The sequence below is a fragment of the Zea mays genome, chromosome 6, assembly GCF_902167145.1.
Source record: "Zea mays cultivar B73 chromosome 6, Zm-B73-REFERENCE-NAM-5.0, whole genome shotgun sequence".
NCBI classification, from domain to species: Eukaryota; Viridiplantae; Streptophyta; class Magnoliopsida; order Poales; family Poaceae; genus Zea; species Zea mays.
In genome coordinates this window covers 14768981-14838809 of record NC_050101.1, presented here as the reverse complement: position 1 = coordinate 14838809, position 69829 = coordinate 14768981, and the positions used below count along the sequence as shown (strand labels likewise).

Sequence of the window (69829 nt, the reverse complement as noted above, 5' to 3'; positions counted from 1 at the left end):
TGGGCCTCCATGCTGGCATGTTGGGAGTCGGAGAAGCGCGTCCACCTAGCGCGATTGCATGCCGCCTGCATGGCTGCCCGCCTCTTTCGCCCGTTGGTCTGGGCAAAAGTGGGGGGTCGCTTGTAACTGCTGGGCGGTTGTGTGCACCACGCGCGGCGGTTTGGCTTCTTCTGCTCTGAGCCGGTTTGCATGACACGCGGGACCCAGCCCCCGCGCCGCAGGGAAGGGCCTTGGAGCGTGTTGGAGAAGACTTAGCCTGTGACGTTTGGGGGCGCACGTAGGGAGAGTTGCCTTTAAAAGGAGGGCGACCCCTTTCGGAAGGCGACCATGTCTTCTCGCTCCCTTATGCGTCGCGTCTTTCCACCTTCCAAGCCCCCGGATGGGGGGTACCCGCCGTCTTTTTGCCTCATCGTTGGAGGAACGCAACTCCGTGGGAGTTGGTACCTTTCAGCCATCGTTCGGCTTCAAGGATTTTCGTCATGCAGCCCGGCTGCACCCCTCCACCGGCGGTCACCCAAGATGGTGACCTCCAGCTTGATGGTGGGGGAAAGCGAGCCGGGCTGCGGCCTCTGCCCCTCCTTCAGCCTCAAGGATTTTCATCACCAGGGCTGGGGAGGGGAGTGTGCCGAGTTGAGGTCGGCCCCCGCGTGGGCGGCGGCCCGCTCCTTCACTCAGTGATCGGAGGGAAGGGCGGTCGTCATCCGTGGCGCTGGCAGCTGCACCGTGCCTGGCTCTCGGACGCGAGTGGCTTCGGAGCCTTCGGAGCCGCTCGCGGCGCCGGCGTCCGCCACGGCAGCTTGAAGAGGTTCTTCTGCCGGCGAGATAGCCAAGGCCGGCCACGGACCGACCTTCAACTCTACGGCCTTCTGCCCGTCCTTGCCTCACAAGTTTGGGCATGGGCGGGGGCCTCCTAGCAGCAGCGCCCGCCCTGAGGTCAGTGCTGCCGCTGTTCGGCCCCCCGGAGCAGAAGTCGTCGCCGTCGCTGCTGCTGGAGCAGGTGACGGCGCGCCGTTCGTCAGTCTTCTGTGGCTCCGCAGGCCTTCCCCCATGGAGTGGGGTTTGTTCGTACCTGCGGAGGGGGAACCGGAGTTCCGTTTGTAATGGCACTTCGAATGCCGGTGTCTTTGTTCATTGTGGCTGTCGAGGCCTGAACATGTATGTAATTTTGGCACGGAGCCGTGTTTTTTCCTCATTTTTGAGCACTAAGTCTCGCATGTTGATTATCTGAACCGCTTCACCAAGCATGAGTCGCCCCGTGTCAAGGTGACGAGTGAGGTATCCGTATCCCGGAGGCATAGGAGTCCCTCGGCTCGATTGGCCTTGTTGTCTGAGGCTCCTCTAGCTTAGTTAAAGAGACCCCTTGGCCGCTCTTCGACGAGCCGAGGCCAGGGGTAGCGATATCAGCATGAACAGAGGCGGAGTTGGCTCGAAAATGAAAACCTGGTTGGCCGGAGCCTAGCCGGGTTGTCCGTCAGCGGGACCGATGCCGGAGTTGATCAGCCGAGGCCTCGGACCGGGCTGGCGCCCTTGGAAGATGGTTAGCCGAGGCCCCTGGGGTAACCGGCCGAGCCGCCTGCTTGGGCCGGATTCCCGGAGAAGTCCCTGGACCGCGTCGCCGTCCGAGGCTGGGTCGGACCTCGCTGAAGGTGTCGTCGATGCCGAGGGTGCTACAGCCCCCTTCCAGCGTGAAGACCCGAGCCTGCAGGATCAGATTGTCTTGTAGCGTGTGCCTTCTGCGGCCGCTGAGGCCAGAACACACATCCTCGCTGCGTTGTAAAGCTGCGTCTCTTTTCCTCTTATTTCGAGTATCTGGACTTTTTTGTCGGTAACAGGGATGTTTGTGCGAGCGAGAGTTGCTTCTCGCGGAAGGTGATGAGTGAGGTATCCGTATCCCGGAGGCGTGGGAGTCCCTCGGCTCGGTCGGCCTTGCCGCTTACGCGTACTTTCACCCGTCCATGAGGCCCTGTCACCGATTCAGTCGAGAAGGCTCGAAGGACCGCTTCGGCAGAAGAGCTTCCGAACGTAAAGACTTGTTCGGTCCGCGGAATCACTTTATCCGAACGCGAGTTACTTATCGCAGAAGGTGATGAGTGAGGTATCCGTATCCCGGAGGCGTAGGAGTCCCTCGGCTCGGTCAGCCTTGGCTGCTTACGTGTACTCCGTCGTTTTCAGGATCCGCTTTTCGAAGTAGTCGAAAAGCACGAAAGATACTCTGCTAAAAGAGATCTTTTTTCGAGGAAAATTTCGACGCAGAGGGGGTCCCCCCCCTTTTAGCCCCCGAGGGAGGGTCAGGCTTTGCCGAGGCGAGGCCGACCCTTCCTTGATGACTAAACTTTGCGTGGGTGCGAGGTATATGAACAACTTGAAAACATCTTAAGGGTAGAAGCGACGTAGCTGTTGGATGTTCCAAGCGCTGCCGTAGATCTCGCCTTGATTGTTGGCCAGCTTGTATGTTCCGGGCTTCAGAACTTTGGCGATGACGAATGGCCCCTCCCAGGGGGGCGTGAGCTTGTGCCTCCCTCGGGCGTCTTGCCGCAGCCGAAGCACCAGGTCGCCCACCTGGAGGTCTCGGGGCCGGACCCCTCGGGCGTGGTAGCGTCGCAGGGACTGCTGGTACCGCGCCGAGTGTAGTAAGGCCTTGTCCCGAGCCTCTTCCAGCTGGTCTAGCGATTCTTCTCGGCTAGCTTGGTTGCTTTGATCGTTGTAGGCCCTCGTCCTCGGGGAGCCGTATTCCAGGTCAGTGGGCAAGATGGCCTCGGCCCCGTAGACCAGGAAGAACGGCGTGAAACCCGTGGCTCGGCTCGGCGTTGTCCTCAGGCTCCAGATCACCGAGGGGAGTTCCTTCATCTATCGCTTGCCGAACTTGTTGAGGTCGTTGTAAATCCGGGGCTTGAGCCCTTGTAGAATCATGCCGTTGGCACGCTCTACTTGCCCATTCGACATGGGATGAGCCACGGCGGCCCAGTCCACCCGGATGTGGTGATCCTCGCAAAAATCCAAGAATTTTCTGCCGGTGAACTGGGTACCGTTGTCAGTGATGATGGAGTTTGGGACCCCGAAGCGATGGATGATGTTGGTGAAGAACGCCACTGCCTGCTCGGACCTGATGCTGTTCAGGGGTCGGACCTCGATCCACTTGGAGAATTTGTCGATGGCGTGTAGCCCCCGGGCGCCTTCTGCAAGGGACCGACGAGGTCCAGACCCCACACAGCAAAGGGCCAGGTGATGGGTATCGTCTGCAGAGCCTGAGCGGGCAGGTGGGTCTGTTTCGCATAGAATTGGCACCCTTCGTAGGTGCAGACAATTCTAGTGGCGTCAGCCACCGCCGTTGGCCAGTAGAAGCCTTGCCGGAAAGCATTCCCGACAAGGGCTCGAGGCGCTGCATGATGGCCGCAAGCCCCCGAGTGTATTTCTTGCAGGAGTTCCTGACCTTCGGCGATGGAGATGCATCGCTGGAGGATGCCCGAGGGGCTGCGGTGGTAGAGCTCCTCCTCATCGCCCAGCAAGACGAACGACTTGGCGCGTCGCGCTACCCGCCGAGCCTCGGCTTGGTCGAGGGGTAGCTCTCCTTGGCAGAGATATTGCAAGTACGGGGTCTGCCAATTTTGATCAGGCGTGGCCCCGTTCTGCTCCTCCTCGACGTGCAGTGCCTCGCCCTTGGGGGCCGAGGGTACCTCGGGCTGAACCGAGGACGCCTCGGGCTGAGCCGAGGGTACCTCGGGCTGGACCGAGGGTGCCTCGGGCTCGGGAGTGTCGTTGATCTTGACAGAGGGTTGATGCAGATCCTGAGAGAAGACGTCCGGGGGAACCGTCGTTCGCCCCGAGGCTATTTTTGCCAGCTCGTCCGCAGTCTCGTTGTAGCGCCGAGCGATGTGGTTAAGCTCGAGCCCGTAGAACTTGTCTTCCAGGCGCCGAACCTCATCGCAGTAGGCCTCCATCTTCGGGTCGCGACAGTGGGAGTTCTTCATGACTTGGTCGATGACGAGCTGCGAGTCACCGCGGGCGTCGAGGCGTCTGACCCCTAGCTCGATGGCGATCCGCAACCCGTTGACCAGAGCCTCGTACTCAGCCACATTGTTGGACGCCGGGAAATGGAGGCGTAGCACGTAGCGTAGGTGTTTCCCGAGGGGCGAGATGAAGAGCAGGCCCGCGCCGGCTCCCGTCTTCATCAGCGACCCGTCGAAAAACATGGTCCAGAGCTCCGGTTGGATCGGAGCCGTCGGCAGCTGGGTGTCGACCCATTCGGCTACGAAGTCCGCCAATACCTGGGACTTGATGGCCTTCCGAGGGGCAAACGAGATTGTCTCGCCCATGATTTCCACCGCCCACTTTGCGATCCTGCCCGAGGCCTCTCGGCACTGGATGATCTCCCCCAGGGGGAAGGATGACACCACAGTTACCGGATGAGACTCGAAGTAATGTCGCAACTTTCGCCTCGTCAGGATCACTGCATACAGCAGCTTCTGAACTTGTGGGTAGCGGATCTTGGTTCCGGACAGTACCTCGCTGACGAAGTAAACTGGCCTCTGAACGGGCAATGCATGCCCCTCTTCTTGCCTCTCGACCACAATCGCGGCGCTAACCACCTGAGTGGTCGCGGCGACATAGACCAAGAGGGCTTCTCCATCAGCTGGGGGCACCAAGATAAGCGCCTTTGTAAGGAGCGCCTTCAGGTTCCTGAGAGCTTCCTCGGCCTCAGGGGTCCAAGCGAAACACTCGACCTTCCTTAAGAGGCGGTACAGAGGCAGACCTCTTTCGCCGAGGCGTGAGATGAAGCGGATCAGGGCCGCGAGACATCCCATGACCCTCTATACGCCTTTTAAGTCCTTGATGGGCCCCATGCTGGTGATAGTTGCGATCTTCTCCGGGTTGGCTTCGATGCCTCGCTCGGAGACGATGAACCCCAAGAGCATGCCCTGGGGCACCCCGAAGACACACTTCTCGGGATTGAGCTTGACGCCTTTCGCTTTGAGACATCGGAATGTCACTTCAAGGTCGGAGAGGAGGTCGGAAGCCTTCCTTGTCTTGACTACGATGTCATCGACGTAGGCCTCGACTGCGCGACCGATGTGTTCGCCAAACACATGGTTCATGCACCGCTGGTACGTCGCGCCCGCATTCCTCAAACCGAACGGCATGGAGACATAGCAGTACATGCTGAAGGGCGTGATGAAAGAAGTCGCGAGCTGGTCGGACTCTTTCATCCGGATTTGGTGATACCCTGAGTAGGCATCGAGGAAGGACAGGGTTTCGCACCCAGCAGTGGAATCCACGATTTGATCGATGCGAGGTAGAGGGTAGGGAACCTTCGGACATGCTTTGTTGAGACCAGTGTAGTCTACACACATCCGCCATTTCCCCCCTTTCTTTCTCACAAGCACAGGGTTGGCAAGTCATTCAGGATGGAATACCTCTTTGATGAACCCTGCTGCCATTAGCTTGTGGATCTCCTCGCCTATCACTCTGCGCTTCTCCTCGTCGAATCGGCGCAGAGGCTGCCTGACGGGTCGGGCTCCGGCCCGAATATCCAGCGAGTGCTCGGCAACATCTCTCGGTATGCCGGGCATGTCCGAGGGACTCCACGCAAAGACGTCGGCGTTTGCGCGGAGAAAGTCGACGAGCACTGCTTCGTATTTGGGGTCGAGCCCGGAACCGATCCGGATCTGCTTGGAGGTGTCGCCACTGGGGTCGAGAGGGACGGCCTTAACCGTCTCCGCTGGCTCGAAGTTGCCGGCATGACGCTTCACGTCTGGCACCTCTTTGGAGAGGTTCTCCAGGTCGGCGATGAGGGCCTCGGACTCGGCGAGGGCCTCGGCGTACTCCACGCACTCCACGTCGCATTCGAACGCGTGTTTGTACGTGGGGCCGACGGTGATGACCCCGTTGGGGCCCGGCATCTTGAGCTTCAGGTAGGTGTAGTTGGGGACGGCCATGAACTTCGCGTAGCATGGCCTCCCCAGTACCGCGTGGTAGGTTCCTCGGAACCCGACCACCTCGAACGTCAAAGTCTCCCTTCGGAAGTTGGAGGGCGTTCCGAAGCAGACGGGAAGGTCGAGTCATCCGAGGGGCTGGACGCGCTTCCCAGGAATGATCCCGTGGAAGGGCGCAGCGCCTGCTCGGACGGAGGACAGATCGACGCGCAGGAGCCTGAGGGTCTCGGCGTAGATGATGTTGAGGCAGCTGCCCCCATCCATCAGGACCTTGGTGAGCCTGACGTCACCGACGATGGGGTCGACGACGAGCGGGTATTTCCCCGGGCTCGGCACGTGATCGGGGTGATCAGCTTGGTCGAAGGTGATGGGCTTGTCGGACCAGTCTAGGTAGACTGGCGCCGCCACCTTCACCGAGCAGACCTCCCGGCGCTCTTGCTTGCGATGCCGAGCCGAGGCATTCGTCGCATGCCCACCGTAGATCATGAAGCAGTCGCAGACCTCGGGGAACTCTCCTGCTTGGTGATCTTCCTTTTTGTCGTCGTCGTGGGCCCTGCCACCCTCCGCGGGTGGCCCGGTCCTGTGGAAGTGGCGCCGAAGCATGACGCACTCCTCAAGGGTGTGCTTGACGGGCCCCTGATGGTAGGGGCACGGCTCCTTGAGCATCTTGTCAAAGAGGTTAGCACCTCCGAGGGGCTTCCGAGGGTTCTTGTACTCGGCGGCGGCGACAAGGTCCGCGTTGGCGGCATCACGTTTCGCTTGCGACTTCTTCTTGCCTTTCTTCTTGGCGCCGCGTGGAGTAGACGCCTCGGGAGCCTCTTCCGATGGGCGGCCCTGGGGCTGCTTGTCCTTTCGGAAGATAGCCTCGACCGCCTCCTGGCCAGAGGCGAACTTGGTGGCGATGTCCATCAGCTCGCTCGCCCTGGTGGGGGTCTTGCGACCTAACTTACTCACCAGGTCGCGGCAGGTGGTGCCGGCAAGGAACGCGCCGATGACATCCGAGTCGGTGATGTTGGGCAGCTCGGTGCGCTGCTTCGAGAATCGCCGGATGTAGTCCCGAAGAGACTCTCTCGGCTGTTGCCGGCAGCTTCGGAGGTCCCAGGAATTCTCGGGGCGCACGTACGTGCCCTGGAAATTGCCGGTGAAGGCTTGGACCAAATCATCCCAGTTGGAGATCTGCCCCGGAGGCAGGTGCTCCAACCAGGCGCGAGCAGTGTCGGAGAGGAACAGGGGGAGGTTGCGGATGATGAGGTTGTCGTCGTCCGTTCCACCCAGTTGGCAGGCCAGGCGGTAGTCTGCGAGCCACAGTTCCGGTCTCGTTTCCCCCGAGTACTTTGTGATAGTAGTCGGGGGTCGGAACCGGGTCGGGAACGGCGCCCGTCGGATGGCCCGACTGAAGGCCTGCGGACCGGGTGGTTCGGGCGAGGGACTCCGATCCTCCCCGCTGTCGTAGCGTCCCCCATGCCTAGGGTGGTAGCCTCGGCGCACCCTTTCGTCGAGGTGGGCCCGACGGTCGCGACGATGGTGCTCGTTGCCGAGGTGGCCCGGGGCCGCAGGCGCGGTGTTGCGCGTGCGCTCGGTGTAGACCGAGGCTTCCCGCATGAATCGGGAAGTCGCGGCATGAGGTTCTGAGGGGTATCCCTGCCTTCGAGAGGCAGAGCCCTCGGCCCGTCGGACCGCAGCGCCTTCCAGGAGATTCTTGAGCTCTCCCTGGATTCGCCGACCCTAGGTGGTTGATGGCTCCGGCATCGCGCGGAGGAGCATCGCTGCGGCTGCCAGGTTCTGATCGACCCCGCTGGATGCGGGTGGCGGCCTGACCCTGACGTCGTTGGCGACGCGGTGCTGGAAACCCTGGGGCAGGTGACGTATTTCTCCGGCCGGGGGTTGGCCCGCCCATACCTGCCCGACGTCCCGGCGGATCAACTCAAGCGCTCCTGCTCCCTTGTCGAGCCTGGCCTGCGCCCCGCGGACTTGCTCGAGCTGTGGGTCATGACCCCTCGCCAGAACGGGGACCACAGCTAGCTCCCGCGGGATGTCAGCGCGAGGCACCGGCCTAGGGAGATCACCGTCCTCCGGCATGCCGAGATGGTTACCTTCGGAGGGATCCCCTAGCTCGACGTGGAAACATTCGCGGCTTGGGCCGCAGTCCTCGTCGTCAAGGCTGCGGCTACCGTCGGAACAGTCGAAGAGGCAGTAGTCACATGCGGTCATAAAGTCCCGCATGGCACTGGGGTTGCTAAATCCAGAGAAATCCCAACATATGCTGGGATCGTCATCTTCCTCGGACCTAGAGGGCCCGTAGGTCGAGACGTCCGTCAATCGGTCCCAAGGCGACCGCATACAAAACCCAGAGGGGTTGCACTCGCCTCAACGAGAGCGCCCGCCAAAGCGAGGTCGCTAGGCGGGTTGATGCCGAGTCGAAATGACGTAGGATGGGAATCAGTCAGTACCTTTTGGTCGACGAGGAGCGACATAGTCACGTCGGGGACTGATTGCACCGTCGTCTTAGGTACGAGGGCGACGTCCTGCAAGCCCTCCGCGAGCGCGCTGGCGTCGTCCACTTGCTCGGGATTGGTGTGTCGCGGGGGGACGGCGCTCGCCTTCGTCTCAAACGCGAGGTCGACGCCCGACGCGCTCCCCGTTGGGGCGCTGGGGACATCGATTTGCTCGACAGCCGATGAAGCGCGGCCTCCCGCTTGGCCTTGGTTGCCCCGCCTCCTCCTCCGTTGGCGGGGGAGAGGACGGGGCGAGCTCGAATGTTGTTCCTCCACCACGCGGGGAAGATGTTGTCGATTCCGCCGCCGGTGGGCGGGTTGTCGGCCGCCATTGTCGTTGTCGCGCGGCGGTGGAAGGAGTATCATGTCGTAGCTGCCGTCGAAGGACATGAACTCAAGACTCCCGAAACGGAGCACCGTCTCGGGCCGGAGAGGTTGCTGGAGACTGCCCATCTGGAGCTTGACGGGAAGTTGTTCGTCAGCACGCAGCAGGCCCCTACCTAGCGCGCCAACTGTCGGCGTCTCGAGACCGGGGGGTCCCTAAGCCGACGAGTGAGTGTGCCGCGTGCCCCAGCCTAGATGGGTCGAGCGCGTGGGCGAGCGCGAAGGGGGGAAGCGAGGTGGCCGGAGACGGGCGTGAGAGAGGTGGAAATCCCGCGGCCTTCGTGTTCGTCCCGCGCCCAGGTCGGGTGCGCTTGCAGTAGGGGGTTACAAGCGTCCACGCGGGTGAGGGAAGCGAGCGGCCCCAAGAGAGCGCCTGTCCCGTCCTCGTCCCCGTGCGGCCAACCTTCTCTAAGAAGGCCCTGGTCCTTCCTTTTATAGGCGTAAGGAGAGGATCCAGGTGTACAATGGGGGTGTAGCAGAGTGCTACGTGTCTAGCGGGGGAGAGCTAGCGCCCTAAGTACATGCCAATGTGGCAGCCGGAGAGATCTTGGCGCCCTGCTGGTGCGATGTCGTGGCTGTCGGAGGAGCAACGGAGCCTGGCGGAGGGACAGCTGTCGGAGCGGTTGAGTCCTTGCTGACGTCCCCCTGCTTCCGTAAGGGAGCTGAGAGCCGCCGTCGTCACAGGGCTTGTGGGGTGCCATCTTTGCCTATCTGGCGGAGCTAGCCAGATGGGACACCGGTCTTGTTCTCTGCGGCCCGAGTCGGCTCGAGGTAGGGTGATGATGGCGCTTCCTGTTGACGTGGTGGGCCTGTGCCCTAGGTCGGGCGACGTGGAGGTTCCTCCGAAGCCGAGGTCGAGTCTGTCTTCCATGGCCGAGGCCGAGCCCGAGCCCCTGGGTCGGGCGAGGCGGAGGTCGTTCGGCAGAGGCCAGGGCAGAGTCCGAGCCCTGGGGTCGGGCGAAGCAGAGTTCGTCGTCTTCTGGGGCTGAGCCCGAGTCCGAGCCCTGGGTCGGGCGAAGCGGAGTTCGTCATCTTTTGGGGCTGAGCCCGAGTCCGAGCCCTGGGTCGGGCGGAGCGGAGTTCGCCGTCTTCCGGGGCCTAGACCGAGTCCGAGCCCTGGGTCGGGCGGAGCGGAGTTCGCCGTCTTCCGGGGCTTAGCCCGAGTCCGAGCCCTGGGTCGGGCGGAGCGGAGTTCGCCGTCTTCCGGGGCTTAGCCCGAGTCCAAGCCCTGGGTCGGGCGAAGCGGAGTTCGCCGTCTTCCGGGGCTTAGCCCGAGTCCGAGCCCTGGGTCGGGCGGAGCGGAGTTCGCCGTCTTCCGGGGCTTAGCCCGAGTCCGAGCCCTGGGTCGGGCGGAGCGGAGTTCGCCGTCTTCGGGGCTTAGCCTGAGTCCGAGCCCTGGGTCGGGCGGAGCAGAGTTTCCTATGGCGCCTTTGGCAGGGCTTGACTGCCTGTCAGTCTCACTCTGTCAAGTGGCACTGCAGTCGGAGTGGCGCAGGCGGCGCTGTCCTTCTGTCAGACCGGTCAGTGGAGCGGCGAAGTGACGGTGGTCACTTCGGCTCTACCGGGGGGCGCGCGTCAGGATAAAGGTGTCAGGCTACCTTTGCGTTAAATGCTCCTGCGACTCGGTCGGTCGGCGCGGCGATTTAGTCAGGGTTGCTTCTTAGCGAAGGCAAGGCCTCGGGCGAGCCGGAGATGTGTCCGCCGTTAAAGGGGGGCCTCGGGCGAGACGGAAATCCCTCGGGGTCGGCTGCCCTTGCCCGAGGCTAGGCTCGGGCGAGACGTGATCGAGTCGCTCGTATGGACTGATCCCTGACTTAATCGCACCCATCAGGCCTCTGCAGCTTTATGCTGATGGGGGTTACCAGCTGAGAATTAGGCGTCTTGAGGGTACCCCTAATTATGGTCCCCGACAGGAAGCTAGTGGAACTTTGTAAAGGTCTCATAGTGGATCCCTAGCCATTCACCTCGGTAGTGTCTAAGGGTCTAGCTAGCCCTGGCGTCATGGGAAACACGACTTGTGGGTAAAGGGTACAACCTCTGCAGAGTGTAAAACTAGTATACTAGCCGAGCTCACGGTCACGAGCAGCTCAGGACTCTCTGATGATTAATTTATGTAACTTAAAATCAATTTGTCATTTGCATATGCATGGGATTATTATTAATTTTGTTCTATTATTTTATTTAAGGTTTGGCATTTACTTACATTTAGTAACTTCTAATAAAATTTTGACCAACTACTTAAAAGCAATGCTCAGCTTTAACCCGTGTTGTTGATTAGCCTTACACATCACATGAACTCCCACATTTGGAGAGTTCATGCCACTGGTTCCCCACAACTTGTTGAGCTATGATCATGTGTGAGCTCACTCTTGTTGTCTCACACCCCCCCACAGGAGAAGAACAGGTGGTTCAGGAGGAGCCACAAAGCGAGGAGTTTGATCTGATCTAGGTGGCGTTTCCCGAGTTGACTTTTGCGCCAAGGATGATCCTTAGTTCGTTTTATATTTATCTTTTATTTTGTAAGATTTCCTCTATGTATTAAAGACTCTGATTATTGTGACATTTATCTCTATACACTCTGTGATTATATATGTTGTCTTCTTTGGCGCATGTATGAGATGCACCCGACTTTATCCCTTAAAGCCCGGGTGTGACATGTTCCTTGTCTCTATTTAAATGTATTGAATGCATGATCACTTTATTTAGACAATGAGCAGCCCGTGGTTCCTGAGCGTGTTGCCGAAGATCTTCCTAAGCAACAACCTGGTGAAGGCAAGTGTCATTTAACGCATTATGTCCTATATACTTTATAATTCATCGTCCCGCATTACTTAATTGCAACCTAAGGATTGACTAGTCTGTACTTACCTTATCCTTGTTTACCTTTTGGATTACTATGGTTAGCGTTATGCTATCGCTTTAACTTAATCAATAAACATGATGTGAATATTTATGATACGATGATGTTATCCCGATGATGATCTTATGATACTTTAGGGGACTCGGGCCATTTTCCTGAGTACCTCTCCGTAAGAACCTGTTCGTGGAGTGACCACCCGGGATAACTGTGCAACCATGAGGGTGAAATGGGATGCCCTTAGCTGATTAATTAGAGGAACCTAAGGTGTAGTTGGCTTTGTCGTAGGGTCATCAATGGGGTTCGGGCATAGTTTTTGCTCTACCGAGGCTAGTTGCAAAGGTTCTTTGATTTGGTTTTGTTAGTCACCCTTCCTTTGGGGAGAGGTATTGTGTTTATCAAACTGGAGAAACCTCACTGTTGGAGACTCGTTCTCAAGTGCTATGAATTAAGAACAAGGCAACATAAAATGTTAAATGTCAACGTCCTTCGTCCATGAAACATTATTCCCTTGAGGATAATGGGTCTTGGACGAAGGTTGATGAGAGTAAAATTACGAAGCTTAGATCTTCGTATTAAGATTTCAATAGATATTGCAAGATGACATAAAATAAAAGGTACAAAAGAGGTAAACAAGTCATAGACGAATTATATTATATTTTCTTAATATATCCAATCATTGAATACAATAATACCTCTGCCTTGACAAAAGGTTGAATTCCAGAATATGCGATTGCAATTACTAGAATCCGTGAACAGTAAAGGAATACTGTTCACTATTTATAGGCACAGGGCGCAGCCTGTGAGGGATTACAAGTATGCCCCTTATAAAAGTTTACAACATTGACTCAGACCTTTATGGACTAAAAGGTCATTCTATCTTTAAGTCGGTTTGTAATATCGGAGCTTCATGAAGAGGGACCTTCGGCCATCTTATACAAACAGCTTCAGCCGAAGGCCGCTTCTTCCTAGAAGACCTTCGGCGACGAAGCACAGGCCCAACAGTAGCCCCTTTCGCGGTGCTAGATCGTTTTTCGTAACGAGCTTGATCCGTGAAAAAAGTCTCTTAAGCTTCGGAGCGCCGAAGGTCTAAAAACACCTTCCCTGAGCTCGTTGTCGAGAAACGATTCAATTTCTCAGCGTGTAGCGGCCCCACCTTTCAGAGTTACTGTTCGGTCTCTGCGGTCCACCACGCAGCGAGTGCGAGCGGGTGTCCGCCTGGTGTAAAAATCCTGGCGCTTCGCCTTCTTACCTGCAGCACTATATAAACAGACGAGTAGGTGTGAAGTTACCACAGCATTCATTGCTATTTGCACTGTTTTGCTGCCAAAATTTTTAACCGTCGCCGAAGCGTGTCTGTCGGAATCGAACGAAGCTCCTGTTTGAAACCTGCTTCGGAGGAAGAAAGTATTAAAGTTCCACAAGTTCATAATTAAATGGCCAGAGTGCGCTCTACCGCCAGGGTTGAACGTGAGGGGGATGAAACTGAAGCTTCGGAGACTGTCCCCATTTCCGAAGCCATGCAACGATCCGGGCTAGTGACTTCAGAAAAGATTCCTAGTGAAGATGCAGAACAAGCAATCGCTGAAGCAGAGGAAGAAGATATTGAGGAAACTGATCCCGAAGATGATTATCGCATTGCTATGCCAAGCAAACCCAGCCATTTGGACTTCGGGAAATCTACTGTTTCGAAGGCTGATCTGTCCAAGATGGTAAAATCGGGCTTTTTTACTGAAAATCAGAAGAAGCTATTGCGCTTCGGGGGAGAGGAGACTACCCCAAAGCCGGAGAAGGATGAAATTGTTATTTTCAAAAGCTTTCTAAAAGCTGGATTAAGATTCCCCCTACATGGGATTATTGCAGAGATACTGAAGAGGTTCGGTATCTATTTTCACCAGCTGACCCCTAACGCTATCGTCAGACTTATTGTTTATATCTGGGCACTCCGAAGCCAAGCAGTGGAACCATTTGCGGACAGCTTTTGCCGGGTTCACGAGTTGCATTATCAAACAAAGGCTAGAAAGGATGGATTGCACGACAATTTTGGTTGCTATAACTTCGCCTATCGGAAATCTACAAAGTTTCCTGTAATTAGCTACCGAAGCAAATGGGCAGCAGGCTGGAAATCAGAGTGGTTCTATGTTAAGGTTGATGACGACAAGGAAAAGCTTGTGCAAAGTCCACTCGAATTAATCTTCGGAGAAACCCGACCTCGCTGCAATATGACACCCGAAGGTCCAACGCAACAAGCAATGAATGAATTCAGAATTATTGCAGAGCATATCAGCACAAGGGACCTAGTTCAGGAGTTTTTGGCTTTCAAAGTTTTTCCCAGTTTAAAAGAATGGGAAATGCCGAAGCTACAGGGGGAAAAGAAAGAAGGTGAACTTGTACGTTTACCTTACTACTTCAAGTTTAAGAAATACTTTAAAACACCTTGCCAAGAGTGGCTGGATACGATTGAAGCGATGTGCAATGAAATACTTGGCAATTATTCTAAAAAAGAAGATCAGTTGATGACCGCAGCCTTCGGCACCCGTCCGAAGCGAAGACTAAACCGAGTGCTGGACGCCCTGGGTTTCGAATACCCTGATTACGAAAATCTGAACAAAGGTGCCGGAGGCCAAAAAAAGGAAAAGGACAACTGAAGCCTTAAATGAAGATGAAAAAGAACTATTAAAGAAGAAAATTCCGAAGAGGAAGAAAGCATCTTCTCCGAAGCATAAAATATCCGACGAAGAAACCCCCGCATCACCCTCTGTTGCTGACGTTGAGGAAATTCTGAAGGTAATGACTGAATCCTTACCTGCGAAGCTAAGTCCACTGAGGCCCCGACTGACAAAGTTTTTTCAGAAGGACAAGGAGCCCGAAAAATCGAAGAAAATAATCAAAGCGAAAAGACAAATAATTATCACTGTGACAGAAGTAATTGACAAGACACCGCCAAGAGCTTCAGCTCAGAAAACACCAGCGGCTGCGGAAGGGACAGATATTGAAATTGCACCTTCGGAGGTCGCAGCTGCCGAAGCTGCCTCAGCTGAAGATTTGAACCTGGAGAGCACAATCGCACACATTGACAAAATACTGCTAGACATGGCTGCAGAAGAAGCTACCATTGCCGCCGAAGAGGCCGCGACCGCAGCGTCGGAGAAAGGGAAAGAAATTGATGATGAAGCTTCAGAGAACGAAGCCTTCATGTTCCAGAATTTAGTTGGAGAAAAACTGTCAAAAGCTGAAAGAGAAGAGCTTAGAGAATATGCAAAATCCTGCGGATACAAACCTGGAGCACTCCTCTTCGGAGGTATTGATGACGAAAAATTAGATTGTATTCGAGATCAAACTGGGGCCAAAGTTATCGGTACTCTGTCAAAGAGTATCGGTTTTCCGAAGCTAGAAACAGACATCAGCCGCTACCGACGACAGCATATCGTTGGTAGCTTATTTTATTCCAATTTCAAGGTGAACTATTTTTCCCTTAACTTTTATTGTTTCTAATATTGAGAACATGTCTGACGAAGGTTGTTTCCGTGCAGAGTATGCTATTGAGCAAAGCCTTGAAAATGCAGCAAGATTTTGAAGACAAGAAACACGAAGTTATAATTGAAAATTTGGAAAGCAGAATAAAGGAGCAATCAGATGTTATCGAGAAAAAGAACTTTGAGCTCCAGGCAACCGAAGGTTCATTGGCGGAAGCTGAAGCAAAAATAACAGAACTGAACACGAAGCTTCTCCGCAGTCTGAACAGTTCGAACGAGAAAAGCAAGATTTTAATGCAAAACTTGAAGCCGAAGCTCAACAAAATTCGGATTTGAGAAAACTATTGACAAGCCTTCAAGAAAAATGTCTGGAATTTAGCAACAAATGCATTCATCGATTAAGAAAAAATTTTCACTCAGTTGGAGCCAGCAGTGAAAAATTCGTCCCCTCAGCTGAAGATTTACCGAAGACCTTCGAACATATTGAGGGTGAGATTGACGAGCTCGACGAAGTCATAGCTGGGCACGGTGACTTCTGTGCCTGGGTGGCTTCTCGAGGCACTGCTGCAGCTTTCCTGAAAGCTGGCTGCGATCATGGAAAAATTGTCAATATGCCAAATTTCACGTTATCACCATCAATCCTGGATGACATTCCTGATCTCGCCCGAAGTATCTCCAATAGATTTGTAAAAATGATATGGACAAAAGGTGGACGAGAAAAGGCTGGAGACGAAGCTCGTAGCCACCTTGAACCAGTAAGAAACCATACCTTGTGCTTACCTTTTCTTGCAAGCTCGATTTTGACTTACAACGACCTTATTCATGTAGGATGACGAAGCCGAAGCCGATGATTAAAAAATGACGCCGAAGCTGGAGCTCCTTGGAGATTAAACAGTAGACTGTAGACAGTACTTGAGAAACTTTTGAGATAACTTTTGTAAATGTAACTAAAACTTGTCTTTAATGAATTCTATTCATACCTTGTAATATATCCTTATCCTTCCATTGATGTATGAGAAATGCTTTGATGTGGACGAAATTTTCTTTATTGAGCCGAAGGCGAAAAAACACCTTCCCTTCTTTTCGTACGCAACGAAGCATAGAAAACAACATTTTCCTTCTTTCCGAAGCTCTCCTTTTTATACACGAAGCTCTTTCTTCCCCTCCTTTTTTTCTCTCTTTTTTTTATTTGCCGAAGCAACCGCTTATGCCATGAAGATGATTATCCTACATATGCCTGGATGAATGTTTATGAATGCAAATGTTATGATGTAATGCGATGTGCAAATGAATGGCCAAACAATCACACCTCAAGCCATACTCATAGCCATTATTTCCTTAAAAACAATCACACCTAAGCTCTGCATTCCCTTAGGAACGACTTTGGAGCTTCTTCGCCTTTACTTTTGGCGGAATCAGCGTTGACTTTTCGCTGTAAGCTCTGCATTCCCTTAGGAACGACTTTGGAGCTTCTTCGCCTTTACTTTTGGCGGAATCAGCGTTGACTTTTCGCTGTAAGCTCTGCATTCCCTTAGGAACGACTTGGAGCTTCTTCGTTTTTACTTTTCGGCACTCGATGGTGCGTTCTCAGTTTTTACATTTACATTCCTTGGGGGGTTTTGCTCTTATAGAACTAAAAAAGGAAATTACATGTGATGGCCCCATTAAAAACCTTTCTCCCCCTTCGGAAAGGAAAAGGGTGCCATGAAAGAAAAATAAAAAATATGAAAAATTACATCGAATTATACATAATATCGCCGAAGCTCATCCGCATTCCAAGATCTAGGAATGTCGTTGCCGTCCATATCCTTCAATCTGTATGAACCGGGTCTTGACGAAGATGCTACTAAGAAAGGTCCATCCCATTTCAACTGTAACTTGCCCACTGTTTCTGGGTTGGCCACTCTCCGAAGCACCAAGTGTCCTGGCTCAATATTCTTTAGCCGAACCTTTCTATCTCGCCATTTAATTGTTTCGGCTTGATATTTGTTGATGTTTTCCACGGCTTGCAACCTGATCCCTTCTAAAGCATCTTTTTCCACAGAATAATCAGCTTCGGAACCTGATGCTGCCGAAGCTACTACCCTTATTGATCCGGTTTTAGCTTCTTCTGGAGTTATTGCTTCGTCACCAAATAATAACTTGAATGGGGTAAAGCCTGTAGACCTTGATGTTGTTGTATTATGGCTCCACACCACTTTGGTTAACTGATCTGGCCACTTTCCCCTTGGTTGATTGAAGATTGACTTCATTATTCCTGTCATTATAATGCCATTGGCTCTTTCAACGAGTCCATTTGACTCCGGATGTCTGACTGATGCAAAATGGATCTTCGTACCAATTTGATCACAGAAATCCCTAAAAGCTTCGGAGTCAAACTGTGTTCCATTATCCACAGTGATAGCCTTTGGTACCCCGAAACGACAAACAATATTCTGCCAGAAAAACTTTTGGACGGTGGCCGAAGTTATTGTAGCTAAAGGCTTTGCCTCAATCCATTTAGAAAAATATTCCACCGCCACTACAACATATCTTAGGTTCCCTTGGGCCGGTGGTAACGGACCTAACAAGTCAAGGCCCCACCTTTGCAATGGCCAAATAGGTTGTATGAGCTGTGTTAAGGACGAAGGTTGTTTTTGATCTCGTGCACATTTCTGACAACCTTCGCACTTTTGGACTAATTCCGCTGCATCCGAAGCTGCCTTCGGCCAATAAAATCCTTGGCGGAAAATTTTTCCAAGTAACGGCCTAGATCCAATGTGAGATCCACACAGGCCTGCATGTATTTCTTTCATCAACTCTATACCTTCGGTTCTGGATAAACACTTGAGTAGCGGAGCACAAACTCCATGCTTGTACAACTCTCCTTCTATCATGACATATGAACGAGCTCTTGCCTCTATCCTCCTGTTATAAGCTTCGTCATCTGAAAGGAATTTACCTTGAAGATAAGAGATGATCTCAGTCCTCCAATCTTCGCTATAAACAGGAGATATATTGAGGACTGCTCTTTCAAGAAGTTCCACCGAAGGTGCTTTTATTGTTTCGAAGAACACATCCGAAGGTAAGGGCAGCCCCTGTGCTGATGACTTAGCTAGCAAATCAGCATGCTCATTTTGTCCTCGAGGGATATTTTTGACAGAAAATCCCTCGAAGGAAGCTTCAACTCTTCGAACCATATCCAGATACTTTTCAAGCTTCGGATCTTTAGCCTTGCAACTCTTGTCGATATGACCCGAAACAACTTGGGAATCAGTTTTAAGGACAGCCCTTCTGATTCCCATTGCTTTTAGCTTCCGAAGACCCAGAAGCAGGGCTTCGTACTCGGCAATGTTGTTTGTGCAACTAAAATCAAGCTTTGCCGCATAACAAGTTTTAACTTTGGAAGGTGAAACCAACACAGCAGCCGCTCCCGCTCCGAAGGTTCCCCAGGACCCATCGCAAAACACTGTCCATGCTTCGGTGTCTTTATTTGCTTCTTCCTCCTGAGCCCCTGGCGTCCAGTCAGCAATGAAGTCTGCTAAAGCCTGGGACTGAATCGAAGATCTATGAACATATTCAATACAAAATTCATTGAGCTCTGCAGCCCATTTTCCAATCCTTCCAGTAGCTTCTCGGTTCCTCATAATATCCTTCAGAGGTTGTGAAGAAGGAACAATTATGTTGTAAGCTTGAAAATAGTGCCGAAGCTTCCTGGATGCCATCAAAACAGCATATAACACCTTCTCTAATTCTGTGTAGTTTTTCTTTGATATACTAAGAACTTCAGATACAAAATATACTGGGACCCGTTTCCTGGCTTGGCCATCAAGCTTCTCCTGGACAAGTGCTGCACTTACCGCTGAGTACGAAGCTGCCACATATAATAATAAAGGAGCCCCTGGCATAGGTGGAGTTAGTGCTGTTAGATCTATTAAATACTGCTTCAGCTCTTCGAAGGCCTTCTGCTGGATTGGTCCCCATTGAAAGACTTCGGCTGACTTCAGCACTTCGAAGAATGGTAAGTTTCTCTCTGCTGATCTGGATATGAATCTATTGAGAGATGCCAACCTTCCTGTCAATCTTTGAGCCCCCTTTTTTGTAGTTGGTGGCTCCATCCGAAGTATAGCTTCAATCTTACTTGGATTAGCTTCAATTCCCTTTGTTGAAACCAAGCATCCTAGAAATTTCCCCTTCTTTACTCCGAAGACGCATTTTTCTGGATTCAACTTTAAGCCAGCTTGTCTGAAACTGGCGAAGGTCTCCTGCAAGTCAGCAATATGATTCTCCTGCTTCGTGCTTTTTACAATGATGTCATCAACATAAGTTAGCACATTTCTGCCTATCTGAGACTGGAGAACCTTCGCAGTCATTCTGCTGAAACTTCCTCCAGCGTTTTTGAGCCCCTCAGGCATCCGAAGATAACAAGATGTGCCACTTGGAGTTATGAAGCTAGTCTTTGGCTCATCTTCCTTCTTCATCCAGATTTGATGATAGCCTGAATAACAGTCTAACAGACTCATGAGCTCTGAAGAAGCTGCTGCATCAACTAAAGAGTCTATCCTTGGCAATGGGAATTCATCCTTCGGACAAGCCTTGTTAAGATCTGTAAAATCGATACACATTCGCCACTTGCCATTGGCCTTTTTTACCATGACAGTATTAGCTAGCCATTCTGGGTACTTTACTTCTCTGATAACTCCTGCACTGAGGAGTCTTTTGACTTCGTTGCGAGCACCTTCGGCCTTATCGTTTGACATTTTCCGAAGCCTTTGCTTTCTGGGTCTGAAGGATGGATCGACATTGAGCGAATGCTCAATAACATCCCTATTAACTCCGCAGAGATCATTGGCTGACCATGCAAAAACATCTTTGTTGTTGAACAAAAACCTTATCAAGGTTTTCTCTTGTTCTTCGGATAACTGAGAGCCCAACAGCACCTTCTGCTCTGCTATATCCTCACATAAGAGCATGGGCTTCGGCTGATCTGCTGAAGCTGCTTTCTCCCTTCTGAATTTGTATTGTTCACAAGCTTCAGCTCCATCTATGTTATGGATTGCTTTTGAATCAGTCCAGTTTCCTTCGGCCCTTCTGGCAGCTTCCTGGCTTCCATGAATAGCGATGGGTCCTTGATCCGAAGGTATCTTCATGCAAAGATAGGCAGGGTGAAGAATTGCTTCAAAAGCATTGAGGGTGCCACGACCAATAATTGCATTGTAAGGGTATTCCATGTCAACAATGTCAAACACAACTTGCTCAGTTCTAGTGTTGTTGATGAACCCGAAGGTCACTGACATGGTAATCTTGCCCAGTGCTACAATTTGTCTTCCTCTGAAGCCACAGAGAGGATGTGTAGCATCATGAATCTTATCTTCTGGCTCTTGCATTTGTCTGAAGGCCTTAGCAAATATGATGTCAGCTGCACTGCCTGTGTCAACCAAGACATTGTGGACCAGAAATCCTTTGATAACACAAGAGATAACCATGGCATCGTTGTGTGGGTAATCCTTGAGCTGAAGGTCCTCTTGGGAGAAGGTAATAGGAATATGAGACCATCTTGACTTGATGAAGGGTCCTTGCACCCCAACATGCTGTACCCTTCTCTGTGCTTCCTTCTTTTGTTTCTTGTTAGCTGGCTCTGAGGACGAACCACCTGTGATTGGGAGCACCAGCTTCGGGTCCGAAGCAGCTCCAGCTTGATCGTTGAACGAAGCCATCAGCTCGAAAAGTGGAAGTGAGTTCACCGGAGGTGGGCGCCAATGTTGGAGACTCGTTCTCAAGTGCTATGAATTAAGAACAAGGCAACATAAAATGTTAAATGTCAACGTCCTTCGTCCATGAAACATTATTCCCTTGAGGATAATGGGTCTTGGACGAAGGTTGATGAGAGTAAAATTACGAAGCTTAGCTCTTCGTATTAAGATTTCAATAGATATTGCAAGATGACATAAAATAAAAGGTACAAAAGAGGTAAACAAGTCATAGACGAATTATATTATATTTTCTTAATATATCCAATCATTGAATACAATAATACCTCTGCCTTGACAAAAGGTTGAATTCCAGAATATGCGATTGCAATTACTAGAATCCGTGAACAGTAAAGGAATACTGTTCACTATTTATAGGCACAGGGCGCAGCCTGTGAGGGATTACAAGTATGCCCCTTATAAAAGTTTACAACATTGACTCAGACCTTTATGGACTAAAAGGTCATTCTATCTTTAAGTCGGTTTGTAATATCGGAGCTTCATGAAGAGGGACCTTCGGCCATCTTATACAAACAGCTTCAGCCGAAGGCCGCTTCTTCCTAGAAGACCTTCGGCGACGAAGCACAGGCCCAACACTCACAGGCAGCTATGATCTCTGGGAAATCTTTGTAAAGGCTACGTAGTGAGGCCCTGCTAGGTCACCTTGGCAGTGATCAATGGAGAGTCATGAGCTCCGAGAAGAATAGGAATCATGACTTGTGGGTAAAGTGTGCGACCTCTATAGAGTGTTAGAAACTGGTATATCAGTCGTGCTCACGGTTAAGAGCGACCTTGGGATCCTCTTTGATTAGAAGAACTTTGTATACTTTTATGATGATGATTAATGATGATGGTTATAATTATGATCTCTGGTATTTACTCTTGGAGGGAGTACATTTGGGTAATATCTGGGTTTATTACTAAAATTTGGTTCTTTAATTTGGTTTTGTTAGGACACGACAAAGACCTCGACATCTAGAGGCGACATAGATAGTATACCGCTAGATATATATAGAGAGCACACAAGCGGAGAAAGAATTCCAGCCGAAGCAGCTCCAAACTGAGAGGCACCCGTAGCAGGCGTCAGTCCAAGAAGGGCGAGAGAATGCGAATGTCTTCCCAGCCCTAGACCCGCCGAAGCGACACACCACCACCACCAACTTCGTAGCATATGCTGACTGCTACCACGCTACGGGCCTTAGTTGTCCAATATCTCAGACCTAGACTCCTCATCGCTAAGATAACCTAAGTGTGGCATGCGCCACCATATCCTCCTCAACGACACGCACGATGAAAGGCCAGGAGCATGACCGACTCGCCTCGTACCCATGTCGACGAGCATCAGTTGGCTCGTGGCTGCGACTGTGGGCTGGGGCAGCAGGTTGGGGAGGAAGAACAGGGCGAAGGCCAGGAAGACGAACGTGACGTCCGATGACGGCGAAAACGATGGTGCATGCATGATGTGAAATGTCCTCGTGGACGTGCAATAGCCACTACACGAGTCGATGTCGGGGCTGGTGTCGGACGAATACGAGAGGAGGCGCATGCTCCTACGCCCTCTACCGAGAATGGGGTGGCGTGGAGGTGGAGGCATGAGGGGAGAGAGAAAAGAAGTAGAATGGCGAACGAGATGGTGGCAACTGAGGTGAGGACCATCATTATCGTGTGGAGGTATAGATGGCCAAATGAGTCGTGTTTGGCGAGCCGGCCCGAGGCACAACTCATTTAATAGTGCCTAGGCAACCCGACACGAGCGTCGTGCGGTGCTTGGGCCGTAGCCTCGGCCCGTACTGTTGGCCCAGTCCGGCACAATTTTTTTATTTTACAAACAAATCATATATACATATGTACAATTTATATTCAATATTATAAACACCTAAGCATGATGTTCTACTGGTTAGACAGCTTCATCTAATGTCTTTCACCCTTCTTTCATCAGGGTGTGGGTTCAAACGCACCTCTTGCACCGCTTTTTAACATACCCCACCTGCTGAGCATGATGTTCTACTGGTTAGACAACTTCACCCAATGTCTCTACCCTTCTTCTATCAGGGTGTGGGTTGAAACCTCACCTCCTGCACTGTTTTTTATCTTACCCTATGAAAGTCGCCTAGAGGGGGGTGGATAGGGCGAATCTGAAATTTATAAACTTAAGCACAACTACAAGCCGGGTTAGCGTTAGAAATATAAACGAGTCCGAGAGAGGGGGCGAAAAACAAATCCCAAGCAAATAAAGAGTATGACACAAGGATTTGTTTTACTGAGGTTCGGTTCTTGCAAACCTACTCCCCGTTGAGGTGGTCACAAAGACCGGGTCTCTTTCAACTCTTTCCCTCTCTCAAATGGTCACTTAGATCGAGTGAGCTTCTCTTCTCAATCAAATGGAACACAAAGTTCCCGCAAGGACCACCACACAATTGGTGTCTCTTGCCTCAGTTACAATTGAGTTGATCACAAGAAAGAATGAGAAAGAAAAGAAACAATCCAAGCGCAAGAGCTCAAATGAACACAAATGTCGCTCTCTCTAGTCACTATTTGATTTGGAGTGATTCCAGACTTGGGAGAGGATTTGATCTCTTTGGTTGTGTCTATAATTGAATGTTATAGCTCTTGTAATGTGTTGGAAGGTGGAAAACTTGGATGCAATGAATGGTGGGGTGGTTGGGGTATTTATAGCCCCAACCACCAAAAGTGGCCGTTGGAAGGCTGTCTGTCGCATGGCGCACCGGACAGTCCGGTGCGCCACCGGACACTGTCCGGTGCGCCAGCCACGTCAGCAGGCCGTTAGGGTTCGACCGTTGGAGCTCTGACTGGTGGGGCCTCTGGGCTGTCCGGTGGTGCACCGGACAGGTCTTGTAGACTGTCCGGTGCGCCAACTGTGTGTGCTCTGACTCTGGCGCGCACTGTAGCGCATTGAATGCGGTTGCAGTCGACCGTTGGCGCGAAGTAGTCGTTGCTCCGCTGGCACACCGGACAGTCCGGTGTGACACCGGACACTGTCCGGTGAATTATAGCGGAGCGGCCTCCCGTTTTCCCGAAGGTGGCAAGTTCAGCTTCGAGTTCCCTAGTGCACCGGACACTGTCCATTGGTGCTCTAGACACTGTCCGGTGCGCCAGACCAGGGTGCCTTTGGAATGTCTTTAACTCTCTTTATTTGAACCCATCTTTGGTCTTTTTATTGGCTTGTTGTGAACCTTTGGCACCTGTAAAACTTATAGACTAGAGCAAACTAGTTAGTCCAATTATTTGTGTTGGGCAATTCAACCACCAAAATCAATCTAGGAAAAGGTGTAAGCCTATTTCCCTTTCAATCTCCCCCTTTTTGGTGATTGATGCCAACACAAACCAAAGCAAATATAGAAGTGCATAATTGAACTAGTTGGCAAAATGTAAGTGCAAAGGTTACTAAGAATTGAGCCAATAAATTCTCATGAGATATGCATGGATTGTTTCTTTTTCATTTTCAACATTTTGGACCACGCTTGCACCACATGTTTTGTTTTTGCAAATTCTTTTGTAAATTCTTTCCAAAGTCCTTTTGCAACTGGTCAAAGGATACATGAATAAGATTTTAAGAAGCATTTTCAAGATTTGAAATTTTCTCCCCCTGTTTCAAATGCTTTTCCTTTGACTAAAACAAAACTCCCCTTAGTGAAATCCTCCTCTTAGTGTTCAAGAGGGTTTTGCAATTTTTCGAAGATACTATTTTCTCCCCCTTTTGAACACAATAAGATATCAATTTGAAAATCTTTATTTTAAAATTAGGTGGTGGTGCGGTCCTTTTGCTTTGGGCATACTTTCTCCCCCTTTGGCATGAATCGCCAAAAATGGATACTTGAGTGAAATATAAGCCCCTTTTATAACTACTTTCTCCCCCTTTGGCAAACAAAAATATGGGTGAAGATTATACCAAAGTTGGAGAGTGGTGCGGAGCGACGGTGAAGGATGAGTGAGTCAATGGAGTGGAGTGGAAGCCTTTGTCTTCGCCGAAGACTCCGTTTCCCTTTCAATCTATGACTTGGTTTGAAATATACTTGAAAACACATTAGTCATAGCATATAAAAGAGACATGATCAAAGATATATTTATGAGCTATGTGTGCAAAACATCAAAAGAAATTCCGAGAATCAAGAATATTTAGCTCATGCTTAAGTTTGTTAAATGTTTGTTCATCAAGTGGCTTGGTAAAGATATCGGCTAATTGTTCCTTGGTGTTAATATATGCAATCTCGATATCCCCCTTTTGTTGGTGATCCCTTAGAAAATGATACCGAATGGATATGTGTTTAGTGCGGCTATGTTCAACGGGATTATCCGCCATGCGGATTGCACTCTCATTATCACATAGAAGAGGAACTTTGGTTAATTTGTAACCATAGTCCCTAAGGGTTTGCCTCATCCAAAGCAATTGTGTGCAACAATGGCCTGCGGCAATATACTCGGCTTCGGCGGTAGAAAGAGCTACGGAATTTTGCTTCTTTGAAGCCCAAGACACCAGAGACCTTCCCAAGAACTGGCAAGTCCCCGATGTGCTCTTTCTATTAATTTTACACCTCGCCCAATCGGCATCCGAATAACCAATTAAATCGAATGTGGATCCCCGAGGGTACCAAAGCCTAAACTTAGGAGTATAAACTAAATATCTCAAGATTCGTTTTACGGCCGTAAGGTGAGCTTCCTTAGGGTCGGCTTGGAATCTTGCACACATGCATACGGAAAGCATAATGTCCGGTCGTGAAGCACATAAATAGAGTAAAGAACCTATCATCGACCGGTATACCTTTTGATCGACGGATTTACCTCCCGTGTCGAGGTCGAGATGCCCATTGGTTCTCATGGGTGTCTTGATGGGCTTGGCATCCTTCATCCCAAACTTGTTTAGAATGTCTTGAATATACTTCGTTTGGCTAATGAAGGTGCCCTCTTGGAGTTGCTTCACTTGAAATCCTAAGAAGTACTTCAACTCCCCCATCATAGACATCTCGAATTTCTTTGTCATGATCCTACTAAAAATTCCTCACATGTAGATTCGTTAGTAGATCCAAATATAATATCATCAACATAAATTTGGCATACAAACAAATCATTGTCAAGAGTTTTAGTAAATAAAGTAGGATCGGCCTTTCCGACTTTGAAGCCATTAGTGATAAGAAAATCTCTTAGGCATTCATACCATGCTCTTGGAGCTTGCTTGAGCCAGGAGTTTATATACGTGATTAGGATACTCACTATCTTCAAAGCCAGGAGGTTGCTCAACATAGACCTCTTCCTTGATTGGTCCATTGAGGAAGGCACTTTTCACGTCCATTTGGTAAAGCTTAAAGCCATGGTAAGTAGCATAGGCAAGTAAAATGTGAATTGATTCTAGCCTAGCTACGGGTGCATAGGTTTCACCGAAATCCAAACCTTCAACTTGTGAATATCCCTTGGCCACAAGTCAGGCTTTGTTCCTTGTCACCACACCATGCTCATCTTGCTTGTTGCAGAAAACCCACTTGGTTCCTACAAAATTTTGGTTAGGACGTGGAACTAAATGCCATACCTCATTCCTTGTGAAATTGTTGAACTCCTCTTGCATCACCATTACCCAATACGAATCTTGAAGTGCTTCCTCTACCCTGTGTGGCTCAATAGAGGAAACAAAAGAGTAATGTTCACAAAATGAGCAACACGAGATCGAGTAGTTACCCCCTTTTGAATATCGTCGAGGATGGTGTTCACGGGGTGATCTCGTTGGATTGCTTGGTGGACTCTTGGGTGTGGCGGTCTTGAAACTTGTTCATCTTCCTCATCTTGATCATGGGCATCTCCCCCTTGATCATTGCTCTCCTCTTGAGGTGGCTCATCTTCTTGATCTTCTCCTTCAACATTTTGAGCCTCATCCTCATCTTAGGTCGGTGGGGATGCTTGTATGGAGGAAGATGGTTGATCTTGTGCTTGTGGTGGCTCTTCGGATTCCTTAGGACACACATCCCCAATGGACATGTTCCTTAGCGCGACGCACGGAGCCTCTTCATCATCTAGCTCATCAAGATCAACTTGCTCTACTTGAGAGTCGTTAGTCTCATCAAACACAATGTCACAAGAAACTTCAACTAGTCCAGAGGACTTGTTAAAGACTCTATATGCCCTTGTGTTTGAATCATATCATAGTAAAAAGCCTTCTACAGCCTTAGGTGCAAATTTAGATTTTCTACCTCTCTTAACAAGAATAAAACATTTGCTACCAAAGACTCTAAAATATGAAACATTGGGTTTTTTACCGGTTAGGAGTTCATATGATGTCTTCTTGAGGATTCAGTGTCGATACAACCGGTTGATGGCGTAGCAAGCGGTGTTGACCGCCTCGGCCCAAAACCGATCCGAAGTCTTGTACTCATCAAGCATGGTTCTTGCCATGTCCAATAGAGTTCTATTCTTCCTCTCCACTATACCATTTTGTTGAGGCGTGTAGAGAGAAGAGAACTCATGCTTGATTCCCTCCTCCTCAAGGAAGCTTTCAATTTGAGAGTTCTTGAACTCCGTCCCGTTGTCGCTTCTTATTTTCTTGATCCTTAAGCCGAACTCGTTTTGAGCCTGTCTCAAGAATCCCTTTAAGGTCTCTTGGGTATGAGATTTTTCCTGCAAAAAGAACACCCAAGTGAAGCGAGAATAGTCATCCACAATAACTAGACAATACTTACTCCCGCCGATGCTTATGTAAGCAATCGGGCCAAATAGATCCATGTGTAGGAGCTCGAGTGGTCTGTCAGTCGTCATGATGTTCTTGTGTGGATGATGAACACCAACTTGCTTCCCTACCTGACATGCGCTACAGATCCTGTCTTTCTCAAAATGAACATTTGTTAGTCCCAAAATGTGTTCTCCCTTTAGAAGCTTGTGAAGATTCTTCATTCCAACATGTGCTAGTCGGTGATGCCAGAGCCAACCCATGTTAGTCTTAGCAATTAAGCAAGTGTCGAGTTCAGCTCTATCAAAATCTACTAAGTATAGCTGACCCTCTAACACTCCATTAAAAGCTATTGAATCGTCACTTCTTCTAAAGACAGTAACACCTACATCCGTAAAAAGACAGTTGTAGCCCATTTTACATAATTGTGAAACTGAAAGCAAGTTATAATCTAAAGAATCTACAAGAAAAACATTGGAAATGGAATGGTCAGGTGATATAGCAATTTTACCTAATCCTTTGACCAAACCTTGATTTCCATCCCCGAATGTGATAGCTCGTTGGGGATCTTGGTTTTTCTCGTAGGAGGAGAACATCTTCTTCTCCCCTGTCATATGGTTTGTGCACCCGCTGTCGATGATCCAACTTGAGCCTCCGGATGCATAAACCTACAAAACAAATTTAGTTCTTAATTTTAGGCACCCAAATGGTTTTGGGTCCTTTGACATTAGATACAAGAACTTTGGGTACCCAAACACAAGTCTTTGATCCCTTGTGTTTGTCCCCGACATACTTGGCAACTACTTAGCCGGATTTGTTAGTCAAGACATAAGATGCATCAAAAGTTTTAAATGAAATGTTAGAATCATTTGATGCAATAGGAGTTTTCTTTCTAGACAATTTAGCACGGGTTGATTGCCTAGAGCTAGATGTCTCACCCTTATACATAAAAGCATGATTAGGGCCAGAGTGAGACTTCCTAGAGTGAATTCTCCTAATCTTGTGCTCAGGATAACCGACAGGGTACAAAATGTAACCCTCGTTATCCTGAGGCATGGGAGTCTTGCCCTTAACAAAGTTAGACAATCTTTTAGGAGGAGCATTAAGTTTGACATTGTCTCCTTTTGGAAGCCAATGCCATCCTTGATGCTAGGACGCCTCCCATTATAGAGCATGCTTCTAGCAAATTTAAATTTTCCATTTTCCAAGTCATGCTCATTAATTTTGGCATTAAGTTGAGATATGTGATCATTTTGTTTCTTAATTAAAGCTAGGTGATCATGAATAGCATCAACATTAATGTCTCTACATCTAGTGCAAATGGAAACATGCTCAATGGTAGATGTAGAGGGTTTGCAAGATTTTAGTTCAACAATCTTAGCATGTAAAATGTCATTTTCACTTCTAAGATTGGAAATTGTAACATTGCAAACATCTAAGTCTTTAGCCTTAGCAATTAATTTTTCATTATCATTTCTAAGGCTAGCAAGAGAGACATTCAATTCTTCAACCTTAGCAAGTAAATTAACATTATCATCTCTAAGACTGGGAATTGAAATATCACAAACATTTGAATCAACCTTAGCAATTAAACTAGCATTCTCATTTCTAAGGTTGGTAATAACATTATGGCAAGTGCTTAGCTCACTAGATAGTTTTTCACATTTTTCTACTTCTAGAGCATAAGCATTCTTAACCTTAACATGCTTCTTATTTTCCTTAATTAGGAAGTCCTCTTGGGAGTCCAAGAGTTCATCCTTCTTATGAATAGCACTAATTAATTCATTTAATTTTTCTTTTTGTTGCATGTTTAGGTTGGCAAAAAGGGTACACAAATTATCCTCCTCATCACAAGAGTTATCCTCATCACTAGAGGTTTCATATTTAGTGGAGGATTTTGATTTTACCTTCTTCATTTTGCCGTCCTTTGCCATGAGGCACTTGTGGCTGACGTTTGGGAAGAGGAGGCCCTTGGTGACGGCGATGTTGGGGGCGTCCTCGTCGGAGGAGGAGTCAGTGGAGCTCTCGTCGGAGTCCCATTCATGGCATACATGGGCATCGCCACCCCTCTTCTTGTGGTACCTCTTCTTTTCTCTCCTCTTGCCCTTCTTGTCGTTATCCCTGTCACTGTCACTAGATAGTGGACATTTTGCAATGAAGTGATCGGGCTTACCACACTTGTAGCAAACTTTCTTGAAGCGGGGCTTGTAATCCTTCCCCCTCCTTTGCTTGAGGATTTGGCGGAAGCTCTTGATGATAAGCGCCATCTCCTCATTGTCGAGCTTAGAGGCGTCGATGGGTTGTCTACTTGATGTAGACTCCTCCTTCTCCTTCGTTGCCTTGAATGCGACCGGTTGTGCTTCGAGCGTGGAGGGGCCATCTTGCTCGATGATTTTCTTTGAGCCTTTGATCATCAACTCAAAGCTCACAAATTTGCCTATTACTTCCTCGGGAGACATTAGTGTATATCTAGGATCACCACATATTAATTGAACTTGCGTAGGGTTAAGAAAAACGAGTGATCTAAGAATAACCTTGACCATTACATGGTCATCCCATTTCTTACTCCCGAGGTTGCACACTTGGTTCACCAAGGTCTTGAGCCGGTTGTACATTTCTTGTGGCTCCTCCCCTTGGCAAAGCCGGAAGCGACCGAGCTCCCCCTCGATCGTCTCCCGCTTGGTGATCTTGGTCACCTCGTCTCCTTCGTGCGCGGTCTTGAGCACGTCCCAAATCTCCTTGGCGCTCTTTAACCCTTGCACCTTGTTATACTCCTCTCGACTTAGAGAGGCGAGGAGTATAGTGGTGGCTTGAGAGTTGAAGTGTCAGATTTGGGCGACCTCGTCCGAATCATAGTCTTCATCCCCCGGTGATGGTACCTGTACTCCAATCTCAACAACATCCCAAATGCTTGTGTGGAGTGAGGTTAGATGATGTCTCATTTTATCACTCCACATATTATAATCTTCACCATCAAACATAGGTGGTTTGCCTAATGGGACGGAAAGTAATGGAGTACGTTTGGAAATGCGAGGGTAGCATAAGGGGATCTTACTAAACTTCTTGCGCTCACGGCGCTTAGAAGTTACGGATGGCGTGTCGGAGCCGGAGGTGGATGGCGACGAAGAGTCAGACTCGTAGTAGACCACCTTCCTTATCTTCTTTTTCTTGTCACCGCTCCGATGCGACTTGTTGTGTGAAGGGGATCCCTTCACTTTGTTGGCGGACTCCCCGGATGGAGCCTTCCCATGGCTTGTGGCGGACTTCTCGCCGGTCCCGATCTCCCTCTTGGCGGATGCTCCCGACATCACTTTGAGCGGTTAGGCTCTAATGAAGCACCGGGCTCTGATACCAATTGAAAGTCGCCTAGAGGGGAGGTGAATAGGGCGAATCTGAAATTTATAAACTTAAGCACAACTACAAGCCAGGTTAGCGTTAGAAATATAAACGAGTCCGAGAGAGGGGGCGAAAAACAAATCCCAAGCAAATAAAGAGTATGACACAAGGATTTGTTTTACCGAGGTTCGGTTCTTGCAAACCTACTCCCCGTTGAGGTGGTCACAAAGACCGGGTCTCTTTCAACCCTTTCCCTCTCTCAAACAGTCACTTAGACCAAGTGAGCTTCTCTTCTCAATCAAATGGAACACAAAGTTCCCGCAAGGACCACCACATAATTGGTGTCTCTTGCCTCGGTTACAATTGAGTTGATCACACGAAAGAATGAGAAAGAAAAGAAGCAATCCAAGCGCAAGAGCTCAAATGAACACAAATGTCGCTCTATCTAGTCACTATTTGATTTGGAGTGATTCCGGACTTGGGAGAGGATTTGATCTCTTTGGTTGTGTCTAGAATTGAATGCTATAGCTCTTGTAATGTGTTGGAAGGTGGAAAACTTGGATGCAATGAATGGTGGGGTGGTTGGGGTATTTATAGCTCCAACCACCAAAAGTGGTCGTTGGAAGATTGTCTGTCGCATGGCGCACCGGACAGTCCAGTGCGCCAGCCACGTCAGCAGGCCGTTAGGGTTCGACCGTTGGAGCTCTGACTGGTGGGGCCTCTGGGCTGTCCGGTGGTGCACCGGACAGGTCCTGTGGACTGTCCGGTGCGCCAACTGCGCGTGCTCTGACTCTGGCGCGCACTGTAGCGCATTGAATGCGGTTGCAGTCGACCGTTGGCGCGAAGTAGCCATTGCTCCGCTGGCACACCGGACAGTCCGGTGAATTATAGCGGAGCGGCCTCCCATTTTCCCGAAGGTGGCAAGTTCAGCTTCGAGTTCCCTGGTGCACCGAACACAGTCCGGTGGTGCACCGGACAGTCCGGTGGTGCACCGGACAGTCCGGTGGTGCACCGGACAGTCCGGTGGTGCACCGGACAGTCCGGTGCGCCAGACCAGGGTGCCTTTGGGATGTCTTTAGCTCTCTTTATTTGAACTCATCTTTGGTCTTTTTATTGGCTTGTTGTGAACCTTTGGCACCTGTAAAACTTATAGACTAGAGCAAACTAGTTAGTCCAATTATTTGTGTTGGACAATTTAACCACCAAAATCAATCTAGGAAAAGGTGTAAGCCTATTTCCCTTTCACCCTACCACCTGCACCGTTTTTTAACATTTTACGCGGATGATTGTTGAAACTGGTGCTTTAAGTATAAAAAAAAATAAAAAAGTAGAGAGTAGAGATGTAGTGGACTCATGCTTGGGCTTCTATGCAAAAGATGCTGCCCCGGTTTACGACTACAGGAGCCCAACAAACAGGCAGGCCCATCTTGGCCGGCATGGAAGGAGGAAACCCTAGCGCTCCTGCTCCCTCCAACACTATAAAAACCACGGCCGCAGCCGTTTATCAGCTAGGTTAAAGCGACGCCGCCGCCGCAAGCCGTCCGCCTTGCCCTTCACGAAGGCTTGGTCCTCCTCCTTGTATCTCCACTCCCCCCTTCACAGATCCGTTCCTCCAGCTAGGGTTAGCGTTCCTCTGCAGCGATGGCGATCAAGCGGACTAAGGCGGAGAAGAAGATCGCGTACGACAAGAAGCTGTGCAGCCTGCTCGATGAGTACACCAAGGTGCTCATCGCCCTGGCCGACAACGTCGGTTCCAAGCAGCTCCAGGACATCCGCCGGGGCCTCAGGGGCGACTCGGTGGTGCTCATGGGGAAGAACACGCTCATCAGGCGTTGCATCAAGGTGTACGCCGAGAAGACCGGTAACCACACCTTTGACCCGCTCATGGACCTCCTGGTCGGCAACGTAGGCCTCATCTTCACCAAGGGAGACCTCAAGGAGGTGCGCGAGGAGGTCGCCAAGTACAAGGTGAATAACTGTAGTTTTTTCCGGCACCTGTTGTTTGCTGTTACCTGTTAATGCGAACATCACTTGCTCGGAGTAGCAATTCGATGGCTCACGGCACAAAATTTATTTTTTATGCAAATTGTGTCGTACGTGTCCCGTACTCTTGGAGAGATGTCACGTATAGTAGATTTAAATTCACATCGAGTTGCCTGGATATAGCTCTGTGCAACTCGGGTCCGTGACCTGGATATAGTCGTTCTGTTATGCTATTGTCCTGCACTAAATACTTGCAGATTGTTTTGTTAGGGCCATGTTTGTATACACATGTCTAATTACTAGTTAGTGCTAAAAATTAGCCAAACTTAGCTATAGTTAGCTAGCTAGTACTCTAGCAACTAGTTGAAGACTTCGCAAAAGAAATAGCCTACCAATTAGCTCCCCTGTTTGGATGCACCAGAGCTAAATTTGTCTATTTTTAGATAGGTAGCAATTAGTTCATGCACCCAAACATGCTCTTTGTATGTATTGAGGATTCTATATTCATAGCATTGTTTCACATTCAGTTGGTAGCTTAGCTGTAAAAGTTTGTTACTGTATTGTGATATCGCTTATTGCACTTGTGAGACTAAATTTAAATTCACGTCTATGTATATATCGCTTTAAGAATGTCTGGGCTTAGTTTCATGATTAAACATCTCTGATAATAGCATAACAAGTCAGTTTTTCATGCACCATATCTGTCCTATGTTGATAGCCATAATGTGGAAGCATATGTGTTGTAACACTTTTTGATGTTGTTTATCATTGTTGTTTCTGTTACACATACACTACCAATGTCAAGCTATTATTCATTATTAATAATAATGACAATTTGATGTGTTTTTGCTACAGGTGGGGGCTCCTGCTCGTGTTGGTCTGGTTGCTCCAGTTGATGTTGTTGTGCCCCCTGGCAACACTGGGCTGGATCCGTCCCAGACCTCTTTCTTCCAGGTGACCTTGGAAGCAACACCTCTGTGATACAGCTAAAATGCAAGCACACAAAGGCGCTTTTCTCATTTGTCATTTGTTCCAGGTGCTTAACATCCCCACCAAGATTAACAAGGGTACCGTGGAAATTATCACCCCTGTGGAGCTGATCAAGAAGGGTGAAAAGGTGGGCTCGTCCGAGTCTGCCCTGCTCGCCAAGCTGGGTATCCGCCCCTTCTCGTACGGCCTCCAGGTCACCAGTGTCTACGAGGATGGGTCCGTGTTCAGCCCTGAGGTGCTTGACCTTTCCGAGGAGGACCTGATTGAGAAGTTTGCCACTGGTGTCTCCATGGTTGCCTCCCTGTCACTGGCGATCTCGTACCCGACCCTTGCTGCTGTGCCCCACATGTTCATCAATGGGTACAAGAATGTGCTTGCTGTTGCTGTCGAGACAGACTACTCGTACCCACATGCTGACAAGATCAAGGAGTACCTCAAGGTAAAACTTGTTTTCTCGGGCTATGGTAGTTGTTAAGCAACTCAAGGCCTTGTATAATTCTGGTTTAATTTGATTACAGTCCATATCTATGAACGTGTCTTGTTGGCATTTAAACTACCATGCATACCTATGCTTCTTTGTCCATATCATATGTACTGTATCATCAGATCACGATGTAGCTAGTTTATGTCTTGGAACCATGTGTTTTGAGGTATTCTAATTTCTGTGTTTGGTTTTGCAGGACCCAAGCAAGTTTGCTGTTGCCGCCCCGGTTGCTGCTGGGGACTCTGGCGCTGCAGCTGCTCCCAAGGAAGAAGAGAAGGCTGCGGAGCCTGAAGAGGAGTCGGACGAGGAAATGGGCTTCAGCCTCTTCGACGACTAGAGCTGCTGTTTTCGTCAAACTGCTGCAAGTTTTGGCTTTTTTTTTTATCATCTACAAGTACTGTTTCCTATATTTTTTAGCAGACAAATTATCGTGTGTAATCGACAATGATATCTCCTTAAATTTTAAGTACCTGTGTTGTGTCACTCGGGTTGATGCTGTTTACCTAACAAATCCGTTTGGATTTTTTTTGCGTAAAAGATTGGTTAGTCTCCGAACTAGAGTTCAGCACATCTTTCATCTTTCGGCGAAAGATGAAAGTGTCATGAAACTTAACGTTGCCCAGAAGCTTGGCCCAAGTTAAAATCACATTGTCCGAAATTCTAAATGATTGATGCACTTGAAATTCGAAGAAATATGCTGCACACACAGCAAGTCGGGTCTGTAGGCAGAACCGCCAACAGTCAGCACCTGCTTAATCAAATATAAATAGCATCGTCTCACTTTTTTTCCCAACTAGTGTGTGATCTGTGTGTGAGTGTGAGATTGGTTCAAATTCCTATTTGAATTTTAGCCTTTTTTTACTATTTAAACATGGGAGCAGGCTACCCATTAGTAGGTGGTACCGTGGTAGTCAGCGGTCAGCACAGCCTTCCCTAACTATCTCGTCAATCGTCAGCTGCACTGCAATCTGTGGTCGCAACGCAACGTCCCCCGTCGTGGCCGCGTGCTATCTTCCTCCTCCCTCCCTCCTTGCCGCACGCGTCAAACCTTGCAAAGAGAGTTCGGTCGACGGCGCCAGCCGGCGATGGCAGCGCCGCGCCACCGCCAGGGCCACATTGCGCAGTGCCTTGGCAGGATCCTCGCCTGCCGCGGCAGCGCCACCGCCGCCGTCGCTGCCGGCCCAGGCGGCCGACGGCTCACCGGCGCGGAGTTCGTCGACGGCGTGCGGAGCCTGGCCGCTGGCCTCGCCGACCGCGGGGTGCGCCCTGGCCACGTCGTCGCCGCCGTCGCCCTCAACAGGTACCTGCCTGCTTACCTAGGCGCATGGAATTCGTTAGCCGCGGAAACGATCGGGGGCTGAGCCATTGCTGTACATGAACGCAGCGTCGAGTACGTGCAGCTGTTCCTCGCCGTCACCTACGCCGGAGCCATCATCGCCCCTCTCAACTACCGCTGGGTGCGTGCGTGCTCCTCCACTTCATCTCCTTTTCTCGGTTCTTACAGCACACAGCACTCACTCCGGCAAAGAGTGCAAGTAAGTTTCGTCGTCGTCTCCCCCTGTTCTGAAGCAGAGCTTCGAGGAGGCGGCGCAGGCGGTGGAGCTCGTGCGGCCGACGGCGTTCGCCTTCGACGGCGCGTTCAGCTCCTGGGCGCTTCGGCTGATGGAGGGCGACAGGTTCCCATCCATCGGCCTCTACCTCCTCCTGGGCGATCCTTGCAGGACCGGCCGCGCTGCTGCAGGTTGTGGTGAGGTTCTTGCTTGCGTTGCATGCGTGGGCATTACAAGAGACTCTGCACGCACCTAGCACTTGCAATTTACACACGCTTGCTTTCGTCTTGGACACATGTTGGTTTCAGCTGTACCCATTACCGACGTCACGGGGAGCCTCGGCGGAGCTACGGCAGCGGCGGCGATGGAGCCCGTGTCGGCTCCAGACGACATTGCTCTAATATGCTTCACATCCGGTGAAAAAACCAGGCTGTTACAGAACGAATAGAATTGAAATCGAGAAACTTGGCTACAGGATGTATAGCTGATGGTACGTACTCTGATTCTGATCCAACCAGGAACCACGGGGCGGCCCAAGGGCGTAGCGATAAGCCACACGTCCTTGATCATCCAGTCCCTCGCCAAGATCGCCATTGTCGGCTACGGCGAGGACGATGTACGTACGGTTTCAGGACCCCAACAAGCACTATCGCATACAGTTTCCATGCCATGTTAGCGACTCTTTACGCAGTTCAGGACTCAAGAGAACCAAAAGTTGTATGACTTCCAGAATTTCGCATCCCTCTCTCTACTCTTCGGCCCCTGCAGGTTTACCTGCACACAGCGCCTCTGTGCCACATCGGAGGGGTCTCGTCGTGCATGGCAGTCCTGATGGCCGGAGGCTGCCACGTCCTGGCGCCGAAGTTCGACGCCAGGTCGGCGTTCGCCGCCATCCAGGAGCACGGAGTGACCTGCTTCATCACCGTCCCCGCGATCATGGCTGACCTGCTGTCCTACGCTCGGTAGCGATCTCCAGAGCACTCTGAAACCCTACGAGCCCCCGCAGGCCGCAGCCGCTGGTAGTGGTAGTCAAGTCACCTAACCGGAGTTTCTCCCGTCTTCTTCGACCAGGAAAGAGGAGATGGCGCCGGGCTGCGGGAGGACGACGGTGACCAAGATTCTGAACGGCGGCGGCGGGCTGCCGCTCCACCTCGTAAACGCAGCCTCGCAATCCTTTCCTCGGGCTGCTATTTTCTCAGCTTACGGTACGGCCGTACGGCGTTCTCTGCCAGTTAGCTCTTCAGTGTCATGAGGATTCATTCGTCGTGTGCAGACAGTAACACGTCGACTGGATTTCAGTAGCTCTGTAATCTGCAACAGGGATGACCGAGGCCTGCTCGTCTCTGACGTTCATGGCCCTCACCACGCCAAAGCTTCAAGAGCCGGAGCCGGAGCCGGAGACCCAACCGTGCGGCCACCACGGAGGTGTCTGCGTCGGCAAACCGGCGCCGCACGTTGAGATACGGATCGGCATGGATGACGACGGCACCACCGCCGGTTCTTCGCCGACCGGGAACGTCTTGACCAGAGGCTTGCACACCATGGTTGGCTACTGGGCAAACGGCAAGGCGGACTCATCCGAGTGTGACAGGAACGGATGGCTTGACACCGGAGACACTGGGTGGGTGGACGAGGAGGGTAATCTGTGGCTCTTGGGAAGGCACAAGGGCCGCATCAAGACCGGAGGCGAAAATGTTTACCCGGAAGAGGTACTCGTTGTTCCATGACCATTTCAGAGTTCAGACTCCACATGTCTTCTTCCATCCTCTAACAATGGCAGACATGTGAACATGTTGGTTTCACAACTAACGCCTGGAGTTGTTCAGGTTGAATCGGTGCTGTCCCAGCACCCCGGAGTGGCGAGAGCTGTGGTGGTCGGCGTGCCGGATAGCCGTCTCGGGGAGAGAGTCGTTGCGTGTGTCAGCGTCAAGGACGGCTGGAACTGGGTGGATGCGAGAGCTGAGCACGAGCACCGAGGCGGAGGCGAGGAGGTGTCTCCTCAGATCCTCCATGGCCACTGCAGGACGAAAGAACTGAGCAGGTGTTCTCCACTCTCCTCATGTACAGATGTACTCTTCTGATGAGAAACATGTTAGCGCGTGTGGTGAACGCGCGTCTGTTTGAGCAGCAGCAAAGGTTTCTTGGTTCTTACCATATCCTTTTCTTTTTATTGAACAGATTTAAGGTGCCAAGGTCTTATTACCAGTGGAGGCAGCCATTTCCGGTGACCACGACGGGGAAGATCAGAAGGGAGGAGCTGAAGAGGGAACTCCTGGCAGCAATTCGACTGCCCAGCAACCTGTAGCTTTTTGAGGCGATGATCTGTTTTTGGACCAAATCTTGGTTCAGTTCGACTCCGATTGAAGTCTTCTGTTTTTTTTGGTCTGTAGGTGCTTTTAGCTTTTACCTGGTTGGAGTTTAAGATGCGAAAAAAAGAGCGTTTGATTATTGGAAACCTGTAACATCCATGACTTTTCTTCACCTTGACAAAAGAAGTCGAGTCAATGGCAAGTCCCATGAAATTCAGAGCATCCGATTCTTGGAGAACTGAAAATTGTTGACGCCTTTTCAGAGCGCCAATCACTCAAGAAGAACCGGCGGCGGTGCTCTCTGGTCAGCCGCGGACGGTCCGCGGCCTGGGGCTGGATGGTCCGCGACCTGGTGTGAGGCGGCGGTGCTCCCTGGTCAGACGCGGACGGTCCGCGGCACAGGACCGGACGGTCCGCGACCTGGTGCAGCAGGAGCCCGGGTTCCCTGCCTGACGGCTGGACGGTCCGCGCGTGCGCAGGGGCGGCAGAGGATCGCTGGCGGCGCCTGAATCTCGCTCCCGGGAGGGACCCCGTCGGGGAGGAGAGATCCTAGGAGTTGTCTAAGCTCGGGCCGGCCGACCTAGACTCCCCTAATCGACGTAGAGTCGAGGAGAGGCAGAGAATTTGAGGATTGGAATACTAAACTAGGGCTAAACTAGAACTAGACTAGAACTACTCCTAATGCATAAGGTAAAAACGAGTAATAGACTTGATTTGTTCGATTGTTGGGGGTTCAATCGGCCGTAGCCCTTCATCTATATAAAGGGGGAGGTCTGGATCCGTTTTCAACTGTTTCCCGAGTTAATCCCGCGGTTTTAGGTAACAAATCCCGCGAGAAACTAGGAACCCTAACTGACTCTGCGCGCGCGCGGACTGTCCGCGTCACCACCGCGGACAGTCCGGACCGCGGACCGTCTGGCCTCAGGGCCGGACCGTCCGCATTGCTCTTTTTAGAGCTCAACATATGCCCCCTGCCTTTTGGTGAAGGTTGACGAACCAAAAGCATATGAACTAATCCTGATGTAGGTCACCGGCTTTTCGATATGGAGATTGTTCAATAAAGCACCAATATAAAGGCCGTTTCGGATTGTATCTTTCTCGGCCATGACCATTTGATCAATGGATCAAAAGGAATAGAATGGAGGTGCCCCCCAGTCTGGATAGACGAAGGGACTATACATGTACCATGGATTCATCATCGTGCCATTCCATGTTTGAACAGGATAATATACCGACGATGAGTAAATAGGTGGAAAGTACCCTGGTCTCATAGAATGAATAGGCGATGCTTGTTGTGTCGCCTTTCGGGTCGTTTTGTTTGACCGTTTTGTTTTAGCAGGTGACCGGGGTTTCTTTGTTGACCGATCACGTGGAACAGTCTTTTTGCTAGTATTTTTGGAGAGCAACTGATCAAAAGTAGGATCGGCTTTGATCAGCCGATTGTATGTGCTTTGACCTTGCGTCTTTTTCCTTGCTTTGTGTAGAGGTTGACGCCTTTGGTCATAGGTGGACTGTCCGGCTGAGTTAGCCGGACCGTTTGTCTGAGCACCGGATTGTCCGCACGTAGGTGCCGGACCATCTACGATGCTGGGGCTAGGCTGATGTGTTTGGTTTATTAACTGTACCTGCCCCCCGGCGTCTTCGGACCTTTTAGCCTTCTCGTCCGAAGCCTTTCGAGCAATCTCCTTTTGTGATATATCTGACATGCGAGGATTGCTGATGACGATGCCCTTGCCTTTGTCTTTATCGGCCATTTCGGGCCGAACCAAGACCTTTTTGCATGTGAGTTCTATTGTATTAACAGGAAAGGGTTGTGTGTCTACTTGCATCTCCTGAAAAGCCAATCGACCCTCATTTATGGCCGATTGTATCTGTCGACGAAAAACATTACAATCATTGGTAGCATGAGAAAAGGAATTATGCCACTTACAATAAGCACGCCTCTTTAATTCATCAGGAGGAGGAATAGTATGAGTTAATTTAATGTTGCCGTTTTTCAGTAACTCGTCAAATATTTTATCGCATTTGACAACATTAAAAGTAAACTTAACTTCGTCTTGTCGATTCTTTCGAATCGACTGTAAAGCAGAACACGCTGAAGGTTTAGCCTGTCCTGGCCAAACCAGTTCGGCGGTGTATACATCCGTGGATTCATCGTCCGAATTATCGTATCCCACTAGATGCATCTTATGGCTAGCCGATTTTGATGTTTCCTTACTTCGGCTTTCACAGGTCATAGCCCGCTGGTGTAAGTGCACTAGTGAAAATAATTGGGTGCCATCTAATTTTTCTTTTAAGTAGGGTCGCAACCCACTGAAAGCTAGCCCTGTCAGTTGTTTTTCTGCGACATGAATCTGAAAGCATCGGTTTCTAGTGTCCCGGAATCTCCGGATATAGTCATTAACCGATTCTTCAGGCCCCTGTCGGACTGAGCTAAGTCAGCCAATTCTAACTCATGTTCTCCTGAGAAGAAGTGTTCATGAAACTTTTGCTCTAATTCTTCCCAAGAGTTAATAGAGTTTGGTGGCAAAGCTGCGTACCATGCAAATGCAGTATCAGTAAGGGACAACGAGAATAAACGAACACGGTAGGCTTCCCCATCAGCCAATTCTCCCAAGTGTGCTATGAATTGGCTTATATGTTCGTGTGTGCTTTTCCCACTTTCACCAGAAAACTTAGAGAAGTCTGGTATTCTAGTTCCCTGTGGGTATGGCACGGTGTCGAATCGGTGACTATAAGGCTTCCGATACGATTGCCCTGTACCTGACACACTAACACCGAGTTTGTCCCTGAACATCCCGGCTACCTCGTCTCTGACCCTCTCTGCCATGTCTGGCGACCATCCATTGAGTTTGTGGGTGGAGATTTCAGGTTGCCTGACATTACTCTGTCGGCTTTCCTCCCAGGTATGTTTGAGGTGTGTGTTAGGTGTCCTATTAATGTCACCAGCTCCTGCCCTATACCCCTCAGGCTCTCTTGTGGTCGAATAATATTCAGCCCTATGTCCATGAGGTGGTATGGCATGATTATAATGTGTTGCTGGTGGGGCACCATAATGTTGCTGCGATGAATGTGGGAACTGTGCGTATTGCGCAGCTCTCGGCTCTGCGTATGCATATCCGGACGGTCCGGCGTAAGAGGCCGAATGGTCCGCGACCTGGCCAAATGGTCTGAAGGTATATCCGGATTGTCCAGCCATATATGGTGCTACGTGGGTAGTCTCGTACCCAGACCGTCTGTCGTAAAGAACTGGACGATCCGCGATCGGGCCGAATGGTCCAGGGCTGTACCCGGATGGATCGGCCATATATGGCGTGACTTGGGCAGTTTGCGCATGGACTCGTGTAGAGTCGGATGGTCCAGCGTAATACATCGGCCGGTTCATGCCATATCCGGACGGTCCGGCGTAAGATGGCGGACGGTCCGCAACATATCCGGACGGTCCGACGTGATGTACCAGACGGTCCGTGATGGGGCCGAAGTGTTTAGGGGTTGTACCCTGATGATCCGGCCATGTACGGTGCGACCTGAGTGTTTTGTGTGCGGGCCTGCATCTGGTCGGACGGTCCGGCGAAATACGCCGGACGGTCCGCGGTATAACCGGACTGTCTGAGATGATGCTCGGACGGTCCGGTCGCGTGCCTAGTGGTTGCGGCTGTGATGGTGACACGAAAGCGTGCATCGACATACCATATGATGGCTAGGTCAAAGGTGACCTGTTTATAGCCGATGTGTTTGACGTGGGTGGCACTGTATTAGACTCTCGCGATGGAAAATTAGGAGCAGCTGATTTCTCGTATGCACGTAAATGCATTTTAATAGATTCATCTACATATTGCTTTAACTGATCTCCTCGTTGATCCATGAAAGTTGTAAGAGATAGATCTGGAGTACTTACAGCGGGACCCTGCAGTGGAGGTAGGAGAGATTCCATATCGATCTCCCCTTGACGGACGATCTTCTGGTGGCGATCCATCGTGAAGTGTGACAAGTACTTGTCCGCCGCCTCCTTGCGCCGTTCGGAGAGTTTATGCAGCAGTTCCGCCTCTTCCTTGTCGCGTTGTTCGTTCCATTGCCGCATCACCTCCTTCTCATCGCGCATTACGAGGTCTTCAAAGGGCCTTTGGTCATCAGCCGGGAGCGCCTCCATGGCTGGCTTGATGATGTTGGTAGTGGAGATCTTGGTGTGATCCTTAGAACCGACCATTTATGGGCCGATTTTTAGCAGATCTAGACACCTATTCCCCAGCGGAGTCGCCAAAAAGTATGTTGACGCCTTTTCGGAGCGCCAATCACTCAAGAAGAACCGGCGGCGGTGCTCTCTGGTCAGCCGCGGACGGTCCGCGGCCTGGGGCCGGACGGTCCGCGACCTGGTGTGAGGCGGCGGTGCTCCCTGGTCAGACACGGACGGTCCGCGACACAGGGCCGAACGGTCCGCGACCTGGTGCAGGAGCTCGGGTTCCCTGCCTGACGGCCGGACGGTCCGCGCCCTAGGGCCGGACGGTCCGCGCGTGCGCAGGGGCGGCAGAGGATCGCCGGCGGCGCCTGGATCTCGCTCCCGGGAGGGACCCCGTCGGGGAGGAGAGATCCTAGGAGTTGTCTAGGCTCGGGCCGGCCGACCTAGACTCCCCTAATCGACGTAGAGTCGAGGAGAGGCAGAGAATTTGAGGATTGGAATACTAAACTAGGGCTAAACTAGAACTAGACTAGAACTACTCCTAATGCATAAGGTAAAAACGAGTAATAGACTTGATTTGTTCGATTGTTGGGGGTTCAATCGGCCGTAGCCCTTCATCTATATAAAGGGGGAGGTCTGGATCCGTTTTCAACTGTTTCCCGAGTTAATCCCGCGGTTTTAGGTAACAAATCCCGCGAGAAACTAGGAACCCTAACTGACTCTGCGCGCGCGCGAACTGTCCGCGTCACCACCGCGGACAGTCCAGACCGCGGACCGTCCGGCCTCGGGGCCGGACCGTCCGCATTGCTCTTTTTAGAGCTTAACAAAAATGATATTAACTTGAATGAAAATCAGACTATATGGATGGGATGGATCTAGGAGGGACAATGGGTTTTAGATTTTACGCTATAAAATTTAAGAATAAAATTAGATAGGATGAAACTCTATTTTTATTTATTTTGAACTAAAATTAGTTTAGTGTCCTAACAAATTATAAAAAAACCTTTAGATCGTGATACATTACCACGCTCTAGATGGATCCGACCCATTTTTTAAGATGAAACCATTTCTAGCATCATTTATTTGGTAATGGGTTCCTGTTGTTTGCAGTTGGGTTCGGAGGACTCGAAAATGACAATACCTGACGTCAGACCGTGGCTGCCACCGGCGCTCCGCGGAGCGGCCCCGCCCTTGGCTCCGCACTTCCGCAGCCGGTACCAGGATCGCTCCCTTCGCCGGGGCGCCTCCAGGGAGGAGGTCAGTGGTCACCGGCGTGGAGCGCTTCGCGTCCAGAGAGCTCCCTCCGCCGGGGCGGCTCTCGCCGGCGTTTAATTTTGAAATGAAATGTGTTACTCTCTTATCGGGCTGTCAGAGTGAAACTAGAGTTTGGGCCAAACCCATGAGCCATGGGCTGGGCTTCAAGGAGAGGCAAGCATTACGGGCCGGCCTCACGGCGGTGGCACTTGAGCAGCAACTACAGTCAACCTTCAAGAGATAACCTTAGCACGTTAACGGCGGCGGCGGTGAGAAAAGGCGGGGGAGGGGGACTGGAGGTGAAAGGCGGCTGCTTTCGCTGTCTCCCCACCACCCGCGCACAGTGGCGGCGCTGACGGTGGCAGGAAAGGAAAGGTAGAGCATCAGTCACCAGCGCAGCTTCTTTCTTTTCCCCTTTACCGCCGTTGTATTTCGGGGGGCGGCATTCCTTGCCTCGCTGCTGTTTCTTGCTCTACGGATTCACTGGTGGTGGTGGTGGTGGCGGAGCTCTCCGTCCTAGGAGGCGCTGGTGGTTTTCCGGATTGTTTCGTCTCGCCCCTCCCCTCTTGGTTTGAGCTTGGGTTAGCTTCGTTTAGACGGCCTCCTCCACTTGAGCTCTTTAACCTAGACGATTGGTTAGTGTTCAATTTGTTGCCTGTTTTATTTTTTTTGGTTTATCTGATTCGGCTAGTTTAGCTAGATGTTGATTTGTTTCTGCTATCTCCTTTTTTTGGGCTATGTATTTCCGTCCATGTCACTTTCCCCAATCGAGTTACCATTACTGGGATGGATGTTCTGTCTCTTTAGATTTGATGTCATAAACTCATTATTATCTGAGCATTCAAGGCAGTTTATACTGGTAATTTAATTTGTAAGATTTTCGTCGTCTTGCTGAGGTAGGGTTTTGCTCAGAGACCATTATGCTGTCACAAGCTTGGGGTGATGTGACTGCACGTCATGTTTGACGTGGTTTATTGAATGATACATGCGCGTTTGCTGCTGGGCAATAAATGTTCAGACGGATTTCCTGAGGGAAATAGCATGCTGGTTTGATTATAATCCCCGAGTTTAACATTCCTTTTTGTGCCTTTCCTTTTTTTTGTTACAGTGGCGATCACACCAAACTCACATACAGATGGAGATGGCAGAGACCTTGCATGTATTGCCCGATGATGGCAATGGAAGTGCTGCAGTTCAGACTGAGCCTTATTGCCATGAAGACGCCATTGAGGACATGGAATCTTTCTTGGATGAAGTAAACGACAGGGTTCATGTTTCAGGAATTGTGACTGGTGCTATCATCAAGGGGATCCTAAGTGATGTGCGGCAAGAAGCTGCTAGCCAAATTGCTCTCAAGGATGCAGAGATATCATCACTGAACCAGAAGCTGCAGCAGCCAGTAAATGGCAGCTTGAGTTTATCTGAGGGACGGGATAAAAGACATGATGAGTTTTATAGTCTCCGCCAGCAGCTTGACTCCATTTCCAAGTCACTGTTGAATTCTGAATGGGGGCTATCGGGATCACAGCATAACTTTGAAGATTCAGAAAATGCCAGCAAGCAGCAGGACAAAGAAAATTCCTCTAGAAATGGTGTAGCAAAGACCATTCATCCTGGAGACTCTAAAGAAGAAGTTTTTGGTGATCCGAAACTCTTGGATCACATGGATAAGGTTGCTTTGATAGCCCATTTCAATAAATCAATGAATGAGATGAAAAGGCAGCATGATTCAGTTCTGTACCAGAGGACGGAAGAGATATTCAAACTGAAGCGTGAAATCCTGAAGAAGGATGGATCAAACCCTTTTCATTTACGAAATAACAAAGAACTTGAGCAAACAAGGAAGAAAATTGAGGAAGTCATCTCAAAGTTGGATGTGCTCCTCCTGGAGAATAAAAGAGCCTCTGTCCGTATCAAGTCAAATGCAATTCCTGGTCAACAAGATAAGAACAATGTATTAGGTTCTGAAATCGAGCAACTAGAAAGCGGTGCAAGTAATAATGAAGACTACCATTGCTCTATTCCAACTCACTCATCACATTTTGCATCCAGAGAGGCAGATCATGAACTGAATATTGTAAGGCCTCAATTTGACGTTGAAGATGCCAGAATTGCAGCCACCTTTAGAGAAGAAATAGAAAGGATTATCATAAAAGAGTTCATTAGTGAAATAAACATAGAATTGCATGGTTATGAGATTGAGGGTGGTATGAAGCAGGAAGTTTGCTCAATAATTCACAATGAGGCTATTGCTAGAGCAATGTCAAACATTGATTCTTTGTTGTTGAAGTACGAGGAGAAAAAGGGTCATGCTGAAGAGGAATCTCTACATAAGCAAAAGATTGAAAAACTGAAACTAATTGTGGATTCCTTCACTGAAGTATTGAGTGAAAAGGAGAAATTTGTATCACAGATTGGATTGGAAGCGATGCAGACTCGCGTGGAGTCAATGTGTTGTGAACTTGATTTGTTAAGGGACAAAGTGGCAAAGCAAGATTCCTACCTATCTGAAAAGAACAGGGAATTTGATGCCATTATGTGCAGGTTGGAGCAAGCTCAGCAGCATGTTCAACACAATGATGTTACCTTGGTTGAGCTGAATGATAGACTTAGAACCATTTCAAACTCTCTAAAAGACCTAGAGAAACAGAATCAAGCTCTACATTATGCCATGGAAGAAAAAGAGAAGATGCTAACATCTGCTGTTTCCAAAGACAATGATATGAGAGAATTCATGGAAAATCTTGTTAAATCTATCAAAGATTTTGAAATTGTCATGATGAATCAGCAGGCTGTTGTTGCAAATAAAGTCGATCATCATGAATCAAGGTGCTTGATTTTTATTCACTCAACTTACTTATTCTAGGCAAATGAGCTGATTATATAATTCCTAGCCTTTTGTTTATCACTATACCATCTTAATATTAGCTTTATAGTTCTTGGTACCTATTACCTATCTATGTAATGTTCTGTAAATAAAGAGGCTAGTATGTTTTTTTTCTTTCACAGGTTCTGTTTATTAAAAGAACAATGTAAACACCTTGCAAAAGAAGGCAATCTTTTAAGAAAGAAGGCCTTACGATACAAAGAGATATCTGAGACAAGAGACTCTAATCTTCAGAAAGCTGAACTTGAGGTAATTTATTTGCCAAACCTAACAAGTTAGTGTTTAGCTTCACTTTGCAGAGCTTAACTTGCAAAAACAAGGACAGACCCAGTGCCGGAGGTTCCCACATGAGTGGGGTATGGGAAAGGGGTAAACCGAGTTCCTTCCGCAAATGCGGAGAGGCTGCTTTAAACCTATGACCTGGTGACTCAATGGACTGTTCTCACCATTGCACTAGGCCTGCTCTTCTAGAGCTTAACTTGCAAACCATGAAAAAAGTTATGACCTAGATGTCACCCTGAAAGGATTGAGGCATTAAAGCACATTAATTGGTTTTATTTGTTTCCCAGGTGGATTTGCTTGGTGATGAGGTTGAGGCCTTAACGGATCTTCTTGCAAAAATCTATACTGCACTTGATCACTATTCTCCAGTACTGCAACACTACACCGGCGTAAGTTTTGTTTTTATGCTTCGGGCATGATTCTTATGTTTTCTGTTGTTTCTCTTCGTGCCTAATCTAAGAAGTATTGCTGTATTGTCCATAAAGTGCCCTCTGACCTGTTTGTTGTTTGTCTTTAATATAACTTATCCTCATTATTCTAGGTATATCCTTTTTTTTATCAAGATCTTTCAGTAAAAGAAATTTGTGAAGTGACCTAACATAAATTTTTAACAAGATTGATGTTAGGTTTTTCTTCCAATATTAATTTGTTGCGTGACATGAGATATTAGGTATTCGCATGTCTTGTCTAACCACAGGTTCCATGTTATGCCAGATGCTACCGTATGTCATAATCACTAGCAATTGCATTGCGCTCACCCAATTCGCATGGTTTCGTGTATGATATTTTTGTTCTGTATTAACTGTACTAATATCTTTTTTGCAGGTTATGGAGACCTTGAGCATGATTAAGAAGCACATTAGCATGGCGAAGTAAAATGCTTCTGGTCGGCTTGACACTGTAGAATTGTAGGTTTGACAGCAGGCTTCCAGTGGTTTGACATAAGTTTGTAGAATTGTAGATGGCAGCAAGCTTTTGTTTCCGACTCAAGGACTAGGTGATTACCCCCTTTTGCAGGCAGAGTAGTGGTCTTGGTAGCTTTTGAGCACTCTGTAAATGACCCAACCCAACCGTAGCTATTAGTTCTTGTGCTTGGCTTTTGATGCTATGGCCTATGGGCTTTGCCACCTGCTATGCTGGGTTGCAAAGGTGAACTCTTGTAACATTGGTAGCCGAGAGGATGTTAGAGAAGCTGAGTTTTCATGTGGATCTTTATTTTTTCCTGGCACAATGGTAGATAAATCTACACTATAGCCTGGCGTTCAGGCTTTGTAGTGATCATGCGTGCCACCAAAGTAACATTTACATTGAAATGCAAGTAGGCTGTAATGCAGACGATTCAGAATCTGCACTATCCTGATTGGATGAACGGACGACCTCGGTTACCAGGATTCATGTAATTTCAAACAACTATGTGCAAGCTCATCCCTTCAATGTAATAATACATTGAAGAGAATTTGGTCCCTTCAACGTTTGATGCCCACGAGGCGGCAAAATTTCGATTGCAAATCATTGGTATCTGCCGACTTTTTTTTTTGAGCCGAGTGGATCACGAGGAGCCTGGCTCCCTTGTCACGAGGAGAGCTCTGCGTTCTTCGTATTCCCAGTAGCAACACAAAATGCTGTACATTCAGCTTTTACGAGTATGCCAACTAAAGTTTATAGAGGCCAAGCACAATGTATGTAAAAAAAGATCTGAACATTTGACGATCAATTATCCATGGTAGACAGATACATGTTACTACCTCCAAACACAAACAGAACACATACAACAATCACCGAGAGTTAGAATCAGAGGAATATTTGAACAATTCTTACTACCTACTTACATCAGAAATATGTTCTATCCACACCGCATGTTTGCACCCATCCACGATTTATTCTTTTTGCTGGGAACGAAAAGCCTTCATGCCGATGAATGTATCATTGGGACCAATACCCCTTTGGCTCGCCAACTCCTCAATGTACAATTGACACCCTTAAATGCTGGGAATCAACTTCCATTCTCCAATTTCAACCCTTTGTGGTGATGGCTCCAGGCTAGCAAGGCAGCACCGATTGCTGGTTCCACCTGAAATTTCATGGCATTTTGTTTAACTTCTGAAGGGATGGTACTTCATCCATTTTTCTTAAAAAAATCACTAATGCCTATACCAACTTTCTTGGCACTAAAGTTTTTTCCCCATGTTTTCAGATAGATATATCACTGCTTTCTTGATGAGAGAAATGTATGCGCATTTATCCAAAAATATGTTACTGACATATGCCATTTATCATACCAAGTAAGTCAGAGATAAAAAAAACATGACTTCTGATATAAAAAAGCGAGACATCCCAAATCTTTTGAACACTTAGACTCCTTAAGTATCCAGAAACCAGCATGGATGTGTGCAACAGAGACATAAAGTTTGGAACAAGAATAGTAATGGGTATACTAACCTCAGGCCAAATAGGATCAGTGCCCGGGAAGACCTTGGAAATACATTTTATGACCTCACCACTGATATCCCACTTTTTATTTCCTTCAAGGACCCCTCCAACCAAAACAAGTGGAAACATGTCCTTTCCATCTGCCAGATTAAAGATGAACTTTCAGGTATACAGAACATGTTCTCCTGTTGTCAGTTCCTAACACTGAGACGGCATTTGGAAACAGAAACAGAATTTGAGCAGAATAATATCTGTGTCCAAAGAAACAATTCCATGATCGGAATCCTTAGTACTCCACTCTAAAGAAATATAGTACATCGAACCATAACAAGAGTATCTTAAGCCCACAGCTCATTTACCACAGAAAACCAGTTGCTATATGCTCTACGACATGACAACTGGCATGCAGACGACAGACGGAATGAACCGAAAGAACCTTTTGCCGGGAAAAGACCAGTTTTCATTCTTTGCTTGATTAGTAATATATACAATGGCATCCCTATCTTAGAACGACTTGACTTGATGTCCTGACCCCAGAGAAGTACTATTTATACCTAAAATGCCACTAGTCCATTCGAATAATCAAATAGACCTGTTGAACAAAATTAAAGCTAAGTACTATTGCACGAACTACACATTACCTTCGCCACACAATCTAAGACGCTGAACAACCGCTATAACAGTGTCAGCCAACTCTTGGACTGAATCATGCAAGATTTTGTTAGCTACTTCATCACCATCTTCAGCAGAAGATACCACAACTGGTACAAGTGCTGCAATACGAGCCCAAGATGGATCCGCATATGTCCACCTGTGCCAGAACAAGTGCAGCAATTAAGTACAAGATTCCAAATATCAATGCTTTTCTCAGCTAGAGCACGAGAAATATTCACAAACACTAGAAGCTTCAGCAAACATTAATTAAGTTATGAAATACTACACTACTAATCATTCTATGACCTTAAAAATATGGATTAGCGAAAGGGCCTCTAGCCTAATGGTTAAGGACTTCCGAGTAGCACCTCCAAGTCCTGAGTTCGATTCCCCTCGGGAGCGAATCTTCAGGCTTGGTTAAAAAAATCCCCTCGCTATGACTCATCCGCTCTCGGGTTATGATGTCCTGTGCGTCACCCTCCGGTTGGGCCGTTGCAGAGTGGACAGTTGACACCGGCCCGTTAGTGATGGGGGCCAGGGTTTGGAGATTTTCTCGGCCGGGACCATTGTTTCGGTCTCTTCTTAATATAATACCGGGAGGGCGGTCTTTCCCTCCCCGGCCGAGTTTTTTTTTAAATATGGATTACTGAGAATGGGTATAGTGCACTAACAGGATGAATCTTGAAACTATTGGTGGGCTAATGTAGAGTTGAGAGTGACAAACATGGTCAAGAAGGGTTAAACTCGATAATAATTCTTGGGGCATGCATACTATGGAATCATGGTAGCCGGTGTGTTTTTTATGGCCTTTACCCTAGTCTGGCCAGAGCCTTGCAGCTCGACATTGAGGAGATGGTTTATCGGAGTCTGGCAGGGGCTCGAGGCATTTCCTTTCCTATGGCCCTAGAGCCTGCAGGCAACCAGTAGGTGCTTGGTTTCTTGGTCGAGATCGCTTTTGTTGTGAGCACAAGGAGCCAAATATTTGTCAACTCTCTTGGGTTTATGGGTTTGTGTTGTAAAGGTTCTTATCCCTTTTTCTTCTCAATACAAAGATGTGCAGCTCTCCTGCGTGTTTGAGAAAAAAAAAGGAAATTAAAGGAGTATAACCAAATAATGATAAGGATTAATGCATAATGGCAAATCCTGTCGGAACAATGCAAGCCTGGCAAGGTTTATATATACATTGATGAAAAATATCATAGCATGGTCACAGAAGGTCCTGAACGTACTTTTAACACAAATAACATATGCTATGCAATAAAATTAGTGTACCTTTTTTTTGCATATTTTTTCAGTCAAAACAGTAGGGGAAACCCTACTGTCTTCTTTTGCATATTAAGCTACCATTAGGGCAGATAATTGAAATGTATACAAATTATGCATCACTGTGACAGAACTTACCCTATGATTTCATCTGGTGAAGAAAGATCAAGCTTCTCAAGGATATCTCTTGTAAGTCTAGTTTGTGGCCCACGACCATCGTATGCTTTTATAACTGCTGTCAGGGCCTGTGCAGCAATGCCATATCCACTGCATTAATGTACACATATAGTTGTCTACATTAGCCTTTGTCACAGACAGGCTGTATTGAAATCACAGAATAATAGGTTTCATAAACACCAAACAAATCTTTTTAAACTACAGCGGTCAATGGTGAAGGATTTCAAGATGCTGGAAGACCCATCAATTTGGGTGAGAGGAAGGAGCTGCAAGGCTGAGTCAAATGGACTACAAGGAGAAGTGGACAAGCTATTCGGCCAACCATTCGCTCATGGTTTATGTTCCTCTAGTTTCATTTAGGGTAAGATGACAATATTTCACTCGCTTTTAATTCTCAATTCACAGTTTGGTAACCCTCCACTCAGGTCTCTTAACCAAGGCAGTAAGTGGTCATCTTCCCAATTCCCCAATTCATAGTTCAGCAACCCAAGCACCTATAAATAGCCTTTCTGTGATATGTTCGGGGTATAAGGAGCTTTGTTTTCTTTGCATGATATATGCCCATATCCTTATATCCAAACAAGATCTGAAAATAGCCCTATAATTTCTACTGGGTGTGTGACAGACAATTGATGCTTGTCAGTTGAGCACCCTCTAAACTTCTGATTCTCATGTTGCAAATCAGGTATGGACTTTTGAACAGAACACATGGCAGCTGAAAGCACTAATATCTGTTCCAACAACAAAAATCATAAACAAAGAATGATGTTCCAACAATCCAACTTCAAAGTTCAAACAAGGCAGTGGCACCACCTAAAGTATCCAGTTTCAAGGGTCATAGAGTATCTTGTTGCCATAAATAATATTACTCACCTACCCCAGTCGCCCAAAACAGGCCCAGCACCAGCTGCTCTTGCTACTTTTCCATCTTCTGTAACTCCATAAGCAATGCATCCAGTGCCCGCAATTAACACACAACCATGCAGCTTTCCCATTGTACCACTAGCCAGGGCCGCCACTGCATCATTTTCTACATAATTTTTTGCATTGTCTGGGAACAGATCCCTGGAGAACAAACAAGGTTCACTTAGCAGATATACAAGAAAATGATGACTTACTATCAGTTCTGCATTTCTGGCTGTCAGCATGTTCTGATTTGTAATGACATACACAAAAGCAGCATCATTCTGACAATCCAGAGCATCAGGGATGTCCAAATGAATAGGCCCAAACATTTGAGCATCATGATATCAGCATTTGTTCAATTGAAATGAAGTGGTTGCTGTGGAGCACAACAATGCAACCCTTCCCTTTAGGTGCAATACTAAAATGCATTTTAATTAACACAGAGAAAACTATACCGGATCCATTCCAGCATCCTCAGCTGATCTGAAGGATGGTTCACTCCTGATACGGCTAAACAAACTGCTCGGACAGCTGAACGATCTGTGTTGGCCAATGCTAGAGCCTGTGTCATGACCTGCTCGAGAGTTTCCAAGGCAGCATTTTCTGATGAATAGAGGACAAAGTGGTAAGTATTTCTTTGACCGAAGAATTGTGCCAGATGCTATTGTTCCCACATTACAACGTGGCAAGGGAAAAAAGGAGATAATGATATAATATCACTCAGAAAACATTACCATATTTCAATTGTATACTGTGTTACAGCTTACAGAAGCATACATGGTTTGTGTACAGAACTATGGATTCTTGTTGCACTTTGGGCACAGTATTCCTCTAGAATAGCAAAGGAAGTCCAAAGTCCAAACCACAGTGCTATCAACACATGGGTAAATGTTGTGCTGTATTTCCTCATCAGTTGAAGTTACCAGACTACTTTACAAGCACCGTGCTTAGCACAAGTAATGGTAAGGACTAAGGAGTACTACCTCTTCAGCAACTTCATTAAATGATTGACAACCATAGGAACCTAAATAATCGGAAATAAGCAAGATGGACAACAAAATGGCAAACAGCCTTTTAAAAATCTATAGAACAAAAGCTAAGTTTTTTTTAAGAAAAATGAGGAAAAATGAACATACACGAGCACTGTTATGCAAACAATTCATCTATTTCCCTGAAACTCTCCCTCAATTGTGAAGATCCAGTATTCCCTACAATCCTTACAGCATCCGCAACTATGTATGACAAAATCAACGGCGATTAGGCAACACCTTAGGAGTGAAGTCAAAATCCCCCAAAAAAACCGACAGGGAGACAACTCGTCAATCACCAAGATCGAATTTTGAACACAAGGCACGCATCAGGCATCCTCTGAATGGGAAGAGCTCTGGCGATTACCTCCGACGGAATTGCGGTTTGAGCAGCCGGCGACGGCGCGTGCAAGCACGGGTACGGTGGCCGGAGACTCCGGCGGCGTCATTGCAGCCGGCAGGCAGACGCAAACGGTGTTGGTGGTGCCGCCGTCCACGCCCAGAATCACACCACCGTCAGCAAGCGCCGCGGCCGCCGTCGACTCGCCGTTCTCGTAGCCGCCCATCTCTCGCGTAGACGGGCTCCTTTCTTCTCGGCTTGCGCGAGATAGAAGCGAGTCAAAGTCTGATGTATGGAAGATTTCTTTTTCTTTGTATACAGGAGAAATATTGGTTGAGTGTGAGGCTGCGGCAGCATCGGTTGCTCGTGTCCCTTCTAATCGCGCTAGGGCCCTATCCTACGAATGGCAATAGGTAAATACGCATACTCATATCCACTCGTGAATATGTATTTACTCCCGTGCCTATACTTACTAGTCGGTTGCCCGTGCGTTGCGACGGCTTACAACAATACCCACGTAAACTATCCATAAAAAATTTAAGATTTTTTATTGATTGTCTCCGCTCTCTGTATAATATATTTTTTGATTTAGCTAACTGATGTTATTGTTTACTCCATGCAAATATGTCTTGGTACAACACGGCTAATAAAGTGAGCGATTAGAGGAGAGTTCAACGATTGACTGAATGAACAGAGATTATAAAATAGCATAATTCCATCATACAGAGACCAAATAAGAGAGTTTGTGAGATCAAGTTTATAAAATAAGTCCCATGAAGTCAAACTTATAAAAAAGATAGATCAAAATATGGAGTGATTGGTAAAGTCAGGCATTAATAAAAATTGGATGTGCTCCATATAAATTACGCTACTTCGTAGCAATTACTAACGTTTAAAACCAACAAATAACCTTTCATTTTGTTGTTAGTGTGACAAATCATTGCTGCTCCATCCAATTCAGCAACCTCAAATACCATGTAGTCCATTGTGCCAATGTGGTCTCAGAAACGACCTAATGCTTGCAAGAGCAAAGAACGTCGTGCCGTGTTTGGGCTGTAGCCTCGACCCATAGTGTTGGTGCGGCCCGACACGATTATTTTTTTTATTTTACAAAAAACGTATATACCTATATACAATTTATATTTAATATTAAAAACATCTTAGCGTGATGTTCTACTGGTTAGACAGTTTCACCCAGTGTCTCCCACCCTTCTTCCATCAGGGCATGGGTTCGAACCCCACCTCCTGTACCGTTTTTTAACATTTTACGCTGATTTAATTAAATGGATCGACGGGCTAACGGGCTGGCCCGACACAATTAGCAGGCCGGCATGGCGTGCCTGTGCCATAGTTGTGGCCCGCGTGCATCTAGCCCGTGTCGGGCGTCGTTACGCTGATTTAATTAAATGGATCGACGGGCTAACAGGCTGGCCCGACACACTTAGCAGGCCGGCATGACGTGCTTGTGTGATAGTTGTGGCCCATGTGCATCTAGCCCGTGTCGAGCGTCGTTTGACATCTATAGACGTGCAACGAATTAATTTGAAATAGTTGTGAGGGGTTATTTGTAAAAAAATGACGCATGACGACCGTTGAAACTGACGCTTTAAGTATAGTATAGATATGAGTATGGATCATTTGTCGGGTCACTGGTACTCACAAAGATTAAACATTTACATTATACAAATGTTAAGTATATCCATCTAAATATCATTACGAAATTTCTAGGATCATTTAATCATCTATTTAAGAACATCATAAATAATTGGATAAAGTAACAACACTAAGATAGTACCACATAACACATTACATGTTCCATTATTTGATCATCAAATAGTTGTTAAGTCTTTTATGATATTATTGCCGAAAAGGTTGATAAATAGTCAAAAGAGATGGATGGCTGAAGCTCAACTTTATGTTTCTGGGCTAAGTTATACCAGGTATTTTATACCCACGGGTTAACAGGTATGTGCCTTTCATGGATATTAATTAAGCAATATATATATCATGGATACAAAGAAATATGTTCATCTCTATGATTATCTCTAGGGCATATTCAACGATTGGTCTAGAGGAAGTCGATAAGGGCACCTTCTTGTTTGTGGAGAGTGTCACCCCGATTCTTACATGCTTGGAGGTGTCGGCGTTGTCGATCCGAACGTCCTTCGTGTCCTCGACGCATTTGAATGTCAGAACTGACATTGGGTGCGTCCGAACCATCCCTAGAGTCGATGCCCCTCCATAACTCCACCAACTCTCTTGCGGTGGCTTGTGCTGATGCGAGCTCACAGCTAGCTTTTTCACACACATAGACCGCTTGGAATGAAGCGGACGCCGTAATGACCCCATGGGGTCCAGACATCATTAGCTTGAGGTATGTGTAGTTGGGAATGACCATGAACTTGACGTAGCCCGACCTCCCCAATATGGTGTTGTAGGCCCCTAGAAAGTTCAATTCGAACTGTAGCTGCTCGGTGCGAAAATTAGAGGGGTTTGCGAATGTAACCGGTAGAACGATTTGCTCGAGCGAGCAGGCGCTGTGGTCGGGCGTAATGACATAGATCAACACGGTGCTAGGGTGCAACGCGGAGAGTGCGATCCCCAAGGTGTCGAATGTCTCTATGTACATGACGTTGAGTCTGCTCCCTCCGTCCATGAGGACTTTGGAGAGACGCTTTGGGCCGACGATTGTTTCAGCAGCACGGGGGTAAGTTCCCGGATGCGGGATACTGCTCGGGTGATCGCGTCGATCGTATGCGATTGAGGCCTTCAGCATGAGGGGCATGGTGATATGACCACGCCATTAAGCAACATGTTACAACCCCCAAGTCATACTACATCAACTCAAGTACAACCAACATCATCACCAACCCAAGTCTTTGATGGACCAATTACACGTAGCCGAGCTAAGAAGATACAGCAAGAGGTGCACGCGCTACTTTATGAATTTCATTTAAACACTAATGAGAATTTTATGCTACCTAAGTCGTGTATGTTGATATTACTTAGGTTCACCAAAGAGAAAGGACAAAACATATCAAGGGCGAATCAGCAAGAAGAGCTATATCCGAGTCAGTCCAGCGCAACAGAACCGTCCAGAAGAAACAGTCATATCTTTTGATTCCCAAAAGCTATGAAGGCCCATAAGTACTTTTTGGAAAGCTCTTGAAGTCTAGTTTCCAATGCTTCTAAAGCCGACTTAACCACATCTACCAGAAAGGCAGCCGACCTACTTTAGTGCCGACTGGTCAGAAGGTCAACAGTCAGCTTGATGACCAAGTTTTCGTATTAAACTGCATCATTCTACGAAGTTTCATTAAGCATGCTATATATGGTGAGAAAGCTTATCAAGTTAGCTTTCCAATGCAACCAGTCCCACGTCATTTGAAGATTCCTAGAAGAAGTTATTGTCAAAATACTGAAGACTGCGCAGAAGTCAAACAGCCACACGGAAATCAACTATGCAGATCTCCCGAAGAGGCTCCTTCACATTAGCTCGTGAAAATACTTTTGTTTTGTGTTTATACCTCGCTAAGGCTGGTTGTTACTAGTATAAATACCCCCTATGTCTAAGATGTAAGGCAGCTTATGATAATCTAAAACAGAACCCCTTTGTTCAGCTGTGTGCTAACAAATATTGAGAGTGATCTCTACCCCTTTGCTCTTGTGAATTCCTTCGCGGGATTGCAGAAGCGGCGGCTTCATCCGCTCCCAATTGGTGCTCCTACTCCCTTCGAGGTCTCCTCGATTGATTGTAGGCTGTGTTGGTTGGTTCTTTGAGAGTATGGTTGGGCGAATCCTCGATTCAGGCTGCCGGTTAAAGACGGTGGTTGGCTTCGAGTTTTATTTGTCAGGTTGCACTAGTTATTGCTGCTTGCAGCAAGTTATCTTGGCTTCTTTGAAGCTAGTTATCTGAAGATTGATCCTACGTCGTGAAGATCGGGCATCGTGACGCATCACATGGCGAGTCGGAGGACTCCACCGCGTAGATCTCCCGGTTGCTAGACTCGTGGGGGCATTTGGATGGTTGGCAGCGGCCTCGGACGCTGGTGACGGTGCCTTCACTACTTGCCCCCTAGTGGAGGCATCAAGTTGACCGGGGCATTGCTTGAGAGTGGGGGCATGTTTCCCGCGATGCTGCCTTTTCGGCCTACTCCTGGTGGAGCGCCCGGGTGCCTCGCTGCGCGATGGCCTACGCGTCGGGATCGGCGAGGCGAAGCTCTCCAGCGAAGTTGTCGAGGAAATGGAGGGAGCCGAACTTGATGTGCTACTCCCAGGGGTGAAAATCCCACCTCTGGCAGATGCTGATAAGTTAGACATCGGTGCGGGTAATGTCGCTTAGCACACTAACGATCCCCTACCTGTCGTGCCAACTGTCGTGGTTTCGAAAACCGAGGGACAATAAGATTTGTGTTTGGCAGGCGTGCTAGTGCGAACTGAAAGTCGCCTAGAGGGGGTGAATAGGCAAAACCTGAAATTTGTAAACTTAAACACACACTAAGGCCGGGGTTAGTGTTAGAATTAAATCCAAGGCGGAAGATTGTTTCTCTTGCCATGAGTTGCTCAAATGATGCTGATGTCGTTTGGGAGCAAACTCAAAACAATTATTAGCAAGGAAACTTTAGAGAGAGGAAATAGGAAAAACAAATCAAATGGAAATCAACACAAGTGGATACGGTGATTAATTTACCGAGGTTCGGTTCTAAAGAACCTAGTCCCCGTTGAGGAGGTCACAAAGGCCGGGTCTATTTCAACCCTTTCCCTCTCTCTCAAACGGTCACTTAGACCGAGTGAGCCTTCTCCTTAATCAATCGGGTCACTAAGACCCCGCAAGGACCACCACACACTTAGGTGTCTCTTGCTAGCTTTACAAAGCACTTAAGAATAAGAATGGGAAGGAGAGTGAGAGCACCTAGAAGGGGGGGTGAATAGGTGATCCTATAAAATTCAACACTAATAGCCACAAAACTTTGTTATGTAAGTTAGAACGGCTAAGTAGCTTGAAATGAGTTCTTGTGAACACAGATGATCAAAGGTAAAGCACACAAGAGACACGCGATTTTTATCCTGTGGTTCGGCCAAGTAACACTTGCCTACTTCCATGTTGTGGCGTCCCAATGGACGAGGGTTGCACTCAACCCCTTTCAAGTGATCCAATGATCAACTTGAATACCATGACTTTTCTTCCTTTTCTCTTTTTCCCATTTGCGAGGAATCTCCATAAGTTGGAGTCTCTCGCCCTTACAACAAAGATCACAATGAAAACACAAGAGTAAGGTTGGGGAGCAACACACACAAATCCGCAGCACACACACGCACACAAGCCAAGACTTGAGCTCAAAATGAAGCACAAAGAGTTCACAACTAGAACAGAGCTCAAATCACTAACACGATCGATCAAGTGCGCGGAGACGGAGTGTGTAAGACTTAGAATGCTTAGTGAATGCTTGGGTTGCTCCTCCATGCGCCTAGGGGTCCCTTTTATAGCCCCAAGGCAGCTAGGAGCCGTTGGAGGCCAACAAGGAAGACTATCCTTGCCTTCTGTCGGGTGGCGCACCGGACAGTCCGGTGCACCACCGGACAGCCACTGTTCATGTCCGGTGCACGATCTCCTTCCTATTTTGGCGCAGACGATCATTGCAGAGCCATGGCAGTTGGCGCACCGGACACTGTCTGGTGCACACCGGACAGTCCGGTGCCCCTGCCGACCGTTGGCGTGGGCCAAGCTTCGCCCGCGGATTGCGCGGCCGACTGTTGCGCTGGCGGCTGTTGGCTCACTCGACAGTCCGGTGAATTATAGTCGTACGCCGCCAAATTCTCCCGAGAGCGGCCTGTTCACCGGAGTCCAGCCTGGCGCACCGGACACTGTCCGGTGTGCCAGACTGAGCAGAGATTTGGCTGCACCGAGCCAAGTCTTTTGGTTCTTTTCTTTTCTCTGTTTCTAGCACTTAGACAGAATATGTGTCACACCCGGTTTTAGAAGGCAAATCGAATGCGAACCATGTACGTGCCAGGATCAGTTATTCACGTACACAGCAGTTACATAACATGGACATCATCACACAGTGCTCGAAATGGTATTAAAAAGGGAAATAATAGTTGATTACATCATACGTCTGAGACGTCCACATAGTCCTTACAATAAAAATCAAAGTGCGGAAAAGAAATGTAGATAAACGCGGCCTTCACAGGCAGCCGACTGGGGGTTGCCGCTAACCCACGCCTAGAACTCATCGTAGTCTTGGAACTCCTGGAAGTCTCCTTCCACAGCTTCATCTTCGCCTGAGCAGTGGTTGCAATGCTGACAACCTGGGGATGGGGGGGTTTGGTGTGTAGAGCAAGGGTGAGTACACATCAACATACTCAGCAAGTATCCTGTTTGGCTGTAGTGGACTAGCTTTATGTGGGGATAAGTCAGGCAGTTGCTTTTAGTTGGTCAGATTATTATTTACTAATAGAAAGCCAGGTTTTAGCATTAACCCAAGTTATTAGCCCGATGTACCCTTTCCAAATGGAAAGAATACCACTTACCAGCACCATAGTCATAACCAGAACCATCGATCTCATAGCCACCTGTACCATAATGTCTCTGATCAAGTACCACTAATCACTGGAGCTCCCTTGGCCGCTCATAACCGCGAGCACGGCTGATATATCAATTTTCAAACACTCTGCAGAGGTTGTGCACTTTACCCACAAGCCGTGATTCCCTTTCTGCCCGGAGATTATGACTCTCCATTGATCACTACCAAGGTGACCCAGCAGGGCATCACTACGTAGCCTTTACAAAGATTTCCCGGGGCTGTAGCCACCCATTAGGTTTCCTAAATGCACCGCACTCCTCCCCAAGGGGCGAACCCAAACTTGGCAGAGCGAGCCGCATACACCGAGCCCCATTGACGGCACGACGGCTAAGTGATCTACACCCCGGATCCTCTAATTATTCAGCTAAGGGCATCCCATTCCACCCTCATGGTTGCACTGTTTTCCCGGGCGGTCATCCATAGAACAGGTCCTTACGGAGAGGCACTCGAGAAACCGCTCGAGCCCCCCTTGAAGACCACAAGTACAACATCATAATAAGAGAAGGGAAAACAGCGTATCATAGATAATCTCATCATGTTCATTGATTAGAGTTAAGCAATAGCATAAAGTTAAGCAATAATAATCCAACCCGAATAGGTAAACAAGGATATGGATAACCAAAGCTAGTCAATCCTTAGGCATAAATGTGTAAAGCGGGAGGTGAATTAAAGAATGAATAGGACAGAGATAGGTCAAGGGACACTTGCCTCCACCAACCGACTGCTGCTCAGGGGCTTCTCCTACGAGTTCCTCGGGCTCTTCAACCGGATCGTTCTCTAGGCGATTGCAAGCATACATACATCCATCCATTCAAATTAGGGAATAAACAATACACCATACAAGAGAACAAATGAAGTAGATATGCATAGAATATCACATACGATAATGAACTTACCATGGTTAGAAAGAAATGAGAAAAGGTCTCGCGAGAGTTAAAGCTTATGCCCGAGACGCACTATGGGTTGATGAATAACTAGACGTCACGTGTTCTAATTCCAATTGGTTCTAACAAAAGAATTAGTTACATGCACTAATGTGAACGTGACCACTTTTAGTAGATTATCATTGAATGAGATAGACGATTAGCTATACAAATTAACTGACGTGACCAATTTCCAAATTGAGACTCCTATCTTATTAATACGAACAACGGGATTAGCGCGCATAGGACACGGGGGGGGGGGGGGGGGGGTATACGGGGCGTCTGGGGGTAGACGGGGCACGACGGGTCGTGCCAAGGCACGCGCACTACGCGAGCACGCGCGCGAGACCGCACGCACACGCCACGAACTAGCCGTGCGCACGTCGGGGCCGAGCGCTAGCCGAGCTCAAAGTCGCGCGCTAAAGGCATGCTGGGCCGAGCTCGAGGCCACGCCGGGGCCGTCACGACGCGAGCAAGGCACGGCGGGGCGAACGGGCAAGCGCGCCGGGGCAAACGAGCACGGGCGAGCGAGGACGCGGCCGGGCGCGGGGGCGGGGGCGGGCGGAGCTCGCCGGAGCGGGGACGGGCGCGAGCCCGGGGCGGCGCGCCGGCCGAGCGGGGCCGAGCGAGCGCGGGGAGGGCGGCCGGGGCCGGGGCCGGGGCCGGGCGCGGGTCGCCGGGGCGGCCATGGAGCCGGGCCGAGCGGGCGCGGCGGGGCGGGGCGGGCTCGCCGGAGCCAGGCTGGGCGAGGGCGGGGAAGGGGCGGGCTCGCCGGAGCGGACCGAGCACGGGGCGGGGCCGAGCTCGCCGGGGACGGGCGCGGCGAGACGGGGCCGGCCGAGGTCGGGGCGGGCGGCCATGGCGCGGGCGGCCGAAGGGCGGCGCGCCGAGGCCGGGCGGGGAACGCCGGGGGGGGGCGCCGAACCGGGGCAGCCGGGGCGCGGGCTCGCCGGGGCCGGGGCGGCCAAGGCGGGGCGGCCGAGCCGCGGCGAGGGGCGGGCGCGGGGCGCCGAGGAGCGGCGCTGGCGGGCGGGGTCAGGGCTGGGGCCGAGCTCGCCGGGGCCAGGGCCGAGCTCGCCGGGGCCAGGGCCGAGCGGGCGTGGGGAGGGCGCCGACGGGGAGGGAAGGAGGAGGGAGGGGAGGAGAGGAGGGAGGAGAGAGGGAGGAGGGCGGGCCTCACAGGAGGGGGGGCGCGGGGGAGGGGCGGCGACGGCTAGGGTTAGGGTGAGGAGAGAGAGAGAGAGAGGGATGACGGGCGGGGCCCGCAGGGAGGATTTTTGGAAAAAAGAAAAGGGGAGGGGGGCGGTTGGGCCAAAAGGGGAGAAGGGGGGAGAGAGGAAAAGAAAAGGCTTTTCTTTTTCTAATTTCCTCATTTTCTTATATGCCTAATTCTCCACTTCACTCAACCACAAACAAAAGAGTGCATAATCCGGCATGATGCAACAAACAAAAATAGTTCTAGGTTTTGCTTACACAAGATGTCGAGCTAATTCTCGCTATAACTTTTGAAAAATAACAAGGCTTGGCGAGAAGAAAAGGGAAAAAGGAAAGAGTAATGCCTGAATTTGGTGAGAGAAAAGAAGAAAAAATTCTACCCCCAAATTCAGGGCGTTACAAACCTATCCCCCTTAAAAGAATCTCGCCCTCGAGATTCAGGGTTGGCTAGCAAAGAGCTCAGGGTATTTAGCCATCAGATCATCTTCACGCTCCCAGGTTGCTTCTTCCTCAGAGTGGTGATTCCATTTGACTTTGCACATTCTGATGGTCTTCCTTCGAGTGACTCTGTCTGCGGTTTCAAGGATTTGCACTGGCTTCACAACGTAGGTCAAGTCCTCCTGGACTTCGAGACCTTCCACTGGCAACTGCTCTTCTGGCACACACAAGCACTTCTTCAACTGAGACACATGAAAAACATCATGCACTGCGGACATATTCTCTGGCAGACTGAGCTGATAGGCCACTTCTCCACGCCTTGAGAGAATTTGGTACGGACCAATGTAGCGGGGTGCTAGCTTGCCTTTGACTCCGAACCTTCTGACTCCTCTGATCGGTGACACTTTCAGATAGACAAAGTCTCCGACTTCGAAACTCAGCTCTCTTCTTCTTGTGTCTGCATAGCTTCGCTGCCTCGATTGCGCTATCTTCAGATTCTCTCGAAACATCCTGATGTTCTCTTCGGCTTCAAGCAAAATGTCTGGCCCAAACACCTGCTTTTCTCCAGGCTGATCCCATTGCAACGGAGTTCTACAACTCCTTCCATAGAGCGCCTGAAATGGTGACATCTTTAAACTGGCCTGGTAACTGTTGTTATAGGAAAACTCTGCATAAGGCAATCTCTTATCCCATCCGGACTGATCTTGCAACGCACAGGCTCTCAACATGTCTTCAAGAATTTGATTGGTTCTTTCGGTCTGGCCATCTGTCTGTGGATGATAAGCTGAACTGAAATTCAGATGTGTGCCCAAGGCTTCATGCAACTGCTGCCAGAAATGAGAGGTGAACTGCGTTCCTCGGTCTGACACTATCTTCTTTGGCACACCATGAAGACAAACGATCCAAGACATATACAACTCTGCCAATACTGCACTGCTATAGTTGGTCTTGACAGGTATGAAGTGGGCTAACTTGGTCAAGCGGTCCACTACTACCCAGATGGAATCGTAGCCGGCTCGAGTGCGAGGCAATCCGACTATGAAATCCATACCGATTTCATCCCATTTCCACTGAGGGATCTGCAACGGTTGCAACAATCCAGCAGGTCTCTGGTGCTCTGCCTTAATTCTTCGACAACTATCACACATAGCCACATGCTCTGTGATTTCCCTCTTCATTCCCTACCACCAGAATTTCTTCTTCAGATCCTGATACATCTTCTCACTGCCAGGGTGAATCGAATAGGCTGTCTCATGAGCTTCCTTGAGAATCAACTCCCGAATGGATTGGACATTGGGAACACACAAGCGGTCTTTGAACCATATCACACCCTCTGCATCTTCTCGAAAATCTTTGCCTCTGCCATCTAGAATCAGTCGCCGGATCTCACTGATCTTCTCATCATTCTTCTGTGCTTCTTTGATTTCCCGCTCCAGGGTGGGTTCCAACTCGACTGTGACTCCTCGCGAATTGTTCAGAAATCCGAGACTCAACCTGTCAAACTCCTTGGCCAACTCGTAAGGCATCGGACGAGCGACCATCAGATTGACTTGACTCTTCCTGCTCAAAGCATCTGCCACTACGTTCGCTTTGCCCGGATGGTAGTGGATCTCCAGCTCATAGTCTTTGATCAACTCTAACCATCTTCGCTGCCTCATATTCAACTCTGACTGAGTGAATATGTACTTCAGACTCTTGTGGTCTGTGTAAACATTGCATTTCTGTCCATATAGGTAGTGCCTCCATGTCTTCAGTGCGTGAACCACTGCTGCCAACTCTAGATCATGGATTGGGTAATTCTTCTCATGAACCTTCAGCTGTCGGGACGAGTAAGCCACAACTCTTCCCTCTTGCATCAACACACATCCCAAACCTGTGTAACAAGCATCACAATACACCGAGAAGGGCTTGTGCACATCAGGTAAGACTAAGACAGGCGCTGTGGTCAACTTCTCTTTCAGCGCTTCAAAGGCCTCTTGACATTTCTGGGTCCACTTGAACTCAACCTTGTTGCCTAGCAACGCTGTCATTGGTTTCGCAATCTTTGAAAACCCTTCAATGAATCGCCGATAATATCCGGCCATTCCAATGAAACTCTTGATTCCTCGAGCATCCGTTGGCGCTTTCCAGTTCAGAATGTCTGCCACTTTCTTCGGATCCACGACCAATCCTTCTTTGTTGATTATGTGACCCAAGAACAGGACTTCACTGATCCAGAACTCACACTTGCTCAACTTTGCATACAACTGGTGCTCTCGCAATCTCTGCAATACCATCTTCAAATGACCTGCATGCTCTTCTTCGCTTTGAGAATAAATCAGAATGTCATCAATGAATACCACCACAAACTTATTGAGATAGTCCATGAATACACTGTTCATCAGATTCATGAAAAACGCTGGTGCATTGGTCAAACCAAAAGACATCACTGTGAACTCATACAAACCATACTTGGTAATGAATGCCGTCTTCGGAATGTCCGAAGGTCGGATCCTGAGCTGATGATAACCTGACCTCAGATCAATCTTGGAGAACACACTGGCTCCTCTCAACTGGTCGAACAGATCTTCTATTCTGGGCAAAGGGTACTTGTTCTTGATCGTGACCTCATTCAAAGCTCGATAATCGATGCACATCCTTTTGGTGCCATCTTTCTTCTCCACAAACAAGACAGGAGCGGCCCAAGGCGAGGTGCTTGGCCGGATGTAACCTTTCTCTGACAGCTCATCAATCTGCTTCTTAAGCTCAACCAACTCTGGTCCAGATATTCTGTAAGCTCTCTTAAAGATGGGGGCGGTTCCAGGAAGAAGCTCTATGGCAAACTCAACTTTCCGCTCTGGTGGCATACCCAATAAGTCCTTTGGAAACACATCTGGGAACTCGGACACAACCTTGATGCTCTCAATTGGGTCTGCTTCACTGCCATCAACGGCCATCTGATAACAACTTCCTTTCTTTGGCTCAGGTGGGACTAACTTGGTCACCACTTCCTCTCCTAGTGGGGACACCAACTTGATTGTCCTTTTATCACAACCGATAACGGCCTGATACTTATCTAGCCAATTCATCCCTAGGATGACATCTATTCCCTGAGTACCCATTACTATGAGGTTGGCGAGAAACGCTATCCCCCTTATTTCCACACATACATTCAAACAAATGCTATCGGCTCGAATTCTACCACCAGCTGAGTCAATTTGAATGGGGGTTGACATGGTAGTAATTGGAAGATTATGTGCTTCTACCCATGATGCAGTAATGAAAGAATGTGTTGCTCCAGTATCAAATAACACTTCTGCAATATGGGAGTCGACTGGGAACATACCTACTATCATGCCGGGGGTCTCCTGAACTGCTTCAGCCTCCAAGTGGTTCAGTCTCCCATGATTATAACGCGGCTGAGAGCGGTTGCCTACTCCAGGCTGAGACACATTCTGCTTTGCTGGGGCATTGGGGCCTGACTGCTGCTGGGCTGCCTTCTTCGGACATTGCATCACCCAGTGGCCTTGCTCTCCACAGTGGAAACATGCTCTGTTTCCAACCTGAGCTGGTGCTGCCTGACTGTTCTGCTGGGCTGCTGGGGCAGGAAGACGAGGTGCCTGCTGATTCTGCCTCTGAAACTGACCTCCTGACTGATTGCTCTAACGGTTCTGATACTGGTGCTGAGGGTACTGCCTTTGGAACTGCTGATGCTGCTGAGGTGGACGCTGGTTCTGTCTGAACTGCTGAGGTTGATTGCTTGAGAAACGAGGACGATTGCTGCTTCCAGGCTGGGGTCCACTGATCTTGCGCTTACGATCCTCCATCTCCTTACGCTTCCTCTCTGTCATGATTGCTCTGTCAATCAGGTGCTGAAATGTCGGGAAGGTGTGATTCATCAGTTGGTATTGCAGAGGGTCAACCAAGCCTCTCAGGAAACGGTACTATCGCTTGACGTCGGTGTTGACATCTTCAGGAGCATAGCGAGACAACTACAGAAACCTGTCCCGGTACTCACTGACAGACAATGGTCCTTGCTTGAAGGCCAGGAACTCCTCCTTCTTCACTGTCATCAGACCTACAGGAACATGGTACTGACGAAAGCTTCCTCTGAACTCTTCCCAGGTGATGGTGTCGGGGTGGGCATGGGTGGCGAGGTAAGACTCCCACCATGACTGAGCTGCTCCTCTCAACAGTCGGGGACCATACAGGACTTTCTCCCTATCATCGCACTGAGCGGTATGCAACTCTCGCTCCATAGTGCGCAGCCAGTCTTCAGCATCCATGGGGTCAGAAGAATGAGCGAACGTTGGTGGATGACCTCTCATGAATTCAGCACGCTTATCTCTAGGCATCTGAGGCTGAGGTGGGGCCTGCTGCTGTTGCTGCTGCTGCTGAATGGCGGCCAGAGTCTAACCGATGGCTTGAACTGCCTGAGTCTGCATCAGAAACATCTGCTCGATCGACATCGGGGGCGGGGGCGGCAGGTGCTGTTGCTGGGGCACCTCTTCCTGCTGAGCGGCTCGCTCCTGCTGAGCAAGCCTTCCTCCTCTGCGCCTGTTCTCTGACATCTGCAGAATGCAGCCACACATCAGAACTGTTCTGGCAAATCTTGCAGCATAAGAAAAGAGTATAGAATCCTTCAACAACACTGAACAAACGAGCATCTTCACTGATCTCCAACACAGACCAACACAGCTTCTCAGATAAAGAGGAAAGTGGAATAAAGGGTTTCCCCACTATATAGCTAACTCCATTAACATAATAGGTAAACCAAAATGCAGGGGATACCCACACTCTGGTGACAGCCATTACAAAGATCCAAACCAAACAAAGTTCATCATGACAAACGTAAATGCACAGGATATAGCAAACTACCCTGTCTAACTAAGACTTAACTAAGAGCGAGACTAACGCTAAGACTGTAGCTTCTACGTATATATTTCGTATTAATTACAAGATCCAACTCTAACGATCTATGGTTCTAGATTTATCTTGGTCTTGCAGTCGGGATTGCCATAAGGCTGGTGTCCACGCCGAGGTGAGCGGTACGGGTGCTGAGTCCCGACGGGAGCGGGGGAACCATCATCCAGGTGACGACGTTCCGCGCGCTCAGCCCGCAGCAGGGCGATCTCAGCATGAGCCCTACTCAGCTCATCTAATGCATGGTCCAGCTCCGTGTTTAGCACGACGGCTAGGTTGACTGTGCTGCTCAACCTAGGATTGTCCTCACCAACAGGTGAAACAATCACGCCTCCTGTGCTGCCAGATGGACGGCGGGGGTAATACTTCAGGTCAAGACCGTCAGCTATCCCACCGAGAACCGAGCAGTAGTGCGAAAGCGCACGCCGTGCAGCATCTTGCATGGCCGCCTCAGCAGAGTCCCGCTCAGAGATAGAATAGTGCTCTGAGCAGGCCTCTGCACCCTGGAGACTGTTCTCCGGGCGGCGCACCAAGCAGGTCGCCTCCCAGCGGTCCGGGTAGACCCCGCGACTATGCTGGTAGACCACACAGCGATACTCGATGGACCAAGTACGCCGGTCAAGTGCCTGACGTAGCAGGGTGTCGAGCGCATCATGGAAGTGACACCCGCGAGCAGCGTCGTGAGTGATGGGTCGAGCAACCCATCCTTCCGGCTCCTGGTCAGTAGAGAGGTCGGTGTCGTGGCTCGAGCTGTCGTCGCCACCTCCGTCGTCTGGGTCTCCTCCAGCAGCTACTCCAGAGGCTGGGGCGCCCAGTGGTGGTGCAGGGGGCGCCTCCAGGGGAAGCACAGGGGAGCAGCTCCTCACGGACTCTATCTCATGCTGGAGCGAGAAGGAAGAGCCCTGCTGCTCCTGTCGTCGACGTTCCTGCTCCTCATGCAGGCGGTGGTGCAGTCTCTCCAAGTGGCTGGACTATCCGGCCACGGGACGGCGAAGCGGACGCTCAGCAAGGCGGGAGGGTAAGAAGGGGATGACGGACTTTCGTGCAGTGTGTCTAAGTCGAGCCATCTACAAAAGACATCGCAAGCAAAAGGGTGAGAACAGAATTAATATGACCAGCAAATAATGAACCATAAATAAATGAAGGATTAGAATAAAACACAATTTTCAGCAAGGTATAATATATAGTAGAACATAGGTTTGGTCGGTATGACCAACTTTTGAAGGGATATCAAAGTCAAGGCAGGGACAAAGGTCTATAGTCCTTAGAACGACCATTCTACTCTAGCTTAGCGGTCCTACAGTCACCACGGCTTTGATACCACTTATGTCACACCCGGTTTTAGAAGGCAAACCGAATGCGAACCATGTACGTGCCAGGATCAGTTATTCACGTACACAGCAGTTACATAACATGGACATCATCACATAGTGCTCGAAATGGTATTAAAAAGGGAAATAATAGTTGATTACATCATACGTCTGAGACATCCACATAGTCCTTACAATAAAAATCAAAGTGCGGAAAAGAAACGTAGATAAACGCGGCCTTCACAGGCAGCCGACTGGGGGTTGCCGCTAACCCACGCCTAGAACTCGTCGTAGTCTTGGAACTCCTGGAACTCTCCTTCCACAGCTTCATCTTCACCTGAGCAGTGGTTGCAATGCTGACAACCTGGGGATGGGGGGGGGGGGGGTTTGGTGTGTAGAGCAAGGGTGAGTACACATCAACATACTCAGCAAGTATCCTGTTTGACTGTAGTGGACTAGCTTTATGTGGGGATAAGTCAGACAGTTGCTTTTAGTTGGTCAGATTATTATTTACTAATAGAAAGCCAGGTTTTAGCATTAACCCAAGTTATTAGCCCGATGTACCCTTTCCAAACGGAAAGAATACCACTTACCAGCACCATAGTCATAACCAGAACCATCGATCTCATAGCCACCTGTACCATAATGTCTCTGATCAAGTACCACTAATCACTGGAGCTCCCTTGGCCGCTCATAACCGCGAGCACGGCTGATATATCAGTTTTCAAACACTATGCAGAGGTTGTGCACTTTACCCACAATCCGTGATTCCCTTTCTGCCCGGAGATCATGACTCTCCATTGATCACTACCAAGGTGACCCAGCAGGGCATCACTACGTAGCCTTTACAAAGATTTCCCGGAGCT

At 49.0% G+C, this 69829-nt stretch overlaps 4 protein-coding genes across 6 annotated transcripts; 3 read left to right on the top strand and 1 right to left on the bottom strand.

Moving 5' to 3' along the window:
- Positions 1-32402: 32402 nt before the first annotated feature.
- LOC542454 (60S acidic ribosomal protein P0) lies at positions 32403-34817 on the top strand. Its single transcript, NM_001371630.1, has 4 exons — positions 32403-32845; positions 33716-33814; positions 33897-34289; positions 34531-34817. The coding sequence occupies exons 1-4, from the start codon at positions 32519-32521 to the stop codon at positions 34669-34671; spliced, it is 960 nt and encodes a 319-aa protein (NP_001358559.1). The 5' UTR covers positions 32403-32518; the 3' UTR covers positions 34672-34817.
- Positions 34818-35246: 429 nt separating this feature from the next.
- On the top strand, positions 35247-38415 carry LOC100275595 (putative AMP-dependent synthetase and ligase superfamily protein). 2 transcript variants are annotated; one of them, XM_008649414.4, is made up of 10 exons: positions 35247-35634; positions 35719-35791; positions 35907-36075; positions 36193-36300; positions 36403-36500; positions 36653-36846; positions 36956-37089; positions 37205-37593; positions 37711-37925; positions 38063-38415. In XM_008649414.4, the coding sequence occupies exons 1-10, from the start codon at positions 35420-35422 to the stop codon at positions 38187-38189; spliced, it is 1722 nt and encodes a 573-aa protein (XP_008647636.1). In that variant the 5' UTR covers positions 35247-35419; the 3' UTR covers positions 38190-38415.
- A 5382-nt stretch (positions 38416-43797) lies between these two features.
- On the top strand, positions 43798-48072 carry LOC100194007 (uncharacterized). 2 transcript variants are annotated; one of them, XM_008649201.4, is made up of 5 exons: positions 43798-43999; positions 44733-46453; positions 46634-46760; positions 47081-47182; positions 47619-48072. In XM_008649201.4, exons 2-5 carry the CDS (start codon positions 44760-44762, stop codon positions 47667-47669), a joined length of 1974 nt encoding a protein of 657 aa, XP_008647423.1. In that variant the 5' UTR covers positions 43798-43999; positions 44733-44759; the 3' UTR covers positions 47670-48072. The 2 variants fall into 2 exon arrangements, with proteins under 2 accessions (XP_008647423.1, NP_001346296.1); NM_001359367.1 differs by lacking the exon at positions 43798-43999 and adding an exon at positions 44070-44259 and having other exon boundaries at positions 47619-47903.
- A 405-nt stretch (positions 48073-48477) lies between these two features.
- Positions 48478-53885, bottom strand: LOC100283486 (ATPase). Its single transcript, NM_001156386.2, has 7 exons — positions 53619-53885; positions 52679-52826; positions 52191-52382; positions 51279-51407; positions 49865-50034; positions 49233-49363; positions 48478-48864 (listed from the first exon to the last, which is right to left on the bottom strand). The coding sequence occupies exons 1-7, from the start codon at positions 53815-53817 to the stop codon at positions 48787-48789; spliced, it is 1047 nt and encodes a 348-aa protein (NP_001149858.2). The 5' UTR covers positions 53818-53885; the 3' UTR covers positions 48478-48786.
- Between the last annotated feature and the right edge of the window lie 15944 nt (positions 53886-69829).

Bases quoted from the DNA above. Each gene is read 5' to 3' on its own strand.
- LOC542454 (NM_001371630.1), top strand. From the start codon at position 32,519: ATGGCGATCAAGCGGACTAAGGCGGAGAAGAAGATCGCGTACGACAAG. The intron at 33,815-33,896 runs GTGACCTTGGAA...CATTTGTTCCAG, and splicing joins CCCAGACCTCTTTCTTCCAG to GTGCTTAACATCCCCACCAA. The intron at 34,290-34,530 runs GTAAAACTTGTT...TTGGTTTTGCAG, and splicing joins AGATCAAGGAGTACCTCAAG to GACCCAAGCAAGTTTGCTGT.
- LOC100275595 (XM_008649414.4), top strand. From the start codon at position 35,420: ATGGCAGCGCCGCGCCACCGCCAGGGCCACATTGCGCAGTGCCTTGGC. The intron at 36,076-36,192 runs GTTGTGGTGAGG...TGTTGGTTTCAG, and splicing joins GACCGGCCGCGCTGCTGCAG to CTGTACCCATTACCGACGTC. The intron at 36,301-36,402 runs GTGAAAAAACCA...TGATCCAACCAG, and splicing joins TCTAATATGCTTCACATCCG to GAACCACGGGGCGGCCCAAG.
- LOC100283486 (NM_001156386.2), bottom strand. From the start codon at position 53,817: ATGGGCGGCTACGAGAACGGCGAGTCGACGGCGGCCGCGGCGCTTGCT. The intron at 52,827-53,618 runs GTAATCGCCAGA...TCTATTCATCAG, and splicing joins AAACCGCAATTCCGTCGGAG to AAAATGCTGCCTTGGAAACT. The intron at 51,408-52,190 runs GTGAGTAATATT...ACATTAATGCAG, and splicing joins GTTTTGGGCGACTGGGGTAG to TGGATATGGCATTGCTGCAC.
- LOC100194007 (XM_008649201.4), top strand. From the start codon at position 44,760: ATGGAGATGGCAGAGACCTTGCATGTATTGCCCGATGATGGCAATGGA. The intron at 46,454-46,633 runs GTGCTTGATTTT...TTTCTTTCACAG, and splicing joins GTCGATCATCATGAATCAAG to GTTCTGTTTATTAAAAGAAC. The intron at 46,761-47,080 runs GTAATTTATTTG...TTTGTTTCCCAG, and splicing joins TTCAGAAAGCTGAACTTGAG to GTGGATTTGCTTGGTGATGA.